Genomic DNA, 72,089 nt, shown 5'->3' on the forward strand with positions numbered 1-72,089 from the left:
GAAGAATTCTATGAAGCTTTTAAAGTGTTGTGTTGTGAATTGAATTGTAAAGTTTTGACCAGAATAGACCAGACAGAAAACGTTAGCGTCTCTTGGTTTTGATCTTTTATAATATGGACCTACACTCACGCATACGTACATCAAGGGCCAAAAAGGGATTTTTGGTTTTAATGAATTTTGTCTAAAAGAATACTATCTCTTTTCGAGATAAGTGAGTGCCTCTGAAAAGAACCTTTTGGTGTTGTTTTGTTTAAAAAGCGAAGTCAGGAACTGGAAGCAATCATCTTTAGCTGCCTTAAGCCATGGCCAAGGCCTACTTCTGGACTCGCTCATGTCGATGATACTCACTAGGGCTGGTATCTCAGGTGTAGTAACAGGTTTGTGTTGTTTGCCTTGAGGAGGTCTTTTTTTCTCGGGTCATAATAAACAAGTCTGATACATTTCTTTCAAACTACTTAACTCTGCCAAAATGTCTAAGAGTTTAATTCCCATTGACCCTACAGTATCCAACCCTTATGAAATTCCCATACACCCTATAGTAAAAACATCCGCTTCTAACCTTGAAGTCTCACATATCCTATAGTATCAAATTATACTACTTACATGTATATAAAATCTAAGTGGATCCAATAAAATCTCATAAAACGCAGTAGAGTTCAAATATGATTTTATTGCCCAGCATCACAGTAATTGTTATGGTCACTTTATTGTTAATTACTGTACATATATAAATTCACTTTATACGCAACAATTGCACAAAATGTTATTCTTCTTATGCTACATATTTACACAAGGACTCTGGTTTACTTAAACAGACATGTTAACACACTGTAACACACACATTATGACTATGTTAATAATTATTATACTTGTACAAGCAACACTCACTCACAGTCTAGAGAAAAGGACAATAATGTGCTGTAATGAAATTATGTTTAAACACCTTGTGTGCAGCATGGTTTTTATTTTCTTGCTTTTATAATATCCTCCTATTTCCTTTTTACACACACACACACACACAATTGAGATATTTCATCTTTCCTTTTTAAAAAAGTAAATTATGCATGTATGAAAACGACCAGTAAAATAAATGTTATGTTAAATTAAATTAATAATTTACCATTGTTTCTCATATTGTAATGCCATTAATATGGTAAACAAACAGCTGTTAACACGGTATATTTATATTTTGCATCATATACAACAATTTGCTGCAATTATATGGTCTATTAACTCTTGTTAAAATTGTCTATGGAAACTTCGATGTATATATTTCTAGAAGGTTACAAATTCATAAAGTACGCATTGCGTATCATGTCACACCCTCGGTATACCCTCCTGTTTATCGCGAAGATCTATCTACTTTTGTCGTCTTTTCCATTCGAAACGAATTACATACCAGTTTCTTATCTTAGCCCTAATGTATTCAATTATAACACGCTTATACTATATTGCATTACCATTTTTAGGTAGTTGTAAAGAATGAATATGACGTTGTGTTTTGTTCTCCGATAGTAATGCAATTGATGTCAACTGAATTGATTAGTGACGTGTCCCGTTGTTTTTACTCTTCTTTGTTTCCATCCCTGTTTTCTTCTTTTTCCCCCCATACATTCCAATAAATGAACCTTCTTCATTGAAGTTAGACAAATCAAAATCGTCGCTGTATTCTTCTGTCTCATCACAATCTTTGCTAAAGCTTTCATCAGTGGAGATCTTTTCATCCATCATTGCCTTTTCCTCATCAGACCAATCAAATCTGAAACGAGTATAATATTCGATAATATTATGTTCAATTCTAACTTTGTTAATTCAATAGCCAGTCATTATATCGTACAGCTGAAATGTTGAAACTACCATGATATGTATACTTTTCCTATAAATATACTTATTCAATTTATAAGTTCATATTGCTTTCGGATTTAGGATGGATTATATGCAGCCTTGATAACATTTCATAGGAAATTCCGCGTCAGTGACAAATATTGCATTTACAGAAATAGCGTTTCAATACCTTCGCCTCATCACGTTTTCTTGTATTGGAAAACTGACTAATTTACACAGCAGTGGATTTAATGGCACGTGAAAGATAGAAGAGACTTGCAGCCAATATAGCTTAATATGTGTGTTTAACATAAAAGCTTTCTAAATCTATCACCTTCCTTTGCGTCTATCTAGTCATCCATTTAATTGCTAGTTTTCTTGACCCCATCAGCTATCAACTTATTATTATTGCTTACATTCCATAACCTAAACACGCACTTTGCGAATCATTAGCTTCTTTAGAAATGGTATGCTTGATCCTGAAATACATCTATAAAATACGAAATAGCAGCTAATCCAGAGAGAAAGCAATCGAAACAAAGACAATTGATCGTTACATTACGCCAGCATCATGGAAACCATAGTCCTTCAGTTCTTTTTCAAGGTCATGACCTTCCAGGCATTCCTTCTTTCTCACTGAAATAGAGTTGACATTATGTCAGAGTATGTCACGCAATATATGTGATGATACATATGCTATTTATTCAGAAATTACATCTTATGTATTTACTTTGGCATGTCATATTTTTGGATTGATTATATATGAAATAACATTTCGTGTTACAATAATTTATGTTTCTCACAATTAAATATGATCGTTTTGTATGAATCTCAAATTAATTCATGAAAATGGATAGATTATAACATCTAATCAAATATATACTGTTCAAAAGCTTGACCCACCTGAATAGTTGCCACCACGGTTTATATAAAAACAGTAGAAAAGTGAGATCACAACAAGCATCAAAAGTAGAATAACGACAAGTACTACAGGCATCAATGCAGCTGCACTCTCTACCGTTGGTGCTATAAGACAAAGATACATGGATGTTATACTTTTAAATAGTAATGATATTCTCAGTCAATGATAATCCTAGTCAATTATAACCCATTCAATGAGACTCCCATTTAATGATAATCATATTCACTGATAATCCTAGTGACTGAAAATAAAATTCCAAGATAATCGATTCAATGATAATCCATTCAATGATAATCCATTCAATGATAATCATATTCATTGATAATCCTAGTGACTGAAAATAAAATCCACAGATAATCGATTAAATGATAATCCATTCAATGATAATCTTATTCAATGATAATCCTAGTGACTGAAAATAAAATTCTAAGATAATCGATTCAACGATAATCCTATTCAATGATAATCCATTGAATGATAATCCATTCAATGTTAATCATATTCATTGATAATCCTAGTGACTGAAAATAAAATTCTAAGATAATCGATTCAACGATACTCCTATTCAATGATAATCCTATTCAATGATAATCCTATTCAATGAATGCATTACAAATCAATGATATAATATAGAACACCGATAGGAAAAACAACCTGATAGCTCATATATACATACATAGAGTAAATAACAACGGAACATTTTCATTAAACGAACCATTTTATAAGCGAAAAGAATACGGACAAATCTGAACTTGTTTCTGGAAATTTGCTGTTACCGGAAACATTACTGGTTCGGAAAACCTCACATTTTGGCAGTGTAATGCAATAGAAGTAAAATAAAGGTAGGGGGAGAAAACACGCAACCATGTCGTTTATCATTGTACAACCTATTATTTTAGGGTTCTTTGGTTTGCATTTAATTCAAGATATATATATATATATATATATATATATATATATATATATATATATATATATATATATATATATCTGAATATTTACAAATACCTTTTATATATTTTATCATATATTACGTGAGTTGAAATATTCTTAAACGAGGTTACCATAAATGTACATTCCGTATATAAGCTGCACATTCATGGGAGGTTTTGTGTCTTCTATGACATAAAATGTCAACTATATACTGTTTAATTATTTGACTATATTAGAAGGTCAACATTATTATTTCTTTGTTTTGTTACTGTTTTTGTTTTTGCGATCACGAGTGACACGCTTCAAAATTTTCAATACATTAATATTGCAAATTAGGTTAACAGTATAAGAAAAGAATTGTTTCTGAAAAAGCGGTGAAAATAGTAATATTGAAAATACTTGAAAATTGTGTTCATTCCAAGATGTGTATCTATGTATTAAACATTAGACAAGAAGTACTTAGACTTACGTGGAATATCAGCAACACGCGGTTGATGAAGTATTGTCTTCAGTTGAATGCTGACATTGATGCTGTCAAATTCATGGTACACTCTGACAGTTATGTTTCCAATTAGGTCAAGCTTCACGAACATGTCACTGCTGCGGATCATACTAGTGTTGATAATCATCTGCGTATTATCCGAGCTCAGCTTTATCACGTCATTCCACTCTTCCAATAAGAACGTATCTGGGTACTTCATTTCTACCATGTACCATTCGTAGTGCAGATTGTCCTCTTCCAGGCGATCGGTCTGAGCTACAATAGTCATGTTAATGACATCTCCCCATTCTACCTCAATTTCCTCTGGCGGCTGAGATAATATCACTATTGGGTCTAATAATAATGATAATAAGAATGGAAATAATCAAAAACAAAAATTAATAGAGGCTATATCAATATCCATTTACGGTATATTTTATTTCAGCACTTGAATATACATTCGTGTTTCCTAAAATATAATTTAAATCACTGCTTGTATGTGCTTATCAAAGATATCATGATTGACACATTAGTTTGTTTAACAGAACTTTAAATACATTATGGGCAATAACACGCCAAATGAGTGGTAACTAAATAACTTCCCAAGGACAAACAACGCTACCGTCCCAGAGTGACCTGGACGTATATCAAACGCATTGACCTTGGATACTAGTCATACGTTCATGCAATAAGCTACATCGTCTCTACAACGGACTGAGCAACACAGATATTACCTGCGTATTTGATAAAGACGAATCTTTCCACAGATTGTTGGTGATAAATCGAGAAAGGCAATGAAGGTAGATGTAGCTATTTTAGGGAGATATTGCCTTGCTTATTCCTTTTACAACGCATTCATAACGTTTGATCAAGATAATATTACTACTACTACTACTACTACTACTACTACTACTAATAATAATAATAATAATGAGGACTTTGTATAGCGCCTAATCTTTAGAAGCTCGAAGCGCTTTACAACATTAGACAATATATATAAGATCATAACATATATAATGATATGATTACAAAAACAACCACCATGAAATTAGAAAACATAAAAAACATGATGAAAATATTTAAGGTAGGAAACATTATTAGGATTTAAGTTTGTTCTTACAGTCGAAATAAGTGAGTTTTGAGAGCACTCTTGAATGCGATCACTGTGTATTTGTGTCTAAGTTCAGTGGGCAATTCATTCCGCGTTGCTGGGCCCTGGTATGCAAAAAACGCTGTCCATATGACTTTGTTTTCATAGTGGGAATAATGAGTATACGATTGTCAGAAAAGGAGCATAAGTATCTTGCTGGTGTGTACACATGGGTGAGGTCGGATAGGTATGTTGGACTGGAGTCCGTCAGTGAAACGTAGCACAGAGAACCCATTTTGTGTTCGATTCTGGATCGAATGGATAGCCAGTGAAGGGTACAGTGCAGCGGGGAGGTGTGCTCTGATCGTGGTACTCTAAGTATGATCCGAGCAGCTGTGATTTGAACTTTTGAAATTTCTGGAGTAGATATTGAGATGGACCAGACAGAATTGAGTTACAATAGTCCAGTCTTGAAAGTACTAATGAACAGACAAGTGTTTTAGTGGCATCAGCTGAAAGATATTTGCGCATGGAGCAGTTCAAGATATGCAGCCTTGCATATGTTCATGACATGTTGATGCAATGTGAGAGTACTGTCCAGAGTAACACCTAGGTTTCGTACTGATTGTGTGAAGTTAGTGTTTGTGTTGCTGATATTTATTGTTTGAGGTAAAGAATGTGAATGAGAAAGTCTTTGTTGTGATCAGAATGACCTCAGTTTTATCATCATTCATCTGCATCTTGTTACATGTCATCCATGATTCCACATCAGGAAAGCACCTCTCCACACCTTAGATGTTAGCTTCAACTTCAGTTGGGTGGCTATTTTTTCTCTATTTGTTTGTAATCAGCGTACAATTGGTGAGAAACTGAATGATTATATATGATGTAGTTACCAAAGCCACCCAATCCCTATTGGTTGCAAGATGTTTGCAAAGTGTGCATGTGTTGGGTACATGCTATTGGCATCACAAAATTGAACTATTTCCTTGGTAATGTCAGACGAACATATCAATCTTGGAACCCGTAGAGGTAATTTCAGCGTAGATGTTGATACACTGTAAGAGTGTTAATTGCTCGTCATGGTTATTTAAATCAGAAAAGCAACATAAGATACAAAGTGTCAGAAATCTATTTCACGTTTTCAGTATACGTAATATTAATCTTTAAGGTGAGATACATTCAGTGCATTTTCATAATGGATATACAGGAATAAAGAAAGAAAAAAAAACCCAGCCCAAACAATCAAATAAGGAAAATAAAGAAAAAAGAAACGTAGAAGAAAACTGAAGCAATTGCGGCCTCCGATTTAGCGAACTTATTCATTGAATTTCCTTCAGATATCTCGGTGTAAAGAAGCGAAAACCATTTGGCTTCTCATAGCATGCGTTTCTTTGAGTTTGCCTATAAAAAAATGGATTTGGAATTTTAACGTAGCTTTAATGACGCTTTAGTCATATCGCTACGATGTATGCAGTGTGGCAGTTTGTTGCTATGTCTAGCACTAGGACATCATGCCGCAGACATGTTGCATGAAATCCAACCCAGTCACATTATTCTGACACCAGGAAGATCAGTCCTAATACTAACCTCATAATGCTGAGCGCCATGCGAGGCAGCTGTTAGTATCATTTATATGTCTTTGGTATGACAGGGCCAGTTATTGAACCCACGACCACCCGATTCCGAGGAGGACGTTCTAACCACTAAGTCATCGGAGAGCTACAAGACAATTGTTAAAACGTGAAACTGAAATCCATGGGCAACTTGATTAATCCCAAAATGCTAATATGCTTTATGATTATTTTTCTGTTTAAGAATGAAACTAGAATGCGATATGGACTTGCCAAGAACTGTCAGACAGCCGTCTCCAACTGTAGTCCCCACAATGTCTGGTTTACGATTAGAGCCGTACTCACGGAAGTTGTAAACTAAACACTGTAGGCAAATGTTGTCGCCCTTAGTAACGTTTTTGATGGTCAACTGTCTTGCATCGGCCGTGAAATGGTACTTATTGTCTGTGAATAAATAGACGGTTACGGTGAAGTAGATATGCTTACACATGTATAGACGGTATCTAACAATAATTTGAATGCAATATGAAAATAACTACACACAATTACAATACATTTATATCTTAATATTTCTTTATTAGATCTTTCAAAATATCGCTTCTTCACTTCCAAGTAAAGAGCAGCCCAAAAAATGTACTTTTTTTTGAGTGCGCGGCTTATTTATAATGCTTCGTAAAACATCCACATACTTACAATTCCTGAAATCTATATGCGATTATGCGTTCACTTGTTACACTAATCTAACACTATTTGAACTGCAGCTAGAAAGCTTTCGTATACTATGTTTGAAATAAGTCAACATCATTTGTGCTCTATGTTGGAAATATCAAAGCATCATTCACACACTATATTGAAAATAACAAATATCGATCGAGCTCTTCTCTTATACAATTGAAAGTTTTATGATTTGTATATGCACAAAAACTTACCAATCACAATTTCTGGATGATATGCTGCAACACAAATGTGGGAGACAATTAATATACAAATATATCTTTTTTTTGTAATCAAAGAAAATAAAATAACCCAAGGAAGAAGAAAAAGAAATAAACTAGCAGAAGAAACCAGCAACAAAATACAAACAAAATATATAGTAATATCAATTGATTACATCATGTTAATAATGGTGCTGCACAGCAAGACAACGAAACTTCTGAAACTTCTGAAGCGGTAAATGACCCCTTGCACATATTTATGCAGGACTGTAAATATATCCATTTAAATATTGAATAATACAACAAAAAATATCTTATAACAGTATAGATGGAAGGTGTTCAACAACTATAGGCTAAGGACATACATTCATCAATGCGTTGTTTTCCTCAAATACAAAACCATATACCACAAGATATCTCATCTGATCCATCTTTGCAGTCTGTCTTCCTATCGCACACCTGAGCAGCGGGAATACACATATCCAGGTTCGCACACATGAAGTCAGTGTTTGTCTTGCAGCCTGGCAATGTACACAACGAAATTGTATAACATTAATCTAACATTTCTTTGACCCTTCTAAATGTATATGTTCGACAAACTTTTAACAGATCGCAATAACAATATTTGTATATTTGAAACTAGGTTTAATTTTATTTACTGAGGCCAAAATGCGTTAATTTTGATTATCACTTTCTGTTGCGGAGATAATGTCTGCGACGAAAACATACGGACCTAGTTTATTAAATCGATGTATAATATGTTATTTGGATGGGCTGCATAAATGGCTAAATTGCGATATTACTGAATGTTGTATTTTATTCTCATATTGTCTGTATAGTTTTTCTACTGAATGCGCAGTTTCATTATTTTGATATTACCACACGTTACTAACCTCTTTATATGATTCTGAGTGGTTCAAATAAGACCATGATATTATTGTGCAGTATCCTCTTTTCTGGTTGGCTGTGATCTTGGGAAAACATTTTTAATCCAGTCTTCCGACAAGGATTTGGGGGAAATGGCCTCGATTGATTCGATATGGCTAATTTAGCCCCCACAGGGGTTTGTTATGTCATGTATAATATATCATAAAATGAGAAATGAGTAGAGCCATACATACGAGAACAGTAACAACAAGTAAAACTACGGGAATTATTCAGTTGAAAAAGAGGTGGAGGTGAAGGGGCGGTACATTTGTAGCTTGGAATCCATCCTATATACAAGCTTACTGAACTTACATAAGTAAATATCTCACCTTTGTTCACGGAATAATTTAGACATAAGCCAGTCTCCCTAACTGACATAAATTTATCCAACCACACAATAGCTACGCTGTAAATATGCTATACAAGTTCAACTCAAAAAGAGATTTCTTTTGTGTCATACAGTCTGGTGTTTGAAATCAAATATTGTATTGAAAAAGGATTTTTTTGTTGTTGAAAAATGTTTTGTTTATTTGGATGGACGCTTATTCTATGATTCAGTGTTAGCAAAATGTATAATCTACTTTTTCTATTTCAACTTTGTATGGAACTATTTTTTAAACACAACAAATAAAAGGCACAGCGTCTGTCGGAATGAACGAAAATACTCATTCTTCTTTATATCTAAACAATTTCTGATAAAAAATTGTGAAAACAAAGAGTCTCAAATGGGTAATGATTTAAGAGCATTGGCGATCAACTGGACATTAATCAACTCGTTTCATAAATTCAATATTAAATCTTTACCCATTTGAGAACCTCTATATAATATTGAATCAGCTAGATAAAAGTTACATGGTTACACTACTGACGGACTTTATACTAAGGTGACAGTTTTGGTCTAAAGGATCCGCTAATATCCACAGTTACCTAGTGATTGATTGGTGTGTCACTTACCACAATGTCGAACAGATTCATCACCTCCATTTTGACAATGCTCAGTACCATCGCATGTTGTCACATTTTCTGCCGGTAAACACATGCCCCCTCCACATGCGAACTGCCCTTCAGAGCACAGCTCCATCACTGTATATATATATATATATATATATATATATATATATATATATATATATATATATTCCAGTACATGTCTCCAATTCTAGTTCAAAAATTTTACTGTTGTAAGGTTAGCTGAATTCATTGTACCTTTGGTGAAGATTATTTCTGGAATTATTTTTGACATAACAATATTTAAACTACATGTTTTATAATCACGACCTTTCATAACATTATATGTGCATATAACTAATACTTGTGCCACAATATCAAGAACAATACTATTACATCAAGTTATGCATCAATGATTACTAAAGCCATACCTAGATTTTTTATCTATGTAATCTCTGTGTCAAACTTATAAATGGAGCTGTTTTAAATTTATTTAAATCGATCGTATTATGCGAGAGGTTTAATTGGAAGGAAATCACATTTCCTCCTCATATGATGAACGCATGTTTCAAATGTAACGGGGACACCTAACAGGGTGAATTAAATGAGGAGTGTTCTGAATAAATTTACGCAAAGGTTAGAAAATAAAAACCAAAAACATGGCTTATAGGCTAACATAAATTATAATGCATCGCAAGCGGTATATTGATTAACCTTTCGTACTCATATTATGGCAGCATAATTTAATGAAAATGCTAGCAATCATACAAGTATAAGAAAGCATAACATGTTAGAACTGGAAGCATGATAATGCAGAGTCTGGCGATAACGGAAACATCAGGGTCAGGTGACCCATATTAATATTTCATTTTTGTTAGAGTCTATTGGTTGACGAACATTATTGATATTCAACCTTTCCAATTATGTCATGCTTTGATCAATTTATGTTAGCTTATCATTTTCTTAGAGAATTAGTTTATATGTGCCAAGATTTAAAATAGCGCTTAAATTTAGAGGTACCAAAATTACGTATGGTTAGTGATGGATCTGTTCAGATCTATTGGAATCAATTGCTGCCTTTCACTTAGCCTTAACACAGTGACAGGTATGCATGAAAACTAATAGAGTGATGGATGCTTTTTTGAAAACTTTTTAACAGAAGCTGGAGACGAGGCCATTCTTTATGACGGTCATGTCCGGAAACAGATTGAAATTCGATATGAAATGTTAGAAACAAAATATGCATCTAAACTGATTATAATGTTACAAAGGCTTTTATTGAGCTTTCAAATTTGTTAAACTCGGCTGATGTGACACAAAAGTAATTATTTCATGACAACGAGAACGAAGCTATTATAATACATTCTCTCGTTATTTGTACCACATTACCGATTGTAAAAAGAAAAACGTCAATTATATACTTACATAAAATGATGTTTCATTCATCAATTAACAATTTTTAACCTGGCTGTTTCCTGCATATCCTTAAAACTTTCAACGTATTCGCGTTTCGAACTAAATGGAAATTCTAAATGTAAAACGTCAGGCAGACTGGTCACTGACCGTTTGTGGTTTATGGACTAATCTATTTCAGCAACATCTAAGTCGCTTGTGTCATATGCTTGCAATATAACGTATTGGTATTGCTGAAACAAATTTACCATATGAAAATGATATATTTGTGTCTACATAGGTTCAAATGCAGGTAACTTAAAAATATATGCGATTAGTGAGATTATCAAAGACGGTGAAATCAAAATATAGACCGTCAGAGGAAATACGGCGACTGTATTATTAATGATACTTACGTCTGGTTCGAAACGCCAACAATTTGACACAGCTTAAACCCTATAGCAATAATCAGCTTGGATTTTATAAACTGATACAAAAGTACTAAGTTTGTGCACTTTTATATCATTGTAGCTATATATTTTTTAAAATCGTTAGTGGGGTACTAATGAAGTAGAATGTATGAGAATATCATGATGCATTCATATGTCCTTTTGGAGGATTACAATGTTTGCAAACGATGTTTAGATTATAATTCTGCGATTTACATTTTTGAGATTTTTTAAACAAAATTGTACACCGATTTCTAATTATAAGGCTTGAATCTGAAACATTGTACTATATATAAACTAGTGAAGCTCAAACGTCGGATGCACAATATGGATGAACAGCATCCGTTTAGCTGTAGCCGTTAATGCAGTTTATAATATATTGTAAGATTCCTAATCCGATTTATCCCATACAATGCGTGAAATTATTATCTACTTTGCATGGGTATACTATTAAAACAAAAACGAACGTATAACTCTGCGTCAAGAGCAAATTGTAGTCCATTTCAATGATTACAATACGCAATAAAGCATTGAATGGGTGTGCATATGCATGGAGGATATCTATGTTTTCTGAGTGGGTGTAAATTATAAATAAATAGAGGAAACATTTTATTCGCAAGACTGGCAACTTCACTGGTGAAAATACTACATGGTTCCGCAATACGAATGAAACATTTGCTCATTTCTTCTCATATATAATGCATAATGCAAATTAACAAGGAAATTATATATATTCTGTGTCTATACGGTTAACTGCAACATTGCCAAATCGATAAAAAGGTTCCAAACTGCTAGAATATAACTTTTATAGTTTTCAGAATTTGTATTTTGTCGAATTAAAAAAGGTAATAGGCTTTTATCTTCGTATGCAGATTTCGTGCGCGGATTGATACAATAAATATTGCCGGGAGGGAAGAACTGTGAAATAAGTGTTAGATCTGTCGAAAACATTTCAGAGAGCAACATGATTAAACAATATAAATGTATTCGAATCATTGTGAGTTTAACACACCGGAGTTTGTGTCTAATTTTGTATATATTTTCATTACGTGGTGTGTTTGTTTTTTAATAAGATTGCAATCTGTTTCAGTAACAAACGATATACCAAAATTTCGATTTACAAGCATTCATCAATGTTTAATTTGTTCGTGGTTTCCAGGCATCAGGATGATCGAGGTTATAGTTAAAATCGCTGCTTAAAGAATTTTGTATTAGATGTCATCCAACGTTTTTCTTTAATGCGGTTTCTGTGTCGTTTAGTGGAAGAGGCTCAGTCTACTGTATGGGTGACACATACTATCGGATAGCAACATGTCATGTAAATTCACTAACTGACAAACTGCAGGATTCATGTGGAAATGAATTACTTAATATTAACACCTGAAAAATAAGGTTTGTCATATCTGGGCATTGATCATATAAATTCATACGAGATAGCAAACATGATATAATAAATTTTATTTTGAAATATAATGAGTTTATACCTGTTATACATTCGATTCGGAACTCTCTCTAATGCGACACTAGTTTGAGTCTTTCCAGCATTTTACTGATACATTACATTTTTGTCAAACAGAAAGGAAATATAAATAGCCAACACCCAGAAACAACGATGATGTCTTCGTCGAATTGAAAGAACAGGCTATATCTAGTTTCTCGTGCTAATGCACAGTTTCTAATTCTAAATGTACTGTTTTATCACCTGTTTACGTCATAAAAGATAATGTTTCATATAGATCTCTTACATATTAAACAACTTTGTAATAAATGAAAAATGGCAGGGGATTTAACAATATATAGAGTTGAGTAGCGTATATATGATGCATATATTTCAACATATATATTTATTTATGACTGAGGTTGTAGATATATATAATTCACATCCATACACCCCACATGCCCAGTATAGTAAGTTATCATTACACTAATCTTACGTCTTCCTACCCTGACAACTTTCTTCATCCTCACTTCGGTTGTCAGCACAGTCCTTGTGGCCATCACACTTTCTGTTGTAACTGATACATTTTGTGCCAGTTCCACACCAAAGCTCGCTAGGACCACACCCTAACATGAATTACATAGGATAGTCAGAACTTTAATATTTCATTCAATTGTGACAGTTGGATAGTCTATATTGATTCGCGTATCTGCACTGTTGATTTTGTAGACAAGGCGACATTTGGTTATGGAACATAGTTTTATATTTCATGCTTATAAATTCTTATAAATTATTGTGTACAAGACGACTCATTGAAGACTATTTATAAATACTGTCATAGCAAATTCGCAAACGGCCAGTGGAAATATGTTATAGATAATATACTTTGTCACTTCCTGTCAGGTTTTAACAAATCTATCACATAACTGATTCGGAAAATGCCCGATCATTTCCTCGGTATAACTAAAATTTATCAGAACCAATATAATGATGCATTAATCTTAAAATATTGTAAATATTTCAAAATTAAATCCACATGCATACTTATTTGATACAGAATACACACTATTTCATAACGGTGGTCTGCTCCTAAAATACCCTTCTCATTTGTTTTAATATTTATAATTTTGAGATAATACTTGAGAAGGGCTAAATCATATATATGACTAAATGACATTATGTAACAATATTGTTATAATCCCCCCGCTTGCTACGTTGTGTAAATCGCAACACATTTATATAAAACATTGGATAATTTGTTAACTCCTCATACAATCTAGGCTACTGGAAACATGTAGGAATCACATTATATCATGCCACGATATGGTTGAATACGAAATACAGTAAATTAGACCACAAAACAGAAAAACTCCGGAAAGACTGTACATATTTAATCGAGCTCTTTGACGAACCTAATAAAGGATCTCCATCCTTTACCCACATGGGTAGACTGCTAGTGGAATGGTAAGAGCGAGTATCACAGTAGAAGCTGGCACTCCCACCCACAGGCACACGGATCGAGCGCATACTCCCTGTAGGTATCCACTGTGGTGGACCTGTAATAATGGGTTTTAATGTTTACCTGAACGATTATATAACAGAGTGAGGGAGGGAGACAGAGAGATTTGTTTAAGATTATGATGTTATCGATCAATCTAAACAGAAAAAATAGTTACTTTAAACAACTTAGCTTTTGATAAAAACAACTGTTGGGTACATTAGATCATGGCTTAGACGATACCAGTAATGCTCAAAATGTGATGTGTAAGCGATTTTGTGTTATGAAATAATTGTTTCTTCTTTCTATTTTTGCTAATATTCTGGTTACATTCGCTAGTATTTTATAAAGTGTTTTTACCTGTTACTTTGACCTTGACAGTGCCTTCATCCGTACCCATCGTGTTTTTAGCACGGCAGATATAATCTCCATCATCATGTATGTCAAGGGTCCGAACCGTAAGTTTTCGTCCTATTGAATGGTCGGGGTCTATAATATACTTTGGCGTGCCATCTGACAAAATCGATGCGTCCGGAATCCTAACACCATTCTTGTACCATTCTACATCAGGGATAGGACTGGACATGCAAGAGATCATTAAAGAAAGTAATGTCCAATCGATGAAAACAAACTCTGACCAAAGATTGATACAGAGCAAAATATGAAAACCGAACAAAAATATAAAATACTAATATCTTTTAGTAACAATTTGTAAAAGGCCAATGATATCAACGGAAATTCCACACAATTAATATAAATCTTTCAGAATTTAAACAAGTAATTATATCAAAATAAACTAAAAGTAATTAATTTAAAAGACTTTACATTATCCTAAAGAAACATTAAGAAACAGACTTCAGAGTGACGTTTGCACTAAAGAAATAACTGTTTGAAAATTAGTGTTTAGCAGTCAGTAGGATAAATGGTATGGAATTGACTTGGTACGGAAATCCGTAACCAAATATAGGTTCCACAAATTTGAACAATTTATAATGCTCTCAGGACTAATATTTTTTCTTAGTGACGAGCACACACACACACACACACACACACACACACACACACACTATATATATATATATATATATACTTACTAATGCAGTTATACGTGAGACAAATCCACTGTTCTTCGTTTGGACATGAAGTTACGTTTTTTAACAGAATGTGTTGAATTGGCTTTGTTTTTATACATGATAAAAAGTGCAAATCTATATTTTCAGTAACGTACATCAAAAGAAAACAAAATGCTTCAGAAGAAGGAGCAAGACTGGAATGTATATATTGATATTTGGTTTCAAATTTGCAATACATTTGATAATCCTAGCACTGAAACTGATATATGAATCAATGTCTATATAATAGCTGGTTACTGAGTATTTGGAACTATTTAGTGTGATATAGTTTACGTTGATTTACATTATGACTAGGCAACACAATTACATGCTTATCAGGGTTACAGCAAATTAGTATTGATAGCCAATGATCACAAAACATAAATACATTAGCAACAATATTAATACGGAGAGCTGTATTATTATGTATAGCGTATGCTATATTTTCTTTACCTCTTTGTCATGAAAGCATTATATCAGGCAACAGCCTTGAAAACATCTTACGAAATAACAATATTTGAATCCAATATCTAGCGTATGCTTTTATAATCCTTACGCTGTGAACTTACTGTCCAGCAAAAACACAGAGAAGTGTCACATTCGAACCAGTTGTCCCTTCTACAGATTTGGAATACTTCAAAATCGGCTTATATGATGCTTCCTGGGCTGAAATACAGTTGAGATATAAATTTCAATGTTGTGCCGTGTATCAATACTTTTTCGTAACTCCTGTTACAATGTTATTATCCAAGTTATTAAAATTTTATTCATGGATTTGAATTGTACAGACTGTCTTTGATTATATTTGGCCAACGCAACTAAGGTCTGCTAAATTCATAAAATTACATAAGATCTTTTTAGGATCGAGAATAGATGCTTAAATTGGTGTTGAAACTTACAAATAATAACCATAATACTCAATTTTTAAGGATATAATTAACTTCATCAATCATGGATTATAATTTGCTGCCTTAGAAGATGTTCTTACCACGTGTAACAATTAGGTTGAATGTTTCAAGGGAAAGTGCCTTAATGCTGACCACTTTGTTGAATAGCTGGCACTTGTAAGGATTGTTCAAGCTGTCAGTAGCCTTCACATATAGAAAATGTAGCGTTCCTGCAAAAGACATAATACTGTAAAGCTACTGAGCTGGATCGTATTCAACTAAACCTGGAATATTTTGACGACATAAATACTGACGTTATGCCAGTCCAACATCTTCATGACCACAAGCATATAAACATGTATGTGTATGTGTGTGTGTGTGTTTGCGGGTGTGTGTGTGTCAGTGTGTGCATTAGGAAATTTATAATGTGTTATATTTAAATTGCCATGCCGACGCAATATTTATGAATTAATGTTGTCTGTACATTTCAAAACGTATGTGCATAACCCTACGTTCCATTGGATATGGGAAATAATATTTATATTTCTGGGCATACTACTCTTTTGAAAAAGATGTCTCATATAACATGTTTACTTCAAGTATATTATTTTGCAAACAAAGACAACATGTTCGTATTTTTGTTAGGGTATCTTTAGCATAGCAAGTATCGTGCACGGGCAGAAAGCAAGCATTACCAGCGTCATCTACAACAACTCTATTTTTATCCTCTGGTGATGTAGGAAACACAGTGCTTTCTTCCTTTCCAATCAGCCAGACAATGCTAGCAGGGGGGACACTGCTGGGTTGATGGTCACACGGCAAGGAGTAAGATGAGAATTCGCTTATCTGCGGGTAATGTGTCTTCTTGTGGTCAAAACCTGTCAGATCTGACAAAGCAATAATACTTTCATAATATTTCAAAACTACACAGAAAACAATAATTATCGCGACTGATACGCTGACTCAAATATTTTTGTTCCCTCAAGACACTGACTTTCTTAATAACCGAGGGAAAGCAAGAGTGTGCTAATAGTTTCTTACTGGCTTACATACCTAGCCTTAAAGTTTTATCGAATAATTATGAAGTTGAAGTTTACAATCGAAAATGACAACGAGGAAACAGTTTTAAATTTTGGGTTAATATTCACAAATTGATTAAATTTCTCTAAGCCCAAATGATTATAATTGTGCTGATAGTTTTCACCTGAACCAATTTTAATTTAAATCTTAGTCTAGAAAGGATTTTTTAATGCTCCATACGGCCTGCGTCTCTTACTGCCTCTGTCAACTGAAATCCAGCTCCTGGCCGTCGTGAGAGGCTTAGATTTGAAGCCCGGCAAACCATGTTTTCTACTAACAGGAGAAGGGGTGAAGGCGGCCCACTGACGCCTTAAAACCAGTTGCTTCGGGTAGATGGGACTCGTAAACCTTGGATGGTGGCTCATCTAGGAGAAGGAAAACTCCGATTCCAAACCTCTGCTGCCTTGTGGCTATACCCACTCATGGGAAAGGCTAAGGGAGTAAACCCCGACAGAAAATCCGGAGATGGAGTCCATAAGGCGGTATGACATTGACTTCAACGTCATTCCGGCAACTCCTGCGACGCCGTTGGTGCCAAGCTGTATCGGCATTCGTCGTTCCCTTGGGCACACCAGCTGCGTGGAGAGGGGGGATCTGCTGCATGGGCAACAGCTGATTCTCCATACCACCCTGCCCAGGCTTCATAGCTCCACTGGAGAGGACACTCCAGCGTCGTCGTACGGCGTCGGCACAACATGAGAAGTAGCAGTTTACCGGTTCTAAGTCAAAGCTCGATTGGGGTAGAGCTTGGCGCCTGGGGTTACTTCTGACGGTGGGAGAGATCATCAGGTCTCACTGGACAGCTACCGCCCGCCTCAAGCTGGGCAGCCCCCAGTCAGTAAGGTGCTGCCCGCCATGGCCTGCCTGCTTCATTGGGTGCGTGGAGCTTAGAGAACCATCTCGGTAAGTGGGCCACAAAACTCTGCACCAGGAAAGACTAAAAGAAGAAATAAAAAGACTCCAACTCTTCGTTTTGCAACCTGGAACATCAGGACCATGTGTCCTGGATCGACCACTGACCTACAGCAGATCGACGATGCACGGAAGACTGCCGTCATTGACAGAGAACTCTCCCGACTGAACATCGACATTGCCTGCTTCCAGGAGACCCGACTGGCTAACAGCGGCACCATCAGGGAAGCCAATTACACATTCTTTTGGCATGGGAAGCCCTTGGATGAACCTAGGCAGCATGGTGTAGGCTTTGCCGTCAAGAACACGCTAATCGCTTTCATTGAACCTCCATCATCAGGTACTGAGAGAATCCTTGCCCTCCGGCTGTCAACATCTTGAGTGTGTACGCCCCAACCATCTACTCCACCTACGAGGAGAAAGACAAGTTTTATGAGGCTCTGGATCAGGCAATATCCAGTATCCCCAACAATGAAAGCCTTTACTTACTAGGAGACTTCAATGCTAGAGTGGGAGCTGACCATGAGGCCTGGTCCACCTGTCTCGGCTTTTACGGAAGGGGCAAGATCAACGAGAATGGTCAGCGACTGCTAAAGATGTGCTGCTCCCACAGCCTATGTGTGACCAACACTTTCTTCAAATGCAAGGAGATCCACCAGGTGTCGTGGAGACACCCACGTTCACGCCACTGGCACCAGCTAGACCTCGTCATCACCAGGCGTGCAGAACTGACCAGTGTCCTCCTTACCCGCAGCTACCACAGTGCCGATTGTGACACGGACCATTCCCTCGTGGCCAGCAAGGTGCGAATATTACTCAAGAAACTGCACCACGCCAAGAAGAAGGGTCACCCACGTATCAACACCTGCTGTGCAACCCAGAGAAAACACAGCAGTTCATCAGCAAACTGAAGGAAGCCCTCACCAAAGTGACACCTGATGACACCATTGATTCCAAGTGGTCCCATATCCGTGACTCTGTGTACAATTCAGCCATCACAGCTTACGGGAAGAGGGAGCGAAAGAATGTCGACTGGTATGAGGCAAATTGGGAGGAGATGGAGCCAGTGACTGAGGCAAAGAGGAAAGCCCTCCTGGCATACAAGGCTGCACCTAGCCCCAGAACACTACAAGCCCTCAGGATTGCAAGGAATAACGCCCAGAAGACCGCCCGCCGCTGTGCCAACACCTACTGGCTGAACCTTTGCAACAGTATACAGACAGCTGCTGACACCGGGGATACAAGAGGAATGTATGAGGGTGTCAAAAAGGCGACAGGCACCCCCATCTAGAAGACCGCCCCCCTCAAGTCCAAGACGGGCGAAGTCATCACAGCGATGGGTTGAGCACTATCTCGAGCTATATGCAACCCAAAACAATGTCACTGGAACTGCCCTGGACGCCATTCCAGACCTGCCTGTCATGGAGGAGCTAGACACACAGCCCACCCTGGAAGAGCTCGGAAAAGCCATCGATTGCCTTGCCTGTGGGAAGGCTCCTGGAAGCGACGGCATTCCGCCTGAAGTCATCAAGAGCGGAAAACCAGCACTGCTCCAGCCCCTACACACACTCCTCTGCCTTTGCTGGGAACAGGGATACATCCCACAGGACATGCGTGACGCCAACATCGTCACTTTGTACAAAAACAAAGGAGACCGCAGCGACTGCAACAACTATCGGGGCATCTCCCTCCTCAGCGTCGGAAAGGCCTTCGCCCGTGTTGCCTTGGCGCGCTTGCAGATCCTAGCCTCCCGCGTATATCCAGAATCCCAGTGTGGATTTCGAGCCGGCAGGTCAACTGTAGACATGATCTTCTCACTACGTCAGCTGCAGGAGAAGTGTCGCGAGCAGCGGATGCCCCTCTACATTGCCTTCATAGGCCTGTCGAAGGCGTTTGACATGGTTAGTCGGAGTGGACTCTTCAGATTCCTGCAGAAGATCGGCTGCCCCCCCCCCACGTCTGCTTGGTGTCATTATGTCGTTCCACGAGAACATGCTCAGCACAGTGTGCTTCAATGGCGCAACATCTGAAGCATTCCCAGTCATTAGCGGAGTCAAACAAGGCTGTGTCCTTGCACCGACGCTCTTTGCCATCTTCTTCTCCATGCTTCTCCAGTACACATTCAAGGACTGCAGCGAGGGAGTGTACATCCATACCAGGGCTGACGGCAAGCTGTTCAACATCGCCCGTCTCCGTGCTAAGACTAAAGTCACAGAGGTACTCATCCGTGAATTGCTCTTTGCCGACGATGCAGCCTTGACATCACACATGGAAGATGGACTTCAGCAGCTGGTATGCTGCCTCTCCCATGCATGTAAGGAATTTGGACTGACCATCAGTTGGAAGAAAACGAATGTCATGGCACAGGACACAGACTCCCCTCCCTCTGTCTCCATCGATGGGTACAATTTGGAAGTTGTCGAGAACTTCACATACCTCGGGTCTAACATCTCCAGCTCACTCTCCATTGACTCTGAGGTGGGCGGCAGAATTGCCAAGGCAGCAGCAGTGATGGCCAGACTTAACCAGAGGGCCTGGAAAAACCCCAACCTCACAGAGCAGACCAAACTGCGTGTCTACCAAGCGTGCGTGCTCAGCTCACTTCTATACAGCAGCGAAACATGGACCACCTATGCAAGACATGAGAGGAAACTCAACAGCTTCCACCTGAGATGTCTGCGGCGCATTCTGCACATCCAGTGGCAGGACAAAGTACCCAATGCAGAGGTTAAAGAACGCGCCAACATGAACAGCATGTTCTCCATACTCAGCGAGAGGCGCCTTCGCTGGCTCGGCCATGCCAAGAGAATGGACCCAGGTCGCTTTCCCAAGGACCTGTTATATGGGGAGTTAGCAGAAGGTGCACGACCAACTGGACGACCACATCTGCGCTACAAAGATGTTTGCAAGAAGGATATGAAGACAGCAAACATCAATGTCAACGACTGGGAGAGCTGTGCAAACAACCGTTCCAGCTGGCGTCTAGCTGTCAGGCAGGGAGTTCAAAATGCGGAGGAAAAGAGAAGAATAAAGCAAGCTGTAAAGAGAGCTAAAAAGAAGGATAAGCAAAAGCGTACTTTGGAGCTATGCCATCGTCTCTCGTTGACGGACGGATGCCAAGAAAAAGAAAGGATTTTTTAGTGATATCCTAGAAATGCGTTTACTTCGAAATATTTCTTAAAATACTCCTCTACAGGATATTTAATAAAATTAGACTAATTTGAAGATTATTCACTAAACATTACATTTTGCATGAAATGTAAGTCAGGATAGCAAAGGGTGTACTTACAAGCGACCTTGACTTCCCAAACGCCTGAAAGAGCTATGCCATGGATGTTCTTTGCAAAACATTGATATGTCCCCTCTCCGTCTACCACCGTCACACGTTTAATTTCTATTTCTCCTGTATCTTGATTGATGCGATAATTTCCACTTGATATAATCTCATGTCTATTCTTCTTCCAGACATAACTTAAAATGTATAACAAATAAAATATCATATATGACGTTTTTCCCAATTAAATAAATTGCTATGAAATGATAAAGCTCGAAACTGTATGAGGCATAACTGGAATTTTTTAAACACCACGACATGAGTACTAACATTTTGTAAAATAAAGAGCAGCGAATTAATAAAAAAAATCAATCTGATACATGATAATCGTATTTAAAGGATGTTCTGCCTCATAATTACAACATATATCTTGTTGAATTGTGTATTACAACTCAATTGGCGAACTGACCGAGCACATCTGTAATGCACTAATTTATAGTGTTAACATAATAAATTGTATTATATTTTAAGTAATCATATTTGGTGTTCAGACTTTATCCTAATGATGATGTTCGGAAACGTTGATCATTGCGGTAAAGCTTGCAACCGTCGCTAGGTATACCCTGTATAAGATGTACTAGTAATGAGTCTGATTCGTATATGAAGAATAGAGCTAACATTCCATGATGACCTAGAACGACATTTAATGTTATGACTGGTATTTAAAATACCTATTCAATGGGTGCTGAATAAATTGGGTATTTACTTGTTCAGCAGCATATTGTTTTCGGAATAAAACAAGTTACCACTTTGTGCTAGAAGTTACGACTTTGTTGCTACTATTGTGTCCACAGATAATCTCTAATAAGCCATTGGAACTTACGTGGGTTTAGGATTTCCGTCCGCCTGACACTTTTCCTTTGCACTGCTGCCCGGTTTTACATACAGGGTATTGAATGTAGCTGTTACTATAGTGGGTGGAGTGGCTCCTGACATTATAAGGGAATTACACTGTTTTCATATATGTTTCAGATGTTATCATGGTTATCATACACCTCTTCGTCTGATCAACACATTTTAACTGCATGTTTTGATATACAAGAACATGACAAAACCAATGTTGCTATATGCATGTTAGGTGTCAGCTATTTGAAAATGTAGTTAGTCCTAGTACCTCCATTTATTTACCATACAATATATCCATAGATAGGTGACAGATTATATATAAAACTAATATATGTATTATTTTTGAGCTAATATTAAACAAACACGTCTTGCAATCCTATCAGAAATTGAATGTGCCTTATTTCATTGACACGCCATTTTATTTGTACCAATGTTAGAATTAAAGTGAAATTATAGACAGAACCATGATCAATAAAAATATAAAACAGCATCGTGGGATCACAAACATTGTATAAGAAGCGATTCATCTAGTGTATAATTTCGACAAGAATAACCAAATAAATCCATTCATATATTTTATCCTAAATAACCATATAGTTCCATTGTGCTATTTGGGCATTAATGCACATATTTGCAGCATTGATCAGATGTTTTTCTCATTCAAAGAGAAGCCAAATCACATTCAAATCACATCCATATATGCACCGAAAAATGACTTGTCCTTAGTAAAACTGTTATATATTACGATGCAAGTAGGAAAGGAATAAAACTGTCAAGGTGGATTACAGCTGCACCATTGTCATCGTCGTCGTCATCGTCGTAATTGTAGTTAATATTAATTATTTAGCTCGTGTTGCATATTCATATATACATACTACTCATTGCGCACATGCCAATGACCCATACGCCAATAAGTACACGAACTAGCAGGATCACAGATGGTTGTTTTCGTCTTCGGAATCAGGAGACATTAAAGGAAATGATGTGTGTTAGGCGCTGAATGCATGTATCATTTTGTGGACCTGACAGGACATACTTGATAAAACAGTAATGTAGGAATAAGACAGACATCTCTTGCACTCTATATTTAATTCATTAACAGTAATCGACACATAGTGTCAGTCTCTTTTGTTTTTGGTTTAATAGTGAAACAATGACATATTCCATCTGCTGTTTCTTATTATCAACACAGGCATATTAACTTACCGGTAGGCGACTTCGCACACAGGAACATAAGCACAAAACAAATAGATCTAAATCTCATCCTGTCGCCTGCCATTTCACACTTTCACACTTTAGCGTTTACAGACCGTCTTTCTCTTGTAGAGCATCAGTCGTCTGTTCGAAAAGAAACAAAAGATCAATCGGAATGAATGTTGCCATTGAACTATGTACCAATTTAAAACATAAACAACTTATCAGTTTATACAATATATGTGTTAAAACTGCATTCGATATTCAGTTATTATTTAAATTCCCAATAGTTTCATCTTGTCTGTTATTACGGCAAGGAGTTCATGCCTTTGTCATCTGAACTACGAAAAAATCACAAAGATGCATGAATTATCAAACGATGAAGGAAAAATACGCGTATGACTCATATTCAAACATACAAACCATAAAACAAAAGATGACAAGTGACTTTATTATACAAGATATAAAGGGTGAATGGCGGTAGTCACAAAGGGACCTAATATGCAATGTTTTAATACATCTTAATATCATAATGAATTCGCTTGCTATCTTCGAATTTGCTTCACACATGCGATGCATCTATTGCATACCAACACGTTACATATGCTGGAGACTGTTAAATTTGTAGCCATTAAATTAAACTTGACTAATTTTTTAGTATTTGATTTACTGGATTTGCCGAAACAGCAGTGGGTCTTTGTAACCGTTACCGGAGCAGCGCGCCTTTGCCTTGTTAGCTGAATTACCTACATAAATACAGACATGAGGAGATAATCACTAGAACATATATAGTTGTACAAGGTGTATGCAGTTTGTATTGCCGTGCAATAAAGATCAACCATCAATCATGTTGTCCTTATACCCACTAAGTTCAAGGTCTGGAGACTCTTCGGTGAAACCGAACGTCGTTGTCTCTTGGCGTCTTGTTCTAATTCGGAATGGTGTGAGAATTACATTGTATGGAACGTCTGGAGACTCTTCGGTGAAACCGAACGTCTTTGTCTCTTGGCGTCTTGTTCTAATTCGGATTGGTGTGAGAACTACATTGTATGGACTCATTCATGTTCCTTTTGAAATAACTATGTGCCTAAGAATGATTTCTGCTTCTCTCTGGTGTTTGGCTTTGTTCAATTGTTTTAAGCTATTCTATTGTCGTTTACACTCCGTTGAATTGTTTGTTTAGGCGTGAGTTAGAGTCAAGACGGTGGCATTGGCGCACGAATAAACATTATACTCTGTTCGCTGCTCATTTTAACGATGCTTCGTTTAATAATGAGAAAATGATTCAACGAAAAAACATTGCATCTTAAGGGGCTTACGGAGGCGACAAGCGTCATATGAATAGTCTCCATACAGAATGTCATTTAAAAGTAATCAATCAATTGTTGGATATTTCTGAAGTCTGTCCAGGACTTTCGAAGCAACTAATTCCGCATGTGTTATAATCCAGAACGGATATTGCAGATTGTAGCAATGATGGACAGCCACAAATGACATAATTTTGTAAAATTCGTACTGTTAGGTTCAACTCATCTAAAACATATTCATATAAGAGTGATGTATATACAGCTGATTTCCACGCTGTGGTTATGATGCTTGAACTTTTTCAATTAGATCTTTTAAGCCTAGGCAGTCATTCCGTTTTTCTGGAAGTGACTTTGTGCGTAGTTACAAGCTAAAATTGAGCTTAATTGGATGCCAAATTATTTTTTCTCTGCTGATCCCAATGCCCTCAACAAAAAAGCAAGGATTATCGTCTGCGCGTTTCATGCTTAAAGGAAGTGTTCAATATAATATACGGATATGCTCGAGTTCCATTTCCAGTTCTTGGACAAGTCCATTTGCAGCAAAGGGGTATGTGCTAAACTAAATACATACATACATATGTTGTCTGCTTCCGATATGTACAATGTCGAATCAAGCAATGGAAAAGAATGACAAAAACAAAGTTGCATTTCACGTTGATTTAACGAGCGGGGTAATTATATGTTTGTGTATGAAAAGGACATAGCTCCAAACTCTCAACGTTATGCTAATTTACGGAATTATTCAGCAGTTACCGAATAGGATGAACTACGTCACTTTGTTGTCTGTAGGAAATAAACTAACCATATAGTACGCAATATGGAGCCGTGTAAGTATGGACAGTCCGTTAAGCCTGACAGTTCAAGTAATGACAGCATTAGTCCCGCTCTGGTCACAGTCGTTTAGAAATTACAAATCAATGATTAAATTAACTTAGTTTTGTGCAATGTTTATCACATTAAACAATTTCATTATTGAAATATATAGTTGGTACAAACAAACGGGAAGGTATAGTCAGACTATAGCTGACAGAGAACGTCATCCGCGTTTGATGTCTGGTTCTCCTTAGAAATGTGTGTTCGCTTCACGAAGGCAGCTGATCCAATTTTGACACGAATAGAGCCAACACATTCCCGTTAACTCCAAGCATGCAGAGCACAATTTGACTTAGAAGCCAGTCTCACTCCGTCTCAATATATGAATAAGGTCTAGTCACAACAGATCACACATTTAGTCAGATATCTGTACATAATCGACTATTCCACTAGAGCTAAAAGTAAAGATAAATATTATATACGTTTTGAGAAGGGACAGTGTCCTCAAGGTTACATAAAAGGAATTCAGATATGAACATAACTATACGTTATCGTTTGCTAAGGAAAATGGAACTATTCTTCATATTATCTCAAGAAATCAAAATGTAAGAATGTCATACGAGGATCATTTGCAAGCAGACGAAACAGAAAAAGATCCTTTACTGCAAAATAATTCATAAAATAAAGCCAATAACAAGGAAGCAAAGAAATTAACTATTATGACTACGTTTGAAATTTCATTGTGAATATTCAAGAATATATATCAATGAAACGTAATTGCACATTCAACTTAATTTGCAATTTTAATACTGAGAATACAACTTCGTAAAATATGATTTGTATAATGGAGGGATGATTCTCTTGGGTATCGTATAGGTATTATCTCTCTTTCTAACACACACACACACACACACACAACACACACACACACACACACACATATATATGTATATATATATATGTATATATATATATATATATATATATATATATATATATATATATATATATATATTATCCAGAGATAAAACGTTAGTTTTAAAGAAGGGATACATTAACTGGGCATCAACAATTATAACAGCCCTATAATAATTCCACATACTAGCCCTGACGATGATGTAGTAGCGTTAGTGTAAGCGAAGTAACTGACGTTACGCAGAGAGAGAGAGAGAGAGAGAGAGAGAGAGAGAGAGTTTGTAACATTATACGTCCGCTGTAATTCATTTATAAGAGATAATATAGATTACACACGCTGAATGAGTACTTTATTGATGAAACTTTCAAATAAGTTTGATCCTCTATACTCTCTCTATCAATCTTATTTGCAGTACGCTCTTTGATCAGGATGACTTTCTGTATGTGAGGTCCATCATGGGCCATGACCAATATTGCAGGCTGAGGATTTTTGAAAAGAGTATGCGTGAGAAAGCATGGGTCTCCGAACAGAATAGCAGTGTCTGGACCTGGAATGCGAAACAATTTGAAAAGAAGAACAGAAAAGCGTATAACCATACGCTTTGTTCTCTTTATTATCGGGGATAGTCAAATCAAACATTGCAAAGATACTGCATGTTTTATGTTTGTGTATGTCCTCTACAAAGTTAAATGTAAACACTTTCATGATTGTTTGTGCGAACACTCATACTATCTTGTGTATAATCATATGCAAATATGTTTGTGTGCATTGAGTGTTTGCACTATTGTCCTTTTATTTTATTACGCACCATATCTGATTGTATATAAGTATTTTCGTGTGCGTATTGTGCGACTTAATCTCTTTCGTTTAAATTACACTTTATGTTAACATGAGTGCGTGTTGGTAAGTAAGCTATGGGTGTTGGTAGTCAGTATGGATTCTGGTCAGTATATGTGGGTTTCTGGTCATTAGATGGTAGTTTTGATGATAATTCTTGCTGTCTATCAAGAGTGGATTTTACCCAGTAGATGCGTAGGTGTTGGGCGGTCAAATGGTAAATTTGGGTGATAGTGGAAATACCATATACCACCACGCTAATATGACTACAAATTGTTGTTGGCATCCGTTAGTCTCGAGAGACGATGGAACTGCGCCCATGAGAGATGTCCCGGTTGGTGGTTGTGCAGCGTCTGCTGTGGCTAAGTAGTGTAATGCGGGAGTGGCAGTACCTGCTGCACTTGCTGCACTTGAAGGTTGTGTCAGGTGTTGGTTGAAGCTGCTTCTTCTTCCACTGCGATCGTCTTTCATCAGCTAGCAAGCGTTGCTTGTCCTCTCCTGCTTTCAGACCAGTGATCAGAGCATGTCTAGAGCGAGCTCTTCCCAGGTGTTGACATCAATATCAAGGGCTTTCATGTCATGCTTACAGACATCCTTGAAGCGGAGATGTGGCCGTCCGATCGACCGTTTGCCAGAGGCGAGTTCCGAATAAAGAATGTCTTTGGGCATCCGTCCGTCAACCATCCGACGTACATGGCCCAGCCATCTGATGCGGCATTGGCGGAGGAGTGTGATCATGCTGGGAATGTTGGCACGCTCGAGCACCTCGTTGTTTGTTACTCGATCGCTCCATGTGATCCCGAGTATGCGTCGGAGGCATCGCATGTGAAAGGCGCTCAGTCTTTTCTCTTGTGAGGCGTACAGAGTCCAGGTTACACTGGCATACATGAGAGTGCTTAGCACGCATGCACGGTACACGGTGATCTTAGTGTTCATGGTCAGCATGCTGTTGTTCCACACTCTCTGCGACATATTGAGCTCAGCATCGAGCGAGAGGTTGTTGGTGATGGTAGAGCCGAGATACATGAAGTGGCTCACCACCTCAAGTTCGTAGTTGTTGATGATGATGCTTGGGGGGTTCGCGTCCTGAACCATCACGTTAGTTTTCTTTAGGCTTATGGTCAACCCAAACTCATCACATGCTTTAGCAAAGCGGGCTTCCAGGCGCTGAAGCTCAGCTTCTGTGTGGGTGGCTAGAGCAGCATCGCCTGCGAAGAGCATGTCCCTGATGGTTACTTCACGCACTTTGCTCTTTGCCTTTAGTCGTGCTAGGTTGAACAGTCTGCCGTCTGATCGTGTGTGCAGGTAAGTCCCTTCTGTGGGCGTCCCAAAGGCGTGCTTGAGCAGGACTGCGAAGAAGATGCCGAAGAGCGTGGGGGCAAGGACACAGCCCTGTTTAACTCCACTGCGGATGTCAAAGGGGTCGGATGTTTAGCCATCGTACTGCACTGTACCTTTCATGTCATCGTGGAAGGACTGGATCATGCTTAGTAGCTTTGGAGGGCAACCAATTTTCGCCAGGATTGTGAAGAGTCCATCTCTGCTGACCAGATCAATGCCTTGGTGAGGTCTATAAAGGCCAGGAAGAGGGGTCTGTGTTGTTCTCTACATTTTTCCTGCAGTTGCCTGACAGAGAAGATCATGTCGATTGTTGACCTCTCTGCGCGGAACCCGCACTGCGACTCTGGGTAAACTCTGTCAGCAAGCGTCTGCAGTCTGTTCAGGATGACGCGTGCGAAAACTTTGCCCACGATGCTGAGAAGTGATATGCTCCTGTAGTTGTTGCAGTCGCTTCTGTCGCCCTTCTTCTTGTACAGGGTTATGATGTTAGCATCTCTCATGTCCTGAGGCATTGCCCCCTCGTCCCAGCACTGGCAGAGGAGGTCGTGCAGGTGTGTAAGAAGCACGCTATATCCACACTTGATGACTTCTGCTGTGATGCCATCCTTCCCTGGGGCTTTACCTAGGGACAGTTTCTCTAAGGCCTTTTTTAGTTCGTCTACAGTAGGTTTCTCGTCCAGTTCGGCCATGAGAGGAAGGTTTTCAATGACGTTGAGGGTATCATTGTTCACGTGTTTCTCTTTGGAGTACAGTTCGGAGTAGTATTCCACATAACGCTCCATCTGCTTGCCCTTGTTGTGGATGGTATCGCCTGTGGCAGACTTCATTGGTGCTGTCAGTTTCTTCGTGGGACCCATTGCTTTCTTTATGCCATCGTACATGCCTCTGATGTTACCAATATCTGCTGCTGACTGGATACTCTGACAGAGCTGTAGCTAGTATTCATTGGCACACTGACGCGCTAATCTCTGCACGTTGCTTCTGGTAGACCTGTATGCCTGTAGTGTCTTCTGACAGGGGGATTGCTTGAGCACTGCAACGCTCTTATATGGCTGGCATGAGTGTGGCAGAGTTAGCCTCAAACCATTGTTCTTTGATTGTTTCTTACCAAAGATCCGTGTGGCTGTGCCGTATACAGTCTCTCTGATGTAATCCCATCTTTCTTTGGTACTGTCGTTGGGGGATTCTGAGTCAAACGTCTTGAAAAGAGCATATGTGAATTCCTTAGCCTTGTCTGGATATGATGTCTTGCTCACATCACTGCGTGGTTGACCCTCTTGCCTAGATCGGTGGATCTTCTTTGGCTGAAGCTTCATTTTGCAGCACACCAGCGAGTGGTCGGTGTCGCAGTCAGCACTGTGGAAGGTACCGGTAAGAAGCACACCCTTCATGGCTGACCGTCTTGTAATGATCAAGTCCAGCTTGTGCCAGTGTTTAGACCGGGGATGCCTCCAAGACACTTTGTGCTGTGGCTTTGTCTGAAAGAATGAATTGGTGATGCTGAGTTCGTGGTACGAGAACATATCTAGAAGGCGCTGCCCATTCTCATTCATCTTCCCAACGCCAAACTTGCCTAGGCAGGAGGGCCAAGAGTCATGATCGGCACCCACCCTAGCATTGAAGTCGCCCAGCAAAATCAAGTTCTCTTCCTTGGGAATTTTGTCGATGAGCGAGTTTAACTCATCATGAAACTCATCCTTGGTATCTGTGGCGGATCTTAGTGTGGGAGCGTAAACACTGATCAGGTTGACAGGCCCGTTTGTGGTGTGGAGGCGGAGGGATAGCAGTCTTTCATTTCCTTGTTGGCAGGGTTCTATCATTCCCAGCAGAGTGTTCCTGACAGCGAATCCAACACCAAACTCTCTGGCTTCATCTGCACTCTTTCCTTGCCAGAATAATGTGTAGATCTTTTCTCTCAGGGACCCATAATCTGGTAATCGTGTCTCCTGTAGTGAGGCGGTGTCGACCTGGAGCCTTGCAAGTTCGTCGTTGATGACTGAGGCCTTACGAACATCACTGATTGTCTGGAGATCATCTGAAAGCCCAGTCAGCATGGTCCGGACATTCCAGGTACCTAGCTTGAGGATTGAAGTCTTCTTTTTTATTTTTATTATGTTATTTCTTGGTGCAGTAGTTGCAGTCCGCTTGTCAGGTACACGCGTACCTTAAGCCTTACGCACCCAGCAAGGCAGGCGAACTGTGGCGGGACGGCACCTTATTGGCTGGGGGCTGCCTAGTTTGAGGCGGGCGGTAGCTGTCCAGTGAAACATGTTGGTCTCTCCCACCGTCAGAAGCATCCCCTGGCGTCTGGCTCTACGCCAATCGAGCGGTGACTTATAACCGGTAAACTGCTGCTTCCCGTGTTGTGTCGACGCTATGGAGCGAAGCTGGAGTGTCCTCTCCAGGGCGCAAGCCTGGGCAGGGTGATATGGAGAATCAACTGTTGCCCATGCAGCTGATCCCCCTCTCCACGCAGCTGATGGATCCAAGGGAAAGGACAAGCCGATACGTCATGGCACCAGCTGCGTCGCAGGAGCTGCCGAGATGACACTGAAATCAATGCCATGTCGCCTTAGGGACTCCGACTCCGGATTTTCTGTTGGGGCTTACTCCCTTAGCCTTTCCCCTGAGAGGGTATAGTCGCAAGGCAGCAAAGGTTTGAAATCGGAGTTTACCTTCTCCTAGATGGGCGACCACCCAAGGTTAACGAGCCCCATCTGCCCGAAGCATCTAGTTTTGAGGCGCCAGAAGCTCGCCTGTCATCCCTTCTCCAATCAGTTTAAACAGGTTCCACCACTCGTGAAGGCCTGGAGCTGGATTTGGTTGTCAGAGGCTCTATCAGACGCAAGCCATTGGGAGATTTCCAAGGGAAGTGGGTGCTTATCTCCCACAACCGCCCCATGCAATGACAACCCTTGAAACCCTATAGATTGTATTATACTGCTAATAAACTGCACATTCAACTGTACGTTTAAAGCACTACTTACTGTACCATAGAAATATATAGAAATGATATGGAGGCATCTACATTTTTGGCTGATTAATATTTAGACTAATACGGAAGAAAGGTGTATCAGTTAATATATATAATTAGGTTTAAGCAATACAACACTTGATTATAAGCAATCAAGCAAACAGCACAGCACTAGGAATCAGTAGTGAAAACAGTCGATGTTAGAAACAAAGCTAAATAAATTATAACTGCCGTGCCACGACCAGCGCCTACGATACCATGCTACCCTATGAACGGAGTCTTACAATAAAGGAGTTGATTATAGCTGAATGAAGTAATTTAACCACAAACTATAAAATGTACACTACTTACAAACTTTTAAACAAGACTAATGAGGTACTTATACATTTACATTACCAGCAATATATGAAAAGCTGGAGACACGACGGGAAGGTAAGTCACTGTAATGTTAAATGTTAAATGCACCAGTAACTGCCACCCGGATAAACATGTGTATTAATCTGTACCAAATATATGCCTTACCTTGGGTTTCTTCTCAGTTCCTCTCTGATCTAATATTCTGTAGTAGAGTGATATCAGTTTTTGGATGATATATATCATGGGGAAGTATTTAATAAACCATACTTAACTTAATCCAAGGCAGTTTTAATGACGCATACTTAAAACTTCTAAGTCGACATAGATTTGGTTACATAGCATAGTGCACATGGCTATTGATTCATTGTTTTAAGTAAATGACAAGCGAGTAACCGTACCGATCAATAATGAACAGTGAAACAAAGGACACTTCCTGAGTATGGTGTCCATTTCACGATAATCCCTGTTAAAACAAGTTGTCCGTTCAACGAGTGCACACAGTTTGTTTCCAGTGAAGCTGAAATGAAGCGAATCGAAAGGATTTATATGTTCTATCTGTTGACACATCAATATGTATAATAGTATACCTAGACTTTACAGAGTGAAGAAATCAATACCCAAACGTTGTGTGCATTTGTTATTGATCCATTATCATATACGGCACACACCTCAAATTGCCGAGATGTTATGTTTCGATTCTACATATCCAAGTGCTTATTTGGAAACTAAACTTAAATGCATGCCATTTCCAGAGCTGAGAAGGAATCTACTTGTCCTTTGTGTTCATTTTCGTGCTATAATGCAATATTGGAGGAACGACAACACTTTATTCTGAAAGAAAAGTATGCAAAAAGAAGTGTATTGCAAGGTCAGAATCGCACACCGTTATTTAACTGAGATTAATTCATATGATTACCTCTTATTTGTTTCCTGTAGGAAAATACATACTTCTGTACCTCAAACGAGAACAACTGATAATGTATGTATGAACAAGCGCATCATATCGATCAGTATTATATTTATAAACATCTCTCGTAAGCTAAGATAAATGTGTAAATCAAAGATAAATTTCAATTAAAAGGGCCTAACTAAAGGTTATGGGCTTTTAAATCAAATTTCCTTTTAAAAAGCATTCAAGGATAAAACAGCGTCGTAGGCTATCAAGATAAGTTTTCCTTAGAATAGCAATGCCTCATGGGCTATCGAACGTAAATGGCAGGTAAAACGCAGACAGAACAAACGACGGGCTAGTCAGATAACAAGGCATCATCACTTTTTATCCCATAAGGTTACTTCACAATACAAGCAATCACACATGGATTTTGTGCAATCACCGGGTATTAATAAAATTAAAAATATTACATACACCATGCATGGATTGATGCAATAATGCTATAGATTAAGCCAAACACTACTTAGATTTTGTCGTCGATTACCTTGTATAAAATGATACAATATGCCGGTAAAAATGTACGTTGTATTATGGGACACTGGCAGTTCCAAATAGGAAAAGAAAGTAAACCCAACGTTTCATAAACTCAGAGCGTACATATATGCCAGGGTACCGATGCAGATATGTTGGCATATAATGTTCGATAGGACTCGGGTTGATTATGATATGACGTCATATACTAATATGAGTCATCGGAAGGACGCACAGATTTATTTCAGACATGCAGGCACGTGGAATCGTCAGTAATTAAGAAGTGCTTATACAGATCTGCCGGCATGTACTGTGTGGAGTCGTCAGTAATTATGAAGTTCTTATACAGATCTGTGGGCATGTACTGTGTGGAGTCGTCAGTAATTATGAAGTGCTTATACAGATCCGCCGGCATATACTACTTGCACTCATCAGAAAACTGTATTTGTCAAGATATGCCGGAATGATATTCTTGTAATCATTACTAGAAATATTTTAGATGTAAATATGCCGGCATATGATGCTCATTGTGCTCGAAACAACCTTTTGTGAAGGTCAATATATGCATCGTTTAAACATGTTATAAGCTGTGAGTGAGCGTAATTGATGATATCATAAATTGTACAAACTCTACAAACCAGAAATATAATGATTTAAAACATCAGAAGAGAGAAACACATGTGATGATACATAATGCTTGCATTGTTCCTTAGTACAACTAAAATCAACTGCCGCACAATGCTTTGAAACCATCAATAGAAGGATCAGATAAGACTTATAGGTTATCCTTGAACTATTTATGTATGTATTGATAGGACTACTTTAAAACTAATAAAAAGCAAGTTAGAACGTCATTTGACCCAAGACACCTTAAGGACTAAGCAATGGTCCTGCATGGATACGTGAGAAGTACTCGCATGATCGCAATCATTTTTTTCGAAAAACTTCCTAATAGAAAATGTGCATTGCAATTTCAGTCCCATCAGTTATAACTAACCTCTTGATAATATATCGGTTGTTTTATTACCTGGATTTCATCAGACATCAACAATACTTCAGTATGGCGGAACAGTGCACAGTGAAGTTAAGGAAACATTAAATGCAGTGCTGGGATAAGCAATCTGCTAGGCATGTCTTTTGGATATTAAAGGAGATGTCACCCTGGATACAAAAATGAGAGCCATGCTGCTATCTCGTCACAAGCGCTATAACGGTTTCTACCTGTATTGACTAATTTGCTAGAAACTGCACAGTAACGCATTATGAAGCTTTTGCATTTTAATAAATTTCAATGAGCTGTTGTCGTTGTGAGCATTGACTCTGAGGGACGTGGTGATAGTAGCATTATGTGACATCAGCGCATCTAAAGGAAATCATATGTTAAAACGAGCTGCTGATTTAGAATCAAGAATGTCAATTCTTTGTCAAACATCTTCATAACATTAACATGGTAGGTGTGTCGGGCAGAAAATGTAGCACTTTATCATGATGTGAAATCCTATACTAATCAAAATACATATGTTTAACGTACTCTTTCATGAAAAATACAGTGACTAATTATTCAAAACCCAAACCAGACATATGCTTCCCAATCCCCCACACCTAATAACCCACAATTCTATTTTAGGTAACAACACTCATAGTTAATCATTAACATAGGGTACGTGTATGCCGTAAGATAAGGGCTATACGAAATAAAGAATTTAAATTTAGACAAAATTTGACCTCTCAATCCACTTACCTTCTTAGAATATCCTTATAAACCCGGACCCATCTTTTCCATTATAATTAAAATTTCTTGTGTATATCTAGTCTCATAATCCCTATCATTTTTCACAAGGAGAGTGAAAGAAAAGGAAATATAGACATGACGAAAAACACATAAAGATATTTGCGTACATTTAACAAACACTGAACATTGCAATTCTACGCATGTTGTGTGTGTGTTTATGAGAGAGAGAGAGAGAGAGAGTCTCCCACTACTCCAATATAAACCCCATTCCGCAATCCCATTTAGTTCTGCCTACCACAATGTAAAGTCCATCAACGATCGCTAGAGCTACCACTACCACAAAATGGACGTGAAAAAGGTGCGTGGCCGGCACCTTCAAACTCGTCTATAGACGCCCTAACCAGGTGGAATTCTTAACACTAGATTATGACAATGATCTATTATCGCGCGTTATGGCACGGCCATGAACAAGACGCAAGAAAGGAACTTTGAAAACAAAAGGTGAATAAAATGAACGGATCAAATACAGCGGTCATAGAGACCTCTTTTGTAAAATGAATATAATGATGCTAAAGAACTACTCACACTGAAATGTTCACGGCTCTAGGTAAGATTATATATATATATATATATATATATATATATATATATATATATATATATATATATATATATATATATATAAACATATGATCAGGCTAGTAAAAGTCAATATATATTGATAATGTTTATTCACTGATCGGTGGGTTTGTTTCGACAGATTTACGAATGGCATAATTTAAATATCGAAGGATTAGTTTATCCCCTTCATGTTCTGGATGTCACTTAGTCGGTTTCCCTCTCTGTCTTTCACTCTCTTCTTTTCCCGTTTCTCCCCTTTTGCGTGCAACATTCTGTCTGTCCGTCTAGATATGTCATTCCGCCTATGTCTCGTTCTTTCTGTCTCTCTGTATCATTCCCCCTCTCAAAGAACGCTTTGAAAAACTGCTAACTCTTCTGAAGACCACATTTGGGAATATGTTCATTATTATGGACTTCGTCCATTTCAAGAGTGCACACATTTGTAACGAGTTCAAATACTTTGATCAAAGTCGGACATTCTAGGGTTGGCAAATGTGTGACAGTTTTCACAAACTGACGAATGAAAATGTGTCTGACTTAAAATTGAATAGGTTTGCAAAAAACCTTACTGGCAGTACATAGCCATTTAAATGCAAGGATTAAATGCTAGAGTAAAAATAGGACCAATACATTATCAATTGGTGTATCCATCATGTGAGCTTACAAATATAATAGGATTGCAAGATTATATTCTTATTGGATCATGTAATAACGCAGAGGAACTTATAAATGTGAAGAAAATCATAAAAATAAATAGTTATTGTTCGAATCATCTCATCAGTAGTAATTTCATTCCATTGTGCTGATATTTGTTTTTAAATGTAAACAACTTATGAACTTCTGGCAATTCCAAAGACTTGTCACGGTACTGTGGACTACCATAAAGACGGTAAACAGATAGCAAAGCTCGACTTGAACTGCCTCAACTATGTCAATAGGTGTCGGTAATACGATATATATGGTAAAATATACCGACTGTACAAACTCGGATATGTTGAGTTGTGTGCTAAATTTGTTATAAACAATGACGTCGCAAATATGCAACACAGCTGGTTGCACTTGTTGCATTCTATGAATGTCGAAGTTTTTTCAGGGTTTCGAATAACCGAACATGTTAGGTAAATGTTAAACGATACTATTTTCTTATCTTGTGAGCTTAAAATAAATATAAAGTCAACGAGTGAAATGTATCGTCTGTTGTTGGTTCACTCGTACCACCTCCTAGCCCTGGCATACTTATCTTTCTTAAGAACCAAGGACTTAACTGTTATGTCGTGGTCAAATTCAAAGTATAACATTGGTCTCTATGACACTCAAACATACTCATGCTGGAGATAGTGCTGAGGTCATTTAGTGACGTTTATGACGAATTGTTTTGGCATATGGTGTAACGATACCAATTGTACAATCCCAGGTGGGCGGGAACAATGTATTCAGAAATAAACAACAACACTAGATGCGATTGGTGCATTATGTTGTACTTTCTGTTGGGCTTAAAAAGTGTTTAGACTCTTGGCGACATGTGAGATCATGTTAATCCATATCTAGTCATAGATTGAAATTTTTTATGATTTTTTAAAAATGTGGTACACATGGCTGAAAATGTGTATGTTGTGAACAGTAAACTCTTACCCGTGTCTTGTTCCATTAGTTCTCTATGACAGTGTGGGACATGCATGCTGATGTAGGATAGTATATTTATTTCACAAAACATTAGCATTGAGGTCTATGGAAAACAATTGGTACCGTAATAATATATATTACACGATATAACGGGACATAACTCGTGTATATGTATGATCCGATAAGCAGAGTTAATTACACTTTATCCGCATTCGTTACATTTTTCCACGAGAATCGTTTGAAATGGATAGGAGATAACATAAGTGTGTACCATCTTCTGTAAAACTGTTACAATGATTGAAATAATAACAAAGACAAACAACATAAGAAGAAATAAAATACATTCTGTAGAATTCATTGCTTTGCTTGATTCAGGTTATAAAAATCAGATTGTCTTATAAATGTTTTCTCAAACATTTATTGTCTTTACATGTCCTGTTGTTATGCCATCATAAGTGTTCAAATCAGAAAGAGCACACGTCTCGAATTTCGATGTAAATATAATGAAAAATAACAGTTCATGTTACTGTAATTCAAGTGGAAAGAATCATGCTTACACGTCAATAGAACATCTTCATCTGAGAACAGGTATAACACGCTATATGGTCCACATCAGGTTCTTAAGCATACGCAGGTTGAATATTGTCTTAATTTGTAACAACATTCCTAGTGCTTAGATGATGTTTTCATGCAAGGGTCTATGTTTGGTTTGCTATTTCTACGGTACAGCGATGCATACATTTACCGGACACAGACGCCATTTAGTTTCATGGATAAAGCCCATTCAATCTTCTGAAAATAAAGTATAAAGATTTGAATTGTGAAAATCGTTCCTTAATTTTGTATATTTCTTTACGAGTCCATAGGCAATGCTATTGTGCAAGTTCTAACAGTAGTCGTCTTCGGTTAATGTATCTGTTTAAACCGTAAATATGCAATAATCGTGATTCTTTCACTCTGATTCTTTTCATAACTTGTAACTATTTTTCAAGAAAAACGTTACAGATTACACCAATAAAACGTTTGTATTAATTTGTTTTAACATATCAAGGAAGTTATTAATCCAGTTAAGAGATTGTATATTAGAAGATGACAATAGACTAGAGGGTTTTATGAACTGTGTTATACACAAATCAGACCAAAGATAACATGGTCCCTTGCATCTTCTATGTCTTTATTGGACGCGATTGCAAGCATAATTACAATCATGTATTAGGTAATTTTGTAGTTTGAGATTATAATATTTTTAATTCCCATAATCCTTTACGTGTGCGGAATTGACGCTGTTATGGCGTGATGATCTTGTTGAAGTAGAGATAGCTGTGTTATTAGAAATATATGATGTGATTTTATGGAACTGGAAGAGAATATCATTTAACGCTACGGCATATGATGAAACTCGCTGTCTTGTAGTTTATGAATTAACATAATTGGATATACGGCGAAAGGACATCAAATCGATGATGATAGTATTTCGGAATACTTTATGAGTATTATCAACACAATAATACTAATATCAGTACCATGGAGCGCGTATGATGTTACAGAATATATTAAACTGATATTTCGCTAAAATACATCACATTAGTTGTCAAAGAGACTCAGACGACGTTGTATGATTTTTACAAGACATACCTGAATCATTATAGTCAACTATTTAACTTAGGAGTTTTATTGATGAGAAATTTGTCAAGGTTATACAACTCTTGTAAAAGGTGATTACATTATATAGTGCAAGAAAATACGAACTCTCTGTTATTTAAAAGACCATCCTGTGTTGATAATGGGACGAGTGATTATTCTAATGATAACATTGAAACAATGAGTAGATACAGCTAAAATGGCGAAGATAACCCAAATATAAATATAAATAGTAATGGAACTTAGACGTCTACATAATAATGAATTCTTTTGTGATAATTAGGAATATGAAGTGTTATCAATTTTGTGCAGAGTTATTACGATCTAAAGATAAAGATTCCATACAGTTAGTAATCGAAAACCGCTAATACAATTATAATTAATTTTAGATTCAAGAAGCAATGATTACAATACGTTTGAAATTCATGCTTGTGAGTCAAAAAATGCTAAATGTGTAGTAATGTAATAGCAGCAGAGAGGGCGATCAGACCACTTAAGGGAGTTGTCACCCTTGTGTTTGGACCAAAAAAAAATAGTGACCCTTCATAGAGGTCAATACCACGTCTACGATTATTGTTTGTCCCAAACAGAACTGTAGACGCCCCCTCTCTGCTGCTATTCATGTTGTAAAAGAAATTTTAAGTTTGATGAATATTTTTCTTTTCATCTGAATCTTCGGAATCTTCGGAATTTGTTCTATGTTTCATGTAATATTCAAGTTCTGATGGTGGTTTTTTTATTTGTGGATTTATGTTCTTTCTGTGTTTATAATATATCATCAAACTTCTGTATCGATCTCCACCGCAATTTTTGCAAATCTGATATAATTCTCTAACGCCGTTGTTACATCCAACACAACTTCGTGGACCAGCATGAGGATTTTTCTTTATAAGATAATTATGTTTTTTACAATATTCTCCACGGCATTTTTTATCACATTTGTTAGTGGTTCCTTGACGCAGCCACGCACAGTTGTTCATTATATGAATGATATCTTTTTAATTAAATTTATCCAAATATTTTATCAAGACCCACACGATATCTTGTTCTAGGATCATGTAAATTTATTGTTATAAATCCATGCGGAGTAGCTTGCGCTCGTGAGAAGAAATTTTTGAATTTAATTGTATCCATGTCACCACCACACCAAGTTTGATGAATATTTCTAAGTGTGTGTGTGTCTACGCCATTAAACACAACTAAAATGTTGCAGTTGTCTCTAATCACCTTCGGAATTTGTGTGTATCGTTGAGTAACATAGATCACGTCTGTATTTTTATGTCTACCTCGGGAAAATATTATGGCTGGATTTGATTGTTTATCTAGCATCACATCGTCGTATACAACTAAATTATTAATAAATCCGTCTATGGAATCTACGGATGGTGCTTCATCAATATCGGTTATAAACTCTATAACATCATTACCTTCATCCAGTAATCGCGCGTTTTTATTGAAATCTTTAAGTACATCATAACATCGTTGATCATCAGCGCATGGTGCTACTAAATATAATTTATCCCATTTCAACCATCTCATTATCAGATTAAGTAATAACTGCGTCTTACCCGATCCAGATGGTCCTATGATAATCATTCTGATGGAATTTGGTAACGCAGGGTGGTGTTTAACTGGCTCTCGTTTTCTTGTTGCTGAGAAATCAATTATATCCATATATATATTATGTCATGAATTTATATTGCTTACGTTGTAGAGTTAAAACTCCAACTACTGATTTAGCTACGGTTACAACAAAAAATAAAAAAATAGCGTATGGTGGAAAATGTTCTGTATGCGGTAGAAAGAAATTTTCGTTTTTACCTAATAAGCGCGGTGGTGATATTGCTAATTTGATGTCAAAGTTTCCAGGTGCTCCATGGGCTAAATACAGCGGAGAAAAACATCTACCAGGATATAATTATTGCGGTCCTGGTACCAGACTTGATATCAGGCTCGATAATCAAGATCAACCAAAACCAGGCGAGGAACCAATAAACGCTATTGATCGAGCTTGTCACGCTCATGATGTAGCTTATAAAAGTAAAAATCTACAGGATAGACATATTGCAGATGTGAAATTAATTCATGCGTTAAATTCCATAAAAAATAAAAATATTAGAGAATCATTAGCTAATTGGTTAGTAAAATCCGCGATGAAAGGTAAATTAGCGCTTGGGGCTGGTAATTAATAATGGAATCGATTTATAATTCACCAAGAGGATACTGGAGAGGCAAAGCAGCAATTGGTAAACTTGCTGATGCAGCAGCGGTTAAACATTCTACTGCTAAAACGTGGTTATCCAAACAAGCAATATGGCAAATTTATCTACCACCACCGAAACGAATTCAGTACGCGTATTTCGATGTCAGTGTTCCTAATGAAGTTCATCAAGCTGATATTCTGTTTTTACCGCATGATACTGTGCGTAGAAAAACATACAAATACGCGTTAACCGTAGTTGATGTTGCAAGTAGATATAAAGAAGCAGAGCCGCTATCAACGAAAACATCATCTGAAGTAGCCGATGCATTTGAACGAATTTATCAACGAGGACCATTACGATGGCCACAGCTACTACAGGTTGATCCTGGCAAGGAATTTCTTGGTCCAGTATCATCGTTGATGAAACAACATAATACCAAAATACGACGAGGGCATACTGCAATTCATCGTGATCAAGCAATTGTTGAGCGATTTAATCGAACACTCGCTGAGCGGTTATTTGGATATCAATACGCGAGGGAATTTATTCAGGATAAAAGATCTCGCGAATGGGTTGCAAGATTACCAGGCGTGATAGCTGCATTAAATAATGAGATTACACGAACAACCAACATGAAACCCATTAATGCAATTACAAAAAAAAATATACCAACACAACGAAAAGATGTTGAAAAACAAAAAATATTGGGTGATGTTACAGTTAGATATTTATATGAGCCTGGTGAACTTGAAGGTGGTAAAGCGAGAGCGACTGATCCTATTTGGAGTGTTACCACACACAAAATATCCACCGTGACAAGATCCTCAGGTAGACCTGCAATCTACAGATTAGATTCGACTGCTACTCAACGTGGATTTGTACGTGAACAACTACAAATAACCCCGCGGATACACAACTACCACCGCGATCACTTAACTAGCACTAGCGCCAAGGGTGCCTGCACCCCGACGTCGATTACACTCAAGACAGGTCAACATGGTATTTTCTCTACGGTAAATTGTCTTGAATCATTAATCGAATACCTCCACAGCATTACACAATTACAACTGGCGCAATGATTGTTCTGCTGCTGTTTTAACTCAATAATAAATTCAACATCAAGATCAAAGTCACGTTTATTTTTTTTATCAGATTGTTTGTATCCGATTAATTTTTTTCTTATTATATCATCATCGATGATGTTAAATTTATCAACGATTTCAGGAATTATAATTCTACGTAATTGAGATATTTTTCTGACCCTCGATACCGCTAAATAAACTAAATTTGACCACTCGATACGATCGTCTACAATCCAGACTCGTGTATCAGAAATAGTTAATCCCTGAGACGAGTGGATCGTCATGGCGTATCCCAACACCCATGGAGATTTGTCAGCGCGTAATGCATCTTCGACCACACTGATATCAACGGCGACAATATCATTTAATACGAGATTCTGTTTTTCAGTCTGTCCTGGAATTTCAACATTAATATTCTGTTTTCGTGTATCTGATGGTCTATAACATAACGGTACGGGTAATTCTGAGTATTTTTCTTTATGTAGTTGAAATAACTGTTGTTGTAAATCGTCTCTGACTATTTTTCTACTTGCTACGATCAAATCGGTGGGTCTCCATAAATTTAAAAAAATCACTCATTGAGGTCTCTGAGATCACTCCACGTATTATTTCACACTGAATTTTGTTTGATTGTAATCTGATTAATTTTTTAAACTCCTTTAAATTTGCATCAAGAGCTCTATGATCATCATCTATTTCTTCGTAATAATCAACGAAATTTTTTAACCAATCATGTGGAGATGGTCCAACAAAAGGCGGAGGTTGACCATGATCGCCACACATTATTATAGCGGTAATTTTCGTCAACAACCAATCAATAAAGGTTTTTAATGTATCCAATGACACCGTACATATCTCGTCCCAAATAATTATTTTAGGTCTATATTTTTCTCCCATTCGTTCAGGAGTCCACGTATCCCCGCGCCACCGAAAGAAACTATGATACGTGCACGATTGTACTTGCCGCTGTTTCATCTCACGTGCAAGTCTATGTGTGGGTGTCAGCACGATCATATCTGAATTTCTAAAAACATTAATCGCTCGAGTCGTTTTGCCGCATCCACCAGGTCCATTGAAATATATTGTCTTATATCTAGTTATTGGATCACTCAATGATGGCACTTTCGACATTTCTGATATTTTATTACCCTTACGATAAAAATCTCTCATTGGAACATCTGCCGATTCTGTATAATTGTGTAATAGTTCCTTTTTTATTCTCCACGAACCCCATCTTTCATCATTACTTGTAAATTTCATAACAGATTCTAAATATTTACTTGAAATATAAAACGAATCTGTTGCGACTCTGACTGCGATCTCAGGAAATCTATTAATCATCGATAATAAATTTATGGAAACATAAGCCAACATGGAAGATCTTAGATGAGTATACTGTGGGGAGACGTCATTTATGTAACTAACGATCGTACCCAATTTTGTTCCGTCGGATAAATAAACACTTTCTCGATTTACAAATATATTTCTCGCTGTTGTATCAGCGATTATAAAATCGTACTCGGCATCATCTAAAATTAATCGTGCGTGATGTCTTTTATGATCATATGCACCACCTTGAGTAAATTTACCTATAATTTTTCTACCGAGATCTTTTGCGGTTTTGAGTTTTTTAGGAATATCATCTTCGGAAACATCCTTAAACTCGCTAATAACTTCACAATCTGACATGGGCAACCAAACTTTCGTCTGTGCATGATATGATATAATCGCCTCACTGACCACCAACGATGTCAGTATCGCACAATCTAGCATATATCGTAATAAAACTATAGGTGCCCAACGTTTTTCACAAAAATGTCTACCAAACCAAACATAACAAATCTTGTGAAGATTTTCGTTAAACTCGAATGATTCAATACAGGCGAATCCAGTCAGATCAAAATCAGGTAATGGTCCATTAATTGCCACTCGCGTCATCTCGTTTGTTGGGTGACCAAATCTTTTAAAGTACACAGAATAATCTCCGTATCCTAGAAAACTTCCTGGATAACATGCAACCATATCAACCGAAATAACATCATTGTAATTGTATTTGGTATTCCATAATCCGCCATGTCCGTATTCGACGCAACTTGCGCGTACGTCCTCGAGTAAATCAAATCGTGTTGGTTTCCATGAATTTTTTTCTCTAGCAAAATGAGCCGCAACAGATGGAACGGTAAAACAATTAGTAATTTGTCAGTATTTTCCGCGTGCTTGCACTCTAAAAACTTCTCCGCAAGATTTTTCATCTCGTCATGGAGGGATTCTGTTCGATATATTTCACCATTTGGTCTGACAAACTGATCAAATTCACCTTCCTCATTACTTTTAAATAACCATACCGATACAGGATCGGTTTTACTTATTTCGTTAATAAAATCAAACATGCTCATATCTGCCACAGAATTATCTGGGGGGTAAAATCTAACAGTTCGATCACGTGGAAATATTCTTACCGCGCTAGTCCATGCATACGCGTTATGATCAATACTATTTATTGGAGCTCCTTTCGATTTATATTTCGATTCGTACAGTACCTCTCCCGTTATTGTCGCTACGGTTATTGGAAATTTTAATAGTTTTCCTAACTCAGCAACATCTTTTATTGTAGCACCGGTATCCTTAACTGAATCAGCCCACGAGTTTATTTTTTCACGCCTTAAATCAGTTAATCCATTTCCACGCATCGCGTTTGTAAAGTGTTCTATTACTCGTTCGGCTACACAATTTAACCTTGAAAATTTCATCGGCGCTAGTTTATCAACGTTGGTTTTTTTATTTATCTCATAGATTCCATAAATAACCGCTGTTACAGGATACGCTCGCTCATAATACGGTTTGTCAATACCCGTCAGTAGACCCGGTCTGGAATTTTTACTTAATATGACAGTTTTATTATTGCCAAGGATAGGATCATATTTGTCACGGATAATCCAACTACCTGTTTCTGTTAATACAATAAATTTTACTCTGAAGAAATATTTTTGATTGCCCTCGTATTCAGCAATGTAGTTAATGATAGTTGCCGCTCGCTTGTCATTCATTGTGGCGTCCGTGACAGAGTCGACACTGACTTTGTCAGTATTGCGTATAATCTTGAACGTTGACCATGTTTGAGATGCACCATCCGCGTAAAATTCTTTCTTGGCGTCGTGAATTTTCGAGATCAAACTTTTATTTTTCGGATCAACCAAATCTCGCACTGGCAAGTGAGATAATCTGTCGAGGATGAATTTATATTTAACAGGCCTAGTTTGGGATAATCTCTCAAACTCATTCATATAATTAAAACAAATATTTAAATAAAGAAAATTATGTATATACAAATGCCTCAATGCAAATGGTTGATGATCGGCTCAGTAAATCGATGCAACAAATCCTGCAGAAAGGAATTTTGTTGGATGCACTCACAAAGCATACGACGAGGAAGTCTAGGACCAATGCCATGTCTGGGGTGTGGTATTGGAGTGCGAGGAAAAACAGGATTATGTGGAAAGTGCGGTGGAAAACGGTTCAGAGAACTTAAAAGATATTATGACAAAAAAAATAATAATGGTGAAAACGCTATAAAATCCGTGGAGGATTATATATCAAGATTTCAGACAAACAATGATTTAAACAAATAATATTATTGTATATATGGAGCAAAATAAATTTGTCCCACATCCTGTCATAACAAACTATGAATCAGATATTAATGGTGTCATCAGACACTGCAGGTTGAAGAGACCGGTTGGTACTGTTTCTAATACTGGCTATCTTAGATTTACAGTTGGGAAGAAAAGATATCATTGTCATCGATTCACGTATGAGTGTCACAAGGGTTTGATCAAAGACGGTCTTGTTATTGATCATGTTGACGGAGATCCTCAGAACAACTCCCTGCACAACCTTCAAGCTATATCACGGAGTGAGAATAATATACGTGGTAATACTGGAAGATGTAAGACAGTTTCTAGAAGGGCGGTAAATTCCACAAACACAGAAACTGGCGAAGCAATTATATTTCGTTCAATATCTTCTGCTGCTAAATATTTTGATATTCACCCGCATTCAGTACAAAGAGTGGCAAAAAATATATATAAAACCGCTTTCTCGAAAAAATATAAACAGAAAATCACCTTTCAGTATTGTTAACTATCAAAACCATTGGGACCCAGTAATGTCTGATCGTATACTACTGAATTTTTGATTATATAAAAGGGAGATTACTTTTTAATATATAGTTTTCTTCGTAGATTTTTGATTTTTTATGATCGTAATTAGTCAGTTTAACTAATTACGACGTAATTAATTACTCGTAGAAGTATAGTTATGGTTTTTAAATATTTCGCATCATACAACATTACGAGAAATCAGGATAATGTTATTGATCCGCAAGGAAGCTGTAATATAGGTACAGAACAGAAACCGTTGTTATGGTATAAATCGATCTGCAGGTGTGTTCATGCCGCTTAGGACCGCTGTTATTATTGATTCGCAGGTTGTATTTGCAGTCTGCTTAGGAAAAACGCTGTTTTATATTCAGAAACTGTTGTTATAATACAGAAACCGTTATTTTAATGCAGAAGTAGTTATTATTCAGAAACCGCTGTTTTAGTGTAAATATTGGTTCCTTAGCTATATATTAACTTCCGAAACATATGTTCGTAACAAGGTTCGATAGCTCAATCAGTATGGTATTGGACTGTGACGCTTGCGGTCCAGGATCGAATCCCCATGGCTGACAATTTGTCGGTGGTGCGCATAATTGCGATTTTTATAATAATGGGGGAACCGCAAAACCCCCCGCTCAGCAAAATTCAACCACAATATTGACTGGTGGTTGATACATATTTTCGTATCACCCACTGGATTAATTATTGTGGGTGGGATTTTTGCTGAGCGTATATGTTTGTACTGTCCTTAGTTAAGTTGTATGTTTGTGCCGTCCAATGCATAATCTGAGCTCGCTAATACACTCGATAGGGGCTCTTCATTCATTGTTGTCCTTGAAACATCCCGACGAACTCGCTAAAGACTCGATAGGGGTTCTATAGGGATAATTTTTTTTTATTTTAAAGATTTATATATTACATAATGAACCATGAAAATATCAATGATGTAATTGTTGCTATTAAAACATTGAAAAAAGATGGAATTAATGTATCCGATGAACTAAATCCTGAAAAAATAGTTTCTGATTTTGAGATTTTACAAGAACGTAAAAACCAGGGAACACACACACTATCATCTGAATACAAGCTCATGAAACGGATTCAGGCGGCAATGTTTCAGTCGCTAGCTACCGTAGAAGATAATCAGGTGAAGGAATTCGTTCCTCTCTCTGCCGCCGTAGAAAGAATTAAATCGCTGTTATCCCACGAGTACGAGGCAAAGAAAACGATTAGTACTCGTATAAGACAATTAAGAAAAATTATGTTAGAGGGTAACCCCGTTACTGGTGAAACGATCCAAAGTAAACCCGTTACTGGTGAAACGATCCAAAGTAATAATGAAAATGAAAGTTTTGGTAACTGGGGTCCCTGTCAACGCTAACCACGTGTAGTGTAAAATGATCAAATTTTCAAAAAAAAAAAAAAATAAAAACATATTTCTGAATAATTTTTTTTGCAAGGCTGATTAATTTGTATCAGTAATAAAATATTTTTTTATTTATTTTGAAATATTATTTTTTTTTAAGTTGATCGAATTTGAGTCTGAAATCCTCGTGTCCGTGTTTAGTGTATAAAAACACTCCATTACATAATATTTAAGATTTCACATACAGATTTATCACAAGTTCTTCTCCACGTATGTCAATTAAGCGATTAAGGTGGTCTGTGAGTTTAAAATTTATTCGTGTTAACATATTATTGTGACACCGTAGATACACAGGATTAGTTGGTTCTTGCACGATTAAACTTCCAGGGGAAACTTGTGGTGTAAATGTGTATAAAATATATCCTTGTTGAGCCTGATTTGATCTTCCGAGATCTATTTGATAGCTGCCATCGATTACGTCACAAACTAGATTAACCGCGACCGTCGACGTTATATTAACGATTCCCGGAGATACGTGTCTTCCGCCGCCATGTGGATCATTATCATATCTAAGAACAGTTGGAGGTGGTGCTATTTTTCTCCATGCATCATGTATTTTAGGAAAGTTCTCATCAATGACATCACTGACAAATTTTTTTAGTTTGTCTACGTTATATCCTGGAAATTTAAAATTCACCAGGTCAGCTTGTTTTATATTGTATGCGGTTAAAAATCTTTCTTTATCTTTATTGTCGCCGTCGGTATAATTTATTGTTGCATCAATTACTGGCTGGTGAAAATATTCCATGTCGGATACAAGCTGATTTAATATTTCTTGTTGTTTGATAATTTCATCTAGGAAAACTTTGCCTGATGACAAATTAAGTTGATGCTCTTGAAGAGCTAGTTGTAGTTTTTCTAGTTGTATCTTATGTTCTCGATTAATGATCTCAGAATATGTTTTTAGTTCAATCAGGTGAATAACATAAGATTCGGTTCTTACTCCAGGGTTTTGTTCATAAATAAAACTCCACCGTAACACAGACAGCCTGTACGCGCCAGTGACTGTTGCGGTACATTTGATAGTTTTATTTTGCTGTGACCATGTTGCAAAACCCGATGATACCGTGTATACGATGTTTGTGATATGTCCGGGAGTTATTCCAGCTGAAATTTTAATCAAATTGGTTTTGTTGACGATCTCAGGAATTCCCGCTACGATGTTTTGCTGTGTTTGTTTGATCGTGTCTAGGTTACTTTTGATATCAACGAGTTTTATATCAATGGTGTGCGGAATGCCAAAGAATTTATTTATGGATTCGTCGGTTTTTTGAAAATTTCTGCGAAATCTTGCAAAAGCGCCCACGTGAACATCGTACTCGGCCCGCAGCGTGAATAGTTTTCCATCCACGTTGTCGACGTATTTTTTTGTTGCTGCGTCTTCGTCAGATGTTGGACCTCTTAAAACTACTATTTTATTTCCGTTCTTGCTGAGTTCACCCGTCATTGTGTCGCCGGTGCTTTTCATACAATTAGCAACGCTTTTTGCAATTTCATTTCTAATTGTTGTAAACGATATACTTGAATCTCTGATTCTACCACCGTCAGTAAACACGGGAATATTATCCGTAACTGCACCAAGTACTCGTCGAACTATATCATTCCATTTGATATTGCTGGTTTTTAGTTTACCATATCGATCTTGAAAAATAACAACCTCATCTGGGTCAACTCCAGCCAGGTTCATGACATCAGCGAGGTCATCTTTAGTCACATACTTCGACAGATCAACGTCGGATTTTATTTTCTCACTAGTAGAAGATCTTCCGTAAATAACAACCATTATAATAAGACCTGTTGTTTTAAACGCTTTACGCGCAACGAATCGGTTACTTGTATAATCATGCACAACTTTATGTGGTGGTTTGGATGATTTTGATATAGCGTCGAGTACATTAATTACTTCACGGCCGCATATTGGCGGATCTGTCATTGTTTGTGTGGGTAGCTTTGAATACCAAACTCTGGTTCTTGCGTGAATTGGTGCAACATACTTGATAAATTCAACGGGTGGAGCTAACCCGTACGAATCAAAATAAACGATTCCACGTGGATCAACCGCGTATGATACCCAATGAGTACCGGGTCCTGAATTCGAGTCAAGATTGATAATACCTGTTTCGAGTTTGTTTGGTTGTTTCGGTAATTGATCTCGCATAAAAACACCTCTAAAGGCTTTTATTTTTAATTTTTTAGCAGCATCAAGTAAATCAAAATTTGATGCTGGAACGTCTAACGTGGAAGCCTTAGACCTCTCCCCCAACGAGATCCCGGTAATCTTAGACCGCGTCCCTTTTTTTTGGTATCCATTTCCAGTTGCTTTCTTTAATGCCATTCCAGCAGCTGTTCCAGCAGCGCCTAACGCGGCTGCTTTTGCTACGGCTGTAGCAGCAGCAGCTATTATCGCTGGTAGCGCTGCGAGAAGTGGAAATATACCACCTATTTTAACCATGTCTTTGATGGCGCTCGGAGAAAGATGAAATTGAACTCCAGTTTTTGATTCCAGGGCTTTATTGAAATGTTTAATCTGATTATTTGTCAACGATAATTTGTTTGGACCACCACTAATCTGATCTCGTTTTAGTGATGTTTTAGTTCCGCATTTGTTGGCGGTTTTTGATTGAAGCTTTTTGACCTGACCAGGAGTCAGAGTAACATTAACATGACTATACGACATTTTATATGTAAATAATATTTTTTCTGAATAATTAAAGATTTTCCACTGGTGCATCAACGACTCTCATTCGACCACTACCACCTTCAAGTAACATGGCTTTATCGCTAAGTATGACCGCGATTGCTCTGTAGAAGCCGCGAACAAGCGGTGGACCGGGTATATCAGGAGGAGGGTTAGTAACATGAGCTCGAAAGTGTATATCAACGACAGATTGCTTGGATAAATCAAGATGCTCCAGCGAAAAATAATAAATCGGATATAGACCTGTAAAATCTAGTTGTGATATTTGCAAACCGGTATCTATATTTTGATCACGTCCCATGAATGACATCAAACGATGATATGCACGCGCTACATGATTTTGATCAAAATTTAACAATATATCCTCAGCCGGTTCTTGATGTCCATTTATCCGCAGGGAAACTTCATTAACTCCAAGGTTATCAAATATCATATGTGAACGTTCTTGATTATTCGTCCGAGCATTATCTTGCAGCGCAATAAAAATATGTCGTGGCGCAGAAACGCCCTGTTGTGATGCTATATTCCATGTAAATAAACCATTAACATCGCTTTGAGTAGCATCTGTGGTTACTGTTAACCATGATATCAATGATTTACCGCCTTGATCCATAAAAGATAGTAATTTTTGTTCTTCAGTAATAGATGGTGTCATTACTGGCATCCACAATGAGAATTTTGATATATTTACTTTACCTTCAGCAACACCAGCACCTCGCCAGATTGCATCATTATCATCATTTTTTCTTGTGAGCACAATTGTGTCTTCAGCTCCAAAGATTACCTTTTTAACATTTCTACAAAATCCAAAGATGTGAGATAATGGAATTACACATGAAAAATTTCTATCATTTCCCGACAACGCTAATCGGCGTGTTGCAAATCCTAGGTTGTAAGTCGCACTAACACTTTTTATAATATCAAAAGCAGCACCCGGTCTGTCTGCGTGTTCAAAATCAACCGGTTGTGGATCAACTGCAGTACCCTGTGGGGTCCGTAACTTAATATACTGAACATGATCAGCGTTGTCAGTAATATCCTTGGCAAACATCATTGTTGGACCGGCTGATCTTGTAAAGTCGTCAGAATATCTCGCTAGACCAATTATTGTTGTAGCAACATCAAAATCCTTCTGAATCGATTCAATATTTTTTCCATCAATCATGTATGTGGCGCTATCAAACAGTGCCATAATTCCGTTGTTGACAAAACCAACACGCAAATTGGCAGCATATGGCGTATTAGCTACAACATTCGTTACAAGTCTACCTTCTACTTCAGTAAACGCCTCAGCGGGTAAAAAATGTCTACTTGTATCGTGAACCTGTAATTCGATTCTCCCCCGCCGATTTGGTTGTATTGCGTCATAGGAATAAAATTGATAATCGCGTACAGATTCATACTTAAGGACAGGTGCCTCCATATCAAATGCTGGATCGGATATGCGTTTAAACATATTTATTATAATTACCATTTTTCAAATGGTGCTCATCGTCGACGAAGACCGCTTCCTGCTATTAAATTTGCTGTTATATTTTTATCTACTTCTTCAGATAATTCCGCTAGTTTTTGATTTGCAGCTTGATTTATTATTTTGCTGACATCTGCAGGCATCATCTCAGTACTTGGTAATTTTACTCATGGTTGTTGTTTTCGTAACAGTAATCGTGCTAGTCTTTCTTTGATCGCCGAGAACGCCTTACCAGCAACATTGACAATTGCACCAGGAGCTTTATCACGAACAATATCAATGGCCTTCATCGATAATTGTTTTGCAACAGGTGCTACTTTTGGAGCTATCCTTGTAAATAATCCCTGAATAACATCACCAAGTCCATCTCCGTAAGTAGCTCTATAGATTGGTAATCGTGAGTTTACCGCTCTGACCTGTACAGGTTTGCGATGATTATTATGTATGATTATCTTATGTTTATTTACCATTTATCTAACAACTAGTCATCAACAAGTTCATCGATAAGTTCTCGGTAAACGCCGATATCCATGATACCACCTTGAAATAATCGCCGACAAATATCAGCTGCTTCATTAATTATTTCTGGTGAATTATTTCCAGCTCGTTTTCCTCCTATGAGAACTTCTAACCGTGACACGTCATTGATGATATTATCAGGACATAAACCAGATCCTGTTTTAGGTTCATCTTGAGGTGTTTTAAATACTGGTGATTGCATTACCAGAGTAAGTACTTCAGTGGTGACCCGGGGTGAGCCAGGTGAGTCACTTCTTCGAAATCCATGTGGTGTATCTACCGGTGTAAATGTTATTTCCGACGCAGGAGTTTTACGTAAGGGTAAAGGAATTTTCTTCCAGGAGGGTGATCTTTTTTCTGTTGATTTTTTAAGTAGCTCTTCAGACCTTTTAAGTTCCGACTTCAACCTTTGCTGCGGCGAAGAAGATTGCTGTTGTTCTATTTGTTGCAGAGGTGGAGGAAGCTGATACTGGGGGAATTTTTCTTGTTCTAATTGTTTCAGTCTCTCTCTATAAAGTCTTTTTACTTCTCTATCAAGACTTTCGTATTCTAGACCTCTAGCTTGTTTTTTGTTGTAATATACGCGATATATCCATTTAATGAAATTATCATCATTTGTTTTTTCATGACGGGGTTTTAAAATACTAGATTTATCAAATATATTATTTAATATCATCTCAGGTAATTTTTCTCTTTCAGTATTTCTAATAACATCAACAACTCCTTCGTTAAATCTTGCAATTAATTCTAAGTTTTCTCCTGCTGGTTTGGGTTTAGATACATGTTCTTTTTGAACGTCGGCGAGATCAGTACGAAGTTTTCCAATTTCTTCAAGTATTTCCTCACCAACAGGTGGAGGTTGAGCTGCAGCTATGTCAGTTGGAAGATGTCGTAAAATCTTCTTTGCCTGTTTAGTTCTTCTTGCTATTTTTTCAGTCTGCGCTTCAGTTTGTTTTGATACCGGAAGAAGATCTTCTTTGATGACTGCAGTGACCGGCTTAAACAGTTTTTTAGTTTCTTCTTCGTACTCAACTTGAGCTTCTTGCTGCACTTGTAGATTTTTTCTGAATGAGTCTCTGACAGGAAGATATTTTTTAATTGCTTCTAATCGTACTCGTGCTATTCTTGCAGTATGAGATTCCGAATGTACCATTTTATTATAACATAATGATTTAATTAATATCAGCATAAGAGGTATAAATTTAATTAAAAATATATCATTCATATAATGAACAACTGCGCGTGGCTGCGTCAAGGAACCACTAACAAATGTGATAAAAAATGCCGTGGAGAATATTGTAAAAAACATAATTATCTTATAAAGAAAAATCCTCATGCTGGTCCACGAAGTTGTGTTGGATGTAACAACGGCGTTAGAGGATTATATCAGATTTGCAAAAATTGCGGTGGAGATCGATACAGAAGTTTGATGATATATTATAAACACAGAAAGAACATAAATCCAAAAATAGAAAAACCACCATCAGAACTTGAATATTACATGAAACATAGAACAAATTCCGAAGATTCCGAAGATTCAGATGAAAAGAAAAATATTCATCAAACTTAAAATTTCTTTTACAACATGAATATCAGCAGAGAGGGGACGTCTACAATACTGTTTGGGACAAACAATAATCGTAGATGTGGTATTGACCTCTATGAAGGGTCACTATTTTTTTTTGTCCAAACACAAGGGTGACCACTCCCTTAAGTGGTCTGATCGCCCTCTCTGCTGCTGTAATTAATATCCGTTTGAAGGAAGTTTTGATATCAAACGCCTGAAGATTTTGCGTGTTAAAATATGTTGCTTTCGAAACGATAACTTGTGTTGTAACATTATGATTTATGGCAGAGAATTGCTCATAGTTAATTAACGTATTTGAAAAGCATAAAGAAAAAATATTAGCATTACTTGTACCATTGTGTTATAGACTACCTGATACACGAAGACAGAATATCGACGTGGATATACCAGGACAGACTAAGAAACAGACTCTCGTATTAAATGATGCTGTCGCTGTTGATATCAGCGTTGTTGAGGATGCGCTACACGCTGATAAATCCCCGTGAACGTTAGGATACGCAATGACAATTCAGTCATCTCAGGGGTTAACCATCTCTGATACTCGAGTTTGGATTGTCGACGACCGTGTCGAATGGTACAATTTAGTTTAGCTCGCAGTGTCTCGAGTCAGACGAATATCTCAGCTGCGGAGTATTGTCATAGACTTTACGTAAATTACTGATGATGTCCTCGATAGTAATATGGTAAGAAAAAAATAGCCGGTTATAAACAAAGTGACAGAGAATGCGACTTTGATCTAAATGTTCAATTTGTCATAGCGCTGTAGCAGCATCAGAATAATCATTGTGCGAGCTGTAATTGTGTGATATTGTGGCAGTACTCGAATACTAATCCAAGACAATTTACCGTAGATAGAAAATATAGTAGTCGCGGTCATACACGTGAAAATACGATGTTGACGTGTCTCGAGTGTAATCAACGCAACGGCTCTAGTTAAGTGATCGCGGTGGTAATTGCGTGTCTTCTGAAATAACTTGTAACTGTTCACGTGTAAATCCACGTTGAGGAGAAGTTGAATCTAATATATAGATTGCAGGTCTACCCGTGGGTCTTACCACGCTGGCAATTGTATGTGTTGTAATGCTCCAGATAGGATCAGTCGCTCTCTTTTTTACCACCTTCAAGTTCACCGGGTTCATATAAATATCTTACAGTGACAGTACCCAGCACTGGCTGCGCTGGAAAATCACGCCATTGTACTGGTGTATGTGCGCTTATAACTTCGTTAATAGGTTTCATGTTGGTTGTTCGATTAATTTCATTATTTAGCGCAGCTATTACATTTGGCAATCTTGCAAACCACTCACGAGATATTGTATCTTGAATTATTTCCTTCGCTTATTGATATCCAAATAACGCTCAGCAAGTGTTCGTTTAAATCGTTCAACAATTGCCTGATTGCTTTGAATTGCAATATATCCTGATCGTATTTTGACATTATGTTGCTTCATCAGCGATCATACTGCGCCCTGAAATTCTTTGCCAGGATCAACCTGTAAGAGCTGTGGCCATCGTAGACCACCTAGTTGATACATTCGTTTAAACCCAGAAGCTACTTCAGCAGCTGTCTGTGTTGATACGGCACTGCTTCATTATATGTATTTGCAATATCAACGACAGTTGACGCGTATTTGTATGGTACTCGACGTACAGTATCATGTAATAAAATATAATATCATCCTGATGAACTTCATTAGGGACGCTGACATCAAAATGCGCGTATTGTATTGTTTTAGTCGGTGGTAGGTAAATTTGCCATATTGCCTGTCGGGCTAACCATTTTTCAGCAATATAATGTTCGACACCTGCCGCCGAATCGAGTTTACTAATTGCTTCTATACCCCTCCAGTATCGTCTTGGGGAATAATAAATCGACTCCATTATGATAATAATCGGTTGATTAGTTATCGTTTCCCAATACAAGCTTGCCCTTCATTACAGGTCTCACCAACCAGTTAGCTAATGATTCTTTGGAAGATTTATTTTTTTATGGAATTTAACCCGTGAATTAATTTCACATCTGCGATATGCCTATGATGCAGATCTTTACTTTCATAATTTACACCATGAGCTTGACACGCTTTATCAATAGCATTTATTGGATAATCACTTGGTTTTGGTTGGTCTTGGTTACCAAGTCTGAAATCTAGTCTGGTTCCAGGGCCACATTAATTATATCCTGGGAGGTGTTTTTCTCATGGGTACTTAGCCCAGGGATTTCCTGGTAGTTTGGCTAAGTGGGCGGCAATATCACCTCCTCTTGTTTTAAATTGTTTGGATTCGAAATAAACTTAAGCTTGTTTGTACCGTATGGTTCACTGTTACCTGTAACTGCTGATCTGTTATTGTTTGTTGTAATATTTGTCATTGTACTTGTGGGAGTATGCGCCATGCATTTTCACACAATATAAATCTATAGTATTTATTATATTTCTATAACATGGAGGTCACTGACTTTTCGGCGGTAAGAAAACGAGAACTGGTTAAACATCATGCTGCGTTACCAAATTATATTCCATTAATTATAATTGGACCGTCCGGATCTGGTAAGACACAGCTGTTACTTAATTTGATAATGAAGTCGATGATATGGGAAAAGTTGTACTTAGTTGCACCGTCAGTTGATGATCAACAATGTTACGAAATGCTAAAAGATTTTAACGAAAGTGCGAGGATGATAAACGATGAGGATGTTATTGAATTTATTACTGATATTAATGAAGCGCCAATTATTGATGACATTGATGGGTTTATTAACAATTTAGTTGTGTACGATGATGTGATGTTAGATAAACGGGCAAATACAGCTAGAATATTTTCTCGAGGAAGACATAAAAACACAGATGTAATTTATGCAACCCAGCGATATACACAAATACCAAATTTGATTAGAGATTATTTGAATATTTTTGCTGTGTTTAATGGTGTTGATACACATACTTTGAGAAATATTCATCATACTTGGTGTATAGGTGATATGGACATAATTAGGTTAAAAAAATTATTTTGTCAGGCACAATTAATCCCGCTTGGATTTATATCGATAAATTTACCTGATCCAAGGTCGAGATACCGAGTCGGTCTTGATAAAAAAATGTAATTGATAGCAGCAGAGAGGATGCGACCTCGATAAGGCGTCATCGTAGTAAAAACTCACGTGTATGCCCGAAGAAAAAAAAACACTAACACGAAAAAAGGTATAAAAAAAACTAACCCAGCAGAGAGACTTTTGGTGAAACTCGAGGGAGTGATTCTAGGAAACTTAGAAGAACGGTTTCACGTTATCAGCGTATTTTGTTGCATTTTTGTATATGCCTTAGTTTTCAAAAATAACGCTTATAAAATGAGGTGGGTTCGTCCCCCCCCCCCCCGCTGATTCACGTATTAAATTAATGCATGCCTCTGTCTATGAGACGGCTGATGCATACTGGTTCGTAATTATTATCTAAAACGGCACATACTTGCTGTATATGATATTTACCCGGGTATACTTTTGGTGCCAAGTCAATACCGTAGGTGTCGTGAGAATTATAAAGGATTTATAGGTTGCTGCATCTGTATGGGAAAATATGACTGAGCTCTTTCGGATAGATAATGCACGACCTATGGGAGTGACGTATCCTTCCCAGAAAACGAATTCATATTTTTACATACAAATGCAGCAACCTTTTTGTTGTACACTCATTTTCTTATCCTATAATGGCCACATTATTATAAATGCACTAAAACAAACAAATTAATTGAAAGGTTTTGCTGTATTCTAAAACAAATGCACAACCGAAAATTTATCCATACTCAATAACAATATTAATCCACACTGAGCACAGCCCATATGCCATTGAACTAGGTCGCGGCCTCTACATCAGTTTAAAAACAATTGTCGTTTCGATCAAAATAAAATTGAAATTTAGAGTCATATTGTGAATGATTGCGCATGGATGCTGTTTCAATTTTTATCCAACTCAATTATGTTTTTCTGATTATGATGGACTCTGTTATTAGATCAATTAATGACAGTAAAATTATTGAATTTTAGATGGAAATGTAATCTTCTCAAAATTCAAGTAATTTGTCTGTGTGTAACAGCTATTTCAGGAAATGTTGTTCGGATTTGAAGAACTTATTAGGACATAACATGTTCGGGAAGTTCAAGCTGCATAAATATAAATGTATGTTAGCAATTTGTATTTCTAGCTAGAGCAAACAATCCCAGTCACTTGCATCTCGTTGTTGGAGGGATCTGTATCATACAATGTGTCTGCTTTCCCTAGCCTAACATTGTATCAAAATGATTACACGGGCAAATTGAAAACCAGCTGTTGTGTGACAGTCCATTTATCAACCGAAAATAATACTTTTCAATCGTCTTGGATTGTTTTCTAGGAGGCTCTTAGTTTCCTACCCAAACCTTCAATTGCATTTATTTCTCGAATCGAATATTTTGACACATTTGTGAAATGGCACGTTTCTGATATATATGCGATCGACATTGTCCCCAATCTGTTTTTCTGGGTTATATTTTGTAGACCCTAGAGAGCACTGGTCATAGTCGGAACCTATTTATTTTAGAAAACAAATATGAATATTCTACTAATAACTTTTTCAATGATTAGAAAGGTATTTTCTATTGCTGCATCTGCCACGTTTTTTGTTGGTATTGCGAATATTACGTTCATATGTTTGCTTGTTTTAAAGTTCATCTGCATCGTTAATTTTAGCATCTATACTTTCCAATTGATACAACAGCTGCTGTGGTTAATTCGCAAACAAATTTAATCAAAAGAAATCTAAATCGTCTATTGCACGAGTGTACCTGGTTTGTTTAAAAAGTAATTCCTAATATGCAATACTATGTTTAAGCACACGTGTACTGCTGTCAATATGAAGGAATGCAGTATCGTGAAATACTGCAAGATTATGACAATTTACTGTTTATGGAGACAAAAATTGAGCTTATAATAATTGCTATTATTTGGCGTATTACAAAATCTTAATTAAGTCGAAGGATCGGTTTTCATATGACAAATATATTCTCTATATATCTGTATCTCTAAGTTTGTTTATAATAAACTCTAAATTACGCTGCATATTATGTTTCCTCATCACACCTAATCTTTGGTCATGATGGCAACGCCATGAGAAGGGTAAGACAGATTTCTTAGCTCCTTTTAATCAACATAAAATGCTAACCTTGTGCGTTTCGTTTGCTACATAGTTATCTACAGATATCGGGCTGTGACATAAAAGCTTGTAATTCAATCTAAAAAGCTGTGTGATGTAGGACCACCCAAAGTGTCTTCTTGACAAAACGTTTAGTTTTAAATTTCATAACCTTGGAGATAAGCGCACACTAGTAAGGTAGTTGTAACACAATTTATATTGCACCATGTATTCATTTCTCCTTCTTTTCTTATTTCTTTCTTTCTTTTGAATTTCGCAAGACGAATTCAATATGAACTTTCGGGAAAAGGCCAATTACAGCAAAGCTGCATTGCTGAATAATTTCATATAAATAGCACAGAGCAAAAAATCACTATTCCTGAACACATGTTTCTCAATCATTTTGTTTGCACTTTGACCTTTTCATGAAAATTTATTAATTAGGTCTGTTTCTCACGACTTGGTATTTTAATTATCATTATTCTTTTTTGTTCCTATTTAAACTAGAACTTGCTGAAATACGATGTAGGTTTAGATTATAGATCCTATAACAAAGAGTTTCTGATATAAAACTGATCAGGAATAAACTAGGACAGTACAATATGATTTCTTTTCAAACCAGGAAATGACATGGTTTAAACATTTCAACCCACGTTGTAATCGTACCAGGTGTAATCCCCCATCAGCGATGCATAGCATCCTAAAGTTAAGCTCTTATGATATGTCTATACAACTATTCCACCATAAAAGTTGTGTTAAATACGAATTCTCACAATTGTTATTATGTCCACTCATGTGGTTGGTCGTGTTGTTTTCAGTAACGAGGATAAATCATTTTGAAATGAGTTGCCTTAGGCGTACCTTCTTATTTATCATCTTCAAATAGGTGACACTGTGACGAACATTCACATGAATAGCACGTGAAGATAAATATCAAGTGCTGGGTAGACATTTTTAAACGTTTGCACTTTCAGTGATAATCGACCTCTGTGCAGTCCAATTATTGATACTATGAATATAATGCTCAGATGCTAAGTTGTTTTACCAAGGCTGATGCTTATATTGGCGTTCAAAATCCCTTTATGATCACCTAAGCGTTTAGGTAAAACGCGGCTTAAAGTTCCTTTTCTCCGGAGGGGCAAGGGCTAGGTGGACGTGCGACCCACGGCCAGATTGGCCTTGAAGAGACGCGTCTGGCAGGAGCTCCAGAAAAATCTGGCATAGGCCATCGATCCAATACACACTCCGCCCGTGTACGTATAGCCATTATGGTGGTCCTCAATAAGACAGAAGATAGGATTCAAGGCAATATTAAAGAGAAGAGGTGACAACGGGTCTCCTTGCTTTACTCCCCTAGTAATGAGAATGTCCGTGCTTACATTACCCATTACTTTAAAGGAGGTTGTGCATTCAGTATACAGGTCCTCAACTAAGGATACCCAATGTGGGTTCACTTTATGTCTTTGAAGACCCGAAACTAAGTGTCTGTGAGAGACCGTGTCAAATGCTTTTGCCAGATCTAACATGGTCACACATAGCGACTTTCCACATCCCTTCGCCTGTTTTATGGCGGTTTCTAATAGATAAATATTCTCCTGACACCCCGATGCAGGGATAAAATTCATCTCTAGATTACATAAAATCATTGTATACCTTTAGGAAGTGAAGTGTTCGTCGCTGCCACTTAACGTTTTTTAATGTCTCCAAATGAAATAATCTTCATCCTATATGAAATTTGGACCACTTGGTGTATGGCAGTGGTTCGGTTGTAGTTTAAGTCAAATTTTCTCTCTAGCATCACCTGTCTTTCTTTCGTCTTACACTTGCCCAAGGCAACTATACGTGCTTAGTTTGATGAACTTGCAACATAATGCAACATAAATGAATCGACTTCGAATCTTGCATTAGTTCAGCAATCCGCGGAGTTTCGTTTTCTCTAACAATACGATATTATCTTGAAATGCTTGCCCTTCAAACGACCTTCTTTTTCTGTATAGTTCATTTACAGCTGATGATTATGCGAGTAACTATCAGACAAATCGATGCGTGCAACAAAACATAGATTGTAAAATTGTATATGCGTCGCCTTATTTTCAATTTACAATACCTATTGTGGTAAAGTCAATTAGGAATGTTTAAACGTTTGTAGCAAAATAATACTTTGATTCAGTCAGGGGAATGTTGCCCGGAAAATAAAAAAAAATCTTTACCTGTCATGTGAAACTAAAGATAACTGACGAATAATATCAAATAAATGAATACAAAATTAAACAAGCAAACACCTCACTCTCTCTATTTATGTGCTCATATATATCTACGGAGATTCGAACCCAGGTCCGCGTCATAACTACTTTTGATAATATTGTTTGTATTAAATATTAATTAAGCCTACAATTATCAGGCTTTCTTCTACATAATGCAGAGATAGCAGTTTCCGTTCTGTCTGGTGTATATTTATGGTCCTCTCTGTCTCTGTCTCTGTCTCTCTCTCTCTCTCTCTCTCTCTCTCTATATATATATATATATATATATATATATATATATATATATATATATATATATATATATATTGCCAGTCATTTGTTCACATCTGTATACTCATAGTTTACCAACGGCTACAGTTGGTACAGGAAATTCTACATCTAGAATAATTCGTTAAATGTAGTATAACAATTGCCATCAGATTGTATATCAGTATACTTTCCTGTGCATGTCCATTTTATAATGTCGGCCAAAATGGAATTCACTACCGACATATACGCATTTACATTACATACAAGCTTATTTTTTTATCTTTATTTACATATGACAAACGAGACTATAATATAGGTTGCATTTGGTCTCGGTTCAAATCATAGGCGATTTAAATCAACCTAGTCTTTCTGTGAAATCCAGGCTGCCAAACAAGAGGTCGCGAGTTCGAAAAGAGAGGTGTCATCACAATTTTAAAAAAAATACTGTATTTGTATTTGTATGTTTAAATTTTATTTCAATGTCGCTGATCCCAAAATATTTTACTTTTTTGTATTCCCGTATAATGACGGGCAATTGACCTAGTAAATTAAAACTGAGTGGTCCTGTTTGCTAAAGCACAGAAGGGGGGAGGGGGGGGGGAATGATGATGATGGTAGGGGTTGGTGCATTTCCATAAAGGGCAGTCAGACATACCTTTTGCAGTAGAAGATAGGCCCCCTAAGATAGGAACTGCACGGCTTCCCCGTCAGGAATGGGAGGAAAGAAACATGCTGAATAACAATTTAACAAATAGAAAAGGAAAATCATGAGCTCAGGTACCCGAGTTGTCTAAGATGCTCGCCTTTAAAATCATAAAAAAATTCTCAACTCGCTCGCTTCTGGTGACTCGAATTTCGGGCTCGAATTTAAGAAAACATATCAATCGTTAAGTCCACCAACGCGTAGAATCAGATACACAATAATAACAACACCAACAACAACACAAACAATGAAACAAAGTACTTTAACATGCGTTAATGCTCGGGGTTCCTTTCCTGATTGACTCTTGCATTATGTATGAGAGAAACGTTAGTTACCTCAAGATACCATACAACTCAGACTTGGTCTCCGATTTGTAACGTTGAAGAAATATAGAAATGGTATGAAGGGTTATCAGCAGAGTTTAGACATCAGTGGAGGTAACCTCATTGTGTGTAAATTTCTAATAAATAACCATTATGAAGTTACGAACGTTGTTGACTAACACACATGGCCAACGTGGTTCTCATGTTATACGCTACACCAATGTTAAATATATGACCAAAACATGATGGGGAGGTCGGGGTGGATGGGGGGTGGGGGTGGGGTGGGGTTGAGTATATGATTAATGTAAACTTTACTATAAAACAATCCAGTGGGTAAACTGGATGGACTTCCGTCAAAAGAGATTTAACTCAAACTCGGATAGAAGGTGATGGGGTTGGGAGGTTTTGTGCTGTGGCGGAGGGGGGGGGGGGGAACGTGATTATAAAAATCGAGTATACCTAAACTCAATAGCTACTCGTACCTCATCACATTTCACTACACCCCAACCAAACCGGAGCCGACAAAAATGGCCATTTCACCAGTATAAAATACTAGGTAAAACGTAATTAAATTATATGCAATTTTTTTCTTGATGTCTAGGTACTTCTATACAGAAATAATATCCATTTGATATGGTCACTAGGGAAGATATTTTGGAAATTATTTTGTCTCTACCAACCGAAGATAATAGTAGTATCGACATCTTTCTTTCTAACATTAACAATACTTATGTATAGACTATTTCTTCCCTCATTAATCTGAATTTCCTTCATTAAGAGATTTTACATAAGGCATCGAGTTAGGTAAATGACACAAAAGTTTCATTGTTACATAACAGAATTGTTTCATGTTTACAAAATATACACATCACCTCCACGCACATAAAATAGACACAAAACGTTTCCCTTTATACATGTAGCTATGGGAGTGTACTTTTCAAACATACTCAGGGGCCCCGAGTGGTCTAAAGCGCTAACCATTATGGATCACTCCAATACCACCTGTGTCTGCGTGGTTCGAATCTCGGGTTCGGCCAATGTGGGTGTGTGAGAAAGCTTGTCAGTAGCATCTCGAGGTCAGTGATTCTTTCCAGGGTTCTCCCGGGTTCTTCCTCCACCATTAATACTGGCCGCCATGTTTAGCCTCTCTTGTGCTGAAAAATGGCGCTAAACCCTACAACAACAACAATAACAACAGCAAACATACCCTGATAGTTTCCTTCATTTTGGCAATCGCCATGATGTAAAACGACTATCGGCGAGTGACCATGGAAGCATTTCCCCAAGGATCCAAAAACTGAATCAATTCCCTTCTTATAAATAAACATTCAACTGAAATTATTAGCATCAGTTAAGATTGAATATATTATATATGTTTAACAACAACATATTGTTGTTCTTGTTATTGCTACTCAGGTCAAAATTAAGAGTCATATTTTCAAAGTTATCTGGATAGTTAGGACTCATTGGTCTTAAAATAAGTAACATAAAGAAGCAAAACCAACACAAGAACAACGCGCTGAATGAAATACTACCTTCTCATTGGCCATTTGAAAATTAGTTATAAATGAATACAGGACATCATTTTATTTTAACCAATGAAAGAACAGTATTCCATTCAGCGAGATCTCACATATTAAGCGGGCACGATCACGGCCATGTCGAGCAGTAGCGTAGGAAAATGATTTGACATTCCTTAATGGTATGATATTAAGTCAAACGTTTGATAGGGATACACAGTCCACTGCCTGAGCTAAATATCGGAACCATATTTATTAAGCTACGCACAGCGTAGCTTGAAATATCAACGTTTATTCTTAAATAGGTCGCGCGAGCAAGAAACAAGTGTCCTTCCTTGTAGTCATTATGTAGTACGTGTGTGACAGGTCAATTGTGAGACAGGTCAATTGTAAGGAACGATACGAGCCCCTGTGGTGAAAACGAAATGTCCGGCTCCAACGATATTTGTATCATCTTCATGCGCATGAAATGCTTTATATATACCGTGCCAAAGGAATCACGTGTTAGCACCTAAGTCAAGTTTATACAAATACAAAATTTACATCAAAAGTATACTGTGACTTTCTTTCGCAAAAACTTTACATTTCAGTATTAATTATGGGCCATTAAAATTAATATACTCTATGCTATGGTCACCCATTTCTAGATTGGACCATAGTGGTGCATATAATTAGTACCGCGAATCCAATATACATGTATACCAACTAATCGACATAATGTCAATTGGTAGAAATTGAATTTAAGTTTTGATAGTGACTGTATTCAGTTTGGATCTAATTAGGTTTTACATGAATAAGAAAACGTCTTAGCAGTATATAAAAGCAGCTTTATGACTTTACGTTTAATTTTATGTAAACAATCAGTTTATGTCTCATGTAGTGAAAAGTGAAAGGTTCTCAGGTTAGAATGTGTGTGTGTATGTGATTTGGATTTATAACGTAGCTTTAACAATTATTCATCCATATCGCTGTGTGTGGTGGTTTACAGTGATCTCTAGCACTGAGGAATCACAAGGCAGATGTATAGCATGATGACCCACCCAGTCACATTATCCTGACACTAGGCTGACCAGTCCTAACACTAACCTCGTAATGCTGAGCACCCGAGGCGGACGCTCTAACCACTAGTCCACCGGAGCGGTAGGAGAGTGGGATGTACAAAACTGAGACATATAAGCTTGTTCTTCGTGTAGAACTGGGGGCACCGAGTGGCCGATTGGTCTAAAGCGCTCTCCGTTACGGATCACTGCCATCTCACCTCTGTCTGCGTAGGTTCGTGTCTCGGATTCAGCCAATGTGGGTATGTGAGAAAGCTTGCCAGTAGCTTCTCGTGGGTCGGTGGTTCTTTCCGCGGTTTTCCCGGGTTCTTCCTCAGCCGTTAATACTGGCCGCAATGTATAGCATATTGTGTGCTGAAAAATAACGTTAAACCCTACAATAACAACAACAACAAAAACAAAAAGTAATATGGGGGGGGGGGATAAAGCTGAATTTGTAACATATCATATATGTATATTGTCTTAATTTATTCTCTGGTTCATTTAGGCTTCATTAAAATTTGGAAGGGTATATTTGCTTTCTTTATAGACCTTTGTAGAAAAATGCTAATCTATTTTTCAATCTACGTATTTATAATCGTTTCCAAGACAACTTATCTAATATCGAGGTCATACTTCGTAGGATATATACTGTTTTAATTGGATGTAACAAACCTGGCTGCTAGTTTTCCGTATTCTTTTCAATCTCATCTTCTAAACCTGGGAATTAAGGTCCCGTTCTGTAAAACAGTATTCTAAAATAGGTTTTACTAATCCTTTGTTAGCGAGTTCTTTCGCATTTTATGGGCAAGATGACAAGATACGATACGTCTTATTGGCTTAAAGTTCGAGTTATATTTGAATGTTCCATTTCAGATCATATGTACTTGTGAGCTTTAAATATGTTGTTGGATTGAAGTCTTCTACCATAGTATCTTCTAGTAAATACGTCATATTGGTTTTATGTCATTTCTTTCTTGTCAATAAGCATATGCTGCATTGTTAAGTTGGAATCGCATGCCACATTGTCGAACCCATCGTCCAATCTTTTTTAATGTCATTTGCAATATCTTAGTATCAGGCTCGGTTTTGAATAATCATTAGCATATACAGTCATCTGCGAATAGTCGACGTTCTTAGTCAATTTCAGTTAGGATGTCACTGCTTTTGCTAGGAGAAGAGTGCTGGTCAAGGTATTGTTCCTTGCGGTACACTAGAACCCACGTTGCGCTAGTAATATGTATATTTATTTTGCATTGTTTGTTATTTTTTATTTTTTATATTTCATTATATGCCGTAGTAAAGTATCATTGCATATTGGACATAACCTTGTCCAAAATCAAGTTTATTTTCTACTTGACCTGAATTGTTTTATGTTCTTATTTTATTTTGTGAACAACTAATACGTTGTAAAATATTCTCCACATGCACGGGTTATTATCAGGATCATTATTAATAGAAGCAAATATGATTTGTTGGGTCTGGGTTAATGTTATTCGCATTCCCCTACAATTTACCAGATATTGTCCAGGTTATATATTATAATTTTAGTAACAGACTATCTAATAATAAACAACATTTTATTTTGTAATCATTCCGAACTTTCTAGAAGGTTATTTTGCATTAGGTAATCTTTTGTTTCTTCTGTTTTTTTTTCTTCCGTTTAATTGTGAACTGAGGTCAAGTAGGGTACTATACAATCTTGTCACTGGAAATATTATTCACTCGTGCCAAATACTTAATTTGTATTATTGTTGTGTCCATTATTAATTTGGAATTAATTTAATTTAATTATTTAATTCTTTTCTCTGGAAATGCAGAGTGCTCACAAAACATAATAATCTTGGATATAGACATTCATTAGGATTTGCAGTGAATTAAAACCTGGAATTTTATTAGTGTTTCAATAAAAGACTGTTGGCACATCAACATGATACAGGACATCACAGAAACACCAACTCCTTCAGTATTGAACTTAATTTGGATTTCTACTAAGTTTATTCAGAATTTTAAATTATTAGGACTTGTGTCTATAATTATATGATTATTTTGGATCTAATTTGTAATACCGTAAGTTCTTTTTTAACTTTCACTTTGTATTCAAGGCAAAGAAATTATTTGTTGAATTTTACAAAGCTTGTTGATTTTCACTTTTTTGTTACTTGCTTTAAGAGCATATACTTGTAACACCAGCCTGATTTGGGACCATTTGTCACTACATATTTTTTTCGGAAACATAAAAAACACCTATCCAGCGTTTAGCTTTGATTGCAATTCCACAATTCATGGGGAACCTGTCAAAATTTGTTTTTTTTTCAAAGTCAAAAATCGAAATTGTCTACTTGGTCACCTCTATCCACATATTTAGCCCGATCATTAATAACTTAGCAAGGTGTGTTTCGAACTCTGACATTTCCGTAATGTGTCATGCTTATCATATAGTTATCCAAGTGCTTTATGATTAGAACATACAATATGTTGAAGCTCTTTGCAAAGAACACTTGTGAGTGACAACGGGCCGTAATTATTGGCCATTGCGTGATTACCTTTTTTCAGTAGTGGCCATGCCATTTATTTTCCAGATACCAATCCTTGGGATGTTGTAAATGTCCCGTGATGATTAAAAGGTGTGTAAGTACTGATGTCAACTCTGAAGATAGTGCCTTAATAAGTACTTTTTGATTTTATCATCCGCTCCTGAAGTTTTTGATAGGTTTAAACCATATAGCAACTTTATAAGTCCTAAACATGTCACTACTGTAATACTCGTTTTGCTACCTTTATGAATAACAAGGCGAAGCCATATCACTATAGTAGTTAAATACAATGCAGAATTGTGTTTTCATTGTATCGGTTTTTACTAGTCTGGTGTCTGTCTTTGGTGAATGAATGTCATGTGCGTCTTGTTTTTCTCCATGTGTTTCCGGCATGATTTAGAATCAAATGTTAGGCTTCCACTCATGTTGTTGATGTAATTGTGTTAAATATAAATTTTAAACACACACACACACACACACACACACACACACACACACATTCACCTCTTACCCGTTTCCATTTTGTTCTAAATTTTTAATTGCCGGCGAGTTCATATATGGGTCACCCTAGAGTCAGATGAGAAGTTTGTTTTAAAAATTATGCCATAATGTCGGTTTACATAAGAAGCACTCTAGAGCTAAACATGAATTTAACATTGTCTGTTCCTGGAGCCAAAAGAGAATTTTTGGAATAATAATGTTATTTTCCTTTAAAATTTAAATCTATTACGCCACATTTACAATCAAGCTACCCGTTTTGTTTTTAGTGCGATACACGCGTCTCATAATCCTGCAATCGCTTTTTGATCACTATCCAAAGACACAGATTACAATCCAGCAATCTCAATAAGATCAGATCTCAACTGCCAAACGTGAAGATATGACGACGCCCTTTTAAGGGTCATGTTATGGTGACCTCTGAATTTGCCAATATAAATGCAGCTGTAAAAAGTTTGCCAGTGAATCAAATCGTTCCGTACACATTGTTATTCTTCATCCACACTGTTCAGTCTCCAAACTCAAAGATATAAGACTTGATCTGACTGGCTGATAAAATCAGCAATTATGGCAATTACATGTTGCCAGAACACGATCCCTAAGTTGTCGCTGTCAGATCTTCACGTACAACAGTGGAGATCTAATTTTAATCCATCCAGCAACTGGTTTTGGATCACTGTTCAAAAACAATCCTGCTATCATGCGAAAAGTGTCAGAATATTTATACATACGTGCTATACTTACATACATACAAACAGTAGAGTAATAATATAGATTTTTGATTGATTTAGATCTATAATTTAATCTTTTTTATTCATCACTGAAAATGGCAGTGCTTATCTTTAGTTGAAAATTCGCACGTTCATAGGTTCTATATTAAGACATTATGGACGTAAAATTGCATAGTATCTATAAATAGATGCTGACGCTCGTGTTTGCTGTTGCAAGCAATAAAATTAGTAAAACTTTTGACAGGTTTTGGGTTGTTTCCCACTGGACAGGTCGAATAGCTGGATTCTTAGAAGAAATGTTATTTCCTTTTCAATAGATTAGAGCAAGTGAACAGGTATTTTGAAATGTTAGATTAAATAGTTTGATCTGTACTACGTTTATATTGCGACAAACAGTCGTATGAAGACTCTTGAAGGTTCATATAAGAGAACTGAGTAATAAAATTCATTCCTACTTTGGAATATAATTTAATATGTTAAAATGAGTTTGCATACTAATTTTATGTTGTATTTATCTATTATTTAAGAAGAATAACAGTTGTTTTGATTATTGAGTGGAATATAACGGGTACATTATTAATTATTACTAAAGAATAAAGACAGCTATTGAGAAAGCTTATTTCTTTCAGGTCAAGATCATAGTCATGTATTGGAAAAATAGATTTGCTGAGTCAAATAAACCCCGGTCAGATTATATGGAGAATTTTAAGTCATTTATGATAAAATGTTCTGTATCACTTATTGGTGATTGTGTAAATCCTATCCCAATAAAAATATTAAGGGAAGCAGGAGCTTCTAGCAATATTATATTTCCAGGTACTCTGCCTTTGTCTGAGAAGTCTTCTTCTAAATAAAGTGCTCTTGTTTAGGGAGTATAGCGCGTTTTTCTTCGAAGTCCACTCCATAACGTTAATTTGTCTTCACACCTAGTTTCAGGACCAACGACTATCAGCGCTGTGAGTTCCTTGCCCATTGAGGATGTTCCTTTATTGACAGGCAACGACTTAGCTGGATATAAGTTGTGGTCACTCCACTTGTAACTGTTAATAAAAGTTTGGGTAAATATATTATAATATTGAAAACGAAATCCTTTAGTTATACCCTGCTTGTGCAGTTACTAAAGCTATGACATAAAAACGCTCTTGGGAAAGATGTGTTTTCAGGAAATTATTCCTTTGCCTGACACATGCGATGGTCAGAATTTTAATGAGGACACCTTTGCTCCTGTTACTGATCAATGAAAATGTTTAGGTCACTGTGATCATATTTTAACTAATCATTCTCTTATTTCTAATCAGGCTGGCAAATTACATTCACTTGTCGTCGAAAAGGAAACAGATCCTGATATCTCCTGTGTATTTCAGGTGGTTATTAGTGAAGCTCATTCTGCAGATGTAACATAATGATAGTTTTGGAAAATGGGGTCGTTATGATAAAATCGAGACCACCTGAGGCACCCGCTGGTGAAGAGTGGTCTGAGATATCAAACTGTTGCTGTTATGTCAGATAGACAGGAAAGTAATAGTTTAACTCATTAAACTATCTTGGCTGGTCATTTAGGAGTCAATGAAACCTATCAGAAGTTCTTGCATCATTTTTACATCTTCTTTCATCAGGTTTCTAAATATTGTAGATCTCGTTTAATTTGTCAATAGCTAATTTCAGTTCTTTTTAACTAGTTTTTGGACATATATTATCCATAGACTTGTTAACTTTTTAAAATTTTTTTTTACAGAGGAATCTGATACTAATCTGTTTAAATTATAGCTCTGTTTGTGAAGTAGCAAGATAGAATCTTCTGTCTACTCACTCAAAATTACTATTAAGGCAGGTCAGAAGTACAAAGGTACGTCTTTTTCGACCTGGTGAGAAAGTTCTGTCTCTCTTGTTAATAATTAAGAGTCCTATTTAGGTTAGATATTAACTGTCCTTACAAAGTTTAAAAGAAACTGATTTTGGAAATGTTTGGATTATTCAGTGGAAATGAAGGTGCTCATTGGACCAGAACTTGATTTTGGAACTAGTGTGAATTATTCAAATAAGTTCTGGATGACACCATTTTGTCGCATCAGGATTGTTGGCAAACAATTATATTCTTGGATCTGAAAATTATTCGGAACATTTCATTCTTTTGGACATTAGTATGATTATTTTGGATTCAGTTGATGATTAATTGTTACTCTTAGAGTTTCTTTTTAAAACATTGATAATTAAATTCTTTGTTAAGCTTTACAAAACTTTTTCTACTTTATATGACTTAGTTTATGACTATAGACTTATAACAGTTACTGATACAGGTGACAACCCTCAGTCCAACATGACTTAGTCCTCATATCTTATGAAATCACACATGTATGCACGTTAACTGTGGACTATAATCCACCAAAGTTACCAACAGGCATCCATGCAAGAGGATAGTCCTGTAGAGTTAAAGATTGTGAATTAAGTTGGAAACCAACAAAATACTGCTCCTACCACTCTACTTGAAAACCACGTCTTCGTGATTGTGACATGATAAATGCAATGAACTGCTCTTCTTTTCGGTATTTATAAACTTT

At 37.0% G+C, this 72,089-nt stretch overlaps 1 protein-coding gene across 2 annotated transcripts; it reads right to left on the bottom strand.

Annotated features, from left to right (window-relative positions):
• Positions 1 to 650: 650 nt before the first annotated feature.
• LOC149788791 (uncharacterized) lies at positions 651 to 32,964 on the bottom strand. Of its 2 annotated transcripts, none has more exons than XM_089974911.1 (18): positions 32,720 to 32,964; positions 23,789 to 23,920; positions 22,560 to 22,665; positions 21,692 to 21,873; positions 17,106 to 17,297; positions 16,512 to 16,640; positions 16,093 to 16,189; positions 14,772 to 14,989; positions 14,326 to 14,469; positions 13,420 to 13,539; positions 9,641 to 9,769; positions 8,167 to 8,280; positions 7,754 to 7,777; positions 7,098 to 7,268; positions 4,149 to 4,514; positions 2,728 to 2,850; positions 2,382 to 2,460; positions 651 to 1,759 (listed from the first exon to the last, which is right to left on the bottom strand). In XM_089974911.1, the coding sequence occupies exons 2-18, from the start codon at positions 23,859 to 23,861 to the stop codon at positions 1,543 to 1,545; spliced, it is 2,484 nt and encodes an 827-aa protein (XP_089831037.1). In that variant the 5' UTR covers positions 23,862 to 23,920; positions 32,720 to 32,964; the 3' UTR covers positions 651 to 1,542. The 2 variants fall into 2 exon arrangements, with proteins under 2 accessions (XP_089831037.1, XP_089831036.1); XM_089974910.1 differs by lacking the exon at positions 32,720 to 32,964 and adding an exon at positions 32,487 to 32,674.
• Between the last annotated feature and the right edge of the window lie 39,125 nt (positions 32,965 to 72,089).

This window comes from Sinohyriopsis cumingii, chromosome 11, assembly GCF_028554795.1.
Source record: "Sinohyriopsis cumingii isolate HCF-2022 chromosome 11, ASM2855479v2, whole genome shotgun sequence".
In the NCBI taxonomy this organism is placed as follows: Eukaryota; Metazoa; Mollusca; class Bivalvia; order Unionida; family Unionidae; genus Sinohyriopsis; species Sinohyriopsis cumingii.

What these genes read in the sequence shown, in the direction of transcription:
- LOC149788791 (XM_089974911.1), bottom strand. Translation starts at nt 23,861, where the DNA reads ATGGCAGGCGACAGGATGAGATTTAGATCTATTTGTTTTGTGCTTATG. An exon ending in GACGGAAATCCTAAACCCAC is followed by an intron (nt 21,874 to 22,559) that starts GTAAGTTCCAAT and finishes ATACATTTTAAG; the next exon opens with TTATGTCTGGAAGAAGAATA. An exon ending in CGGCTGTCTGACAGTTCTTG is followed by an intron (nt 4,515 to 7,097) that starts GCAAGTCCATAT and finishes CATTATTATTAG; the next exon opens with ACCCAATAGTGATATTATCT.